This window comes from Neopelma chrysocephalum, unplaced genomic scaffold (genome assembly GCF_003984885.1).
Source record: "Neopelma chrysocephalum unplaced genomic scaffold, ASM398488v2 Primary Assembly neopelma1_26b, whole genome shotgun sequence".
Taxonomy (NCBI): domain Eukaryota; kingdom Metazoa; phylum Chordata; class Aves; order Passeriformes; family Pipridae; genus Neopelma; species Neopelma chrysocephalum.
In genome coordinates this window covers 2,891,017-2,962,486 of record NW_020897696.1, presented here as the reverse complement: position 1 = coordinate 2,962,486, position 71,470 = coordinate 2,891,017, and the positions used below count along the sequence as shown (strand labels likewise).

The following is a 71,470-nucleotide window of genomic DNA, read 5'->3' as shown; positions in this document are numbered from 1 at the left end:
CAATGAATGAATGAATGAATTCAGTTGCCCTTCTGGAGCAGGATGTTTTTATTCTTATTGTTCATGAAATATGTAGTAGTGTATATAGAATACACCCATCAGCCAATTTGATAGGCAAAACCTGGTCTTCTGGAGGACGTGTGAAACTAGAAAGGAGATTATAGCAATGTAGAACATGAAAATGCTGGGGACCTCTAGGTCTGACTTTTTGTGTGTTTATTTAAAGGTAGCTCTGCCTGCACTACTGTATATATGACTGATATTACCTTAAGCCAGGGCATCCCACAGACCTCTCACAGACATGATGCCAAGGAGAACAGCATCTCTATGTATGAAGGATCCAGCCTTCAGTGAACACACAGAAAAACAGAAATCAGGTTTTATGACAGAAATCTGAAATATTTGTTGTTTGTTTGAAATCTGAAATGGTTGTAGGGAAATCTCCTGCTGCTACTAATGGGGTGATCCTTTTCTTTACTAGTGGTGTGAGGATTCCAGAGGAAAGAGGTTTTTTTTTTTACCACAAAATCAGAGCAAGGTCAGTCAAAGGGACAGTTAAAACAGAGCCAGCCAGTATACACAAAATCCTAACTGGTGTTCCTGGGGAGGTACTGTTGCTAAAACAACAGCGGACCATTTCAGTTAAGGACTATATCCACAGAGGGGATGCAAGATCCTTAGGGAGGGCAAGGAGGTGGGAACAGGAGGGACAGCTAATGTCATGCATCACTGCGCTGATTATCATCTGCCACTCAGAGCATGTCTACACAACAGCTGGAGGTGCAGTATGGGTGGACTCCCCTGGGCTTTGTTTAGTGGCGCCAGCTCAGGTGGTAATGGCAATATCACGACAGCAATACAATATCAGTATATAGCTGCCTGAGACCTCGGAGACGTATTCTGGTCATCAGCCATGCTAAATCCCTGCTGCTGGATTGACATGGCTGCTGGCATCTGGTTGAAACTAACCCCCAGGCTTCTTGCCTGAGTCGTGGGCAACCCCACAGCTGGGTAATGAGCCCCAAGGGTGGGTTGCAGGCTGCCTCTCATACAGTGCAATCACACATGGGCCCTGCTTGTAGCACTCCTCTAGCCAGGAAACAGAAATACATTCGCCTTTAAAAATACTGAGTAGTCACAGTACAAGAGGTTTCTTCCATCAACTCTTTGTGGTAATATTTTCCTTCCTTCCTGAGAAATCTTTGATTTTAGCAATTCAGTGCTGCACCTACTTCAGCTGTTCCCACATCTTCCCTTGGAGCAGCCTTCCAGTAGCCCTGCATAAAACTTCTCATCTGCTCCAGATGAAGCAACACAGCAAAATGAATATCTTAGTATGACGAGAGACTACAAGTGAGCCTACACAATCTGTGGTCTGCTTGGAAAGTAAACCCTGACTGCCTTGGGAAGAAAAGTCTGACCTACCAAGCAGTGGAGCACCTTGTGTTCTTGGACCTGGGACTTGGGAATTTTGTGCCCTCTGGGAGGGAGCGAGTTGATTTTCTCAATGTAGGAGCCTGGGGACAAACCAGCGTGTAAGTGGTATGGACAATCAGGGGCCCAGGAGTGAAACAGGGAGCAAACCACAATGATAGTGTACATGTGTCCTAAGGATGATGCTTGATGGTTTTACAATGTATTGTTGTAAGCAATGAACATTAATCTTAAACTGTAAATCAGATTGTTCGCTATTTACTCATAAGAATTTTGCATTGTTTTCTGCTTGTTACACTTCTGATGTTAGCATGTTCATTATGTTGTCTCATCTCATTAGTTTGGCTCATTTGGGATCTCTCAGGGATGCCAAAATACAGGGGAGTTTTTTGGAAAGTATTTCATCACTATTGTTACTGGGAAAATTATGACCAGCTCGTGTTTTAACATGCTTCAATGTGAATATCACTAACAATTGGACACATCTGTATCTCTTATTCTTTCATTATAAAAACAATGCTGACAGCTCTACCTTGTCTTAATAGTTATCATCCAGCAGCAAGAGTTAAATTTAAAAAAAATCCCCTAGGGAAAGTCTTGTCTTTTTCCACCCAAAAGACAGAAGTATCAGGATCTCTATGAGTCTGCTACAATTTGTGTGTAATGCTGCTGAATAATGAAGCAGGTGATTTACGCCCTTTGGAATAAGAAAATTCGAGGGCAGGTATGGTGTGTTCATGCTGTTATCAAACCTTTCTGAGGGATTGTGGTGAATGTGAATGCTTTGTTACATGAATGAGAAGAACATGATTGGGAATAGTCAACATGAATTTACCAAAGTTAGATCATCACATGACAAAGGCTTTGCGGGGCCTCTAGAGGTGTCTCCTCCCACCCCTGCCCAAAGCAGGTCCAGGTAGAGCAGGTTGCTCAGGGTCTTGCCCAGCTGGGTTTTGAGTATCTCCAGGGCGGAGACTCCACAGCCCTTCTGGGCACCTGCTCCAGTGTTTACCCTCACGGTAAACTTATTTTCCCTAATATTGGCTGGGAATTTCCCCTGTTTGATCAAACTGATTGCTTTGTGTGATAAGGGAAGAGTAGTGGTTGTTATCCGCTTTATCTGCTTTGACTTTAACTTAATGTTAGGCATGATCTTCTACAGCACCTTTGTGTCTAAGCTGGAACATTCTGGTCTGGACAGATGGATTAGTAGATGAGTGAAAAATTGCCTTCTTTGTTGAGCTTAAAGGGTTCACATTCTACCTGGAGGCCTTTAAGAGCAGAGTTCTTGAGGGATCTATTCTGGCAATTTAATATCTTTGTCAGTGATGTGAAGACAGTATGCACCCTCATCAAGCTTGCGGCTGACACCAAACTGTGGAGAGTGATTGACATGCACGAGGGCAGAACTGCCACTCAGAGAGACCTGGACAGCTAGAGGAAGGGACCAACAGGAACCTTATGAAATTTGACAAGACCAAATGCAAGGCCCTGGAACTGGGGTGAAGTAGCTCCTTGCAACAGTACAGGCTGCTGCTGAGCTCTGCGGGAGAGGACATAGGGATGCTGCTGTGCGGTGGGCTGAACATGAGCCAGCAGCAGTGCTCTGGCAGCGAGGAACACCAAAAGCCTGAACCGGATCACTGGATGAAGGGCAGTGAGTATCCCCCTCTATGCAGCACTCTTTGGATCCATACAGAGTACTGCATCCAGATTGTAGCCCTGCTTAATAAACTTGTTACTAAGCCACCAAGATGGTTGGAGTTTGGAGACCAGCCCTGTGAGAAGAGGCTGAGGGACCACACTTTGTCCAGCCCAGGGATGAGACATCTTCAGGGGAAGCTAAAAGCAGCCTGTCAGTATCTATGAAACAGCAAAGCTCTTCATAGTGATGCCTGGTGAGAGGACAACAGACAGTGGGCATAAATTGGAATAAGTGAAGGTCTCATCAGGTATGAAGACAAACTTTTCCCAACCAGGACAACAAGCAGTGGGACAGGCAGTGAGGCTGCGCAGGCACCATCCTCAGAAGTTTTCAAGACCTTGCTGGACAAAGCCCCAAGCAACTTTGTTCTCAAAGCTAATGGGCTTTGAACAGGAGATCAAACTACAGACCTCCTTACATCTCTTCCAACCCACACCCTTCTGTGATTTCTTATTGAAGCTGGTAAGGGAGACTTTATTACTTAAGTCATTCAGTACCTAGAAGCCCTGGTGCTGTCCTAGTGATATCAAGAACTTTCCAGTTCTAGTCAGAGCTCACACACAGAAGTCCAGAAAAACTTGTGGCCTGATGAGATGATGCAGGCAAAACTTCACAGCAATATATGTCTGATATACATAAGAGTCCCTTCCTCCCCCAGCACAGCTGCACAGGAGCTCTCCTTGAGTGCAGTGTCTCATGCCACTCCCCATATGCCCTTTACCCAGCTCAGAGGAAGGTGGAGCAAGCCCCGAGTGCTCCTGCCTCTTCCAGAAGAGCCAGGTTGTGGTTCCTCTTCTTCTTGTCTGCATCAACAAAGTGTATTAGCTATAAAAGCACAAGAAAGCACAGTGCTGTAAACAGTAGTCCAGTTCATAATTATTATTTTATTGCTTTCTTGCAGACAAAACTTTTTTCAAGGATGTGGCTAAGAGTCTGTCCTGGAGGTGAGACCATACCTGTCATGCAACTGGCATGACCGGACTTATTCTTAATTTAAACTCATACTACATTTAACAGAGTATCATGAACAAGTGAAATTTCTGCTTATATTGAAGGAAATCACATGTACAGTGTGTTACATAGTGTTCCACATTGAGTGGTCTTACAATATCTGTTCACAGGTGTTTTAAACTCTACTTGAACACATTCAGTTCACTGAGACCTATGCACAAGGAGGCATTTGTACAGTGAGTTGATCTGGTTTCCTATAATGCCATTTGGAGGTGATTTCCCAGGAATACACCTAGGAAAAAATAAGGAGAACTGTCACAGAAAAGAATAGGGAGAGCTGTCAATCCCTCAGTGCCAGCATAAGAGCTCAGACCTATGCCAAAAAGGTTATCATGAAATAATCCTTTTTTCTTCCTTGTTTCCCATCAGAGTAATTTTTTGTGTAGTGGGTTGACTCTGGCTGGATTCCAGGCACCCACCTAAGCCGCTCTATCACTCCCCTCCACAAGTGGACAGGGGAGAGAAAATATAACAAAATATTCATAAATGGAGATAAAGACTGGGAGAGATCATTCACTAAATACCGTCACCGTCAAAACAGACTGAAGTTGGGAATATTAATTGAATTTATTATCAGAGTAGGATAATGAGAAGAAAAATAAATCTTAAAAACACCTTCCTCCCACCCTGTCCTCCTTCACAGACTCTACCTCCTTACCCCTCACAGTGCAGGGAGAGGGGGAATGGAGATTAAGGTCAGTTCATGGCACTTTGTTTCTGCCACTGTTCAGGGAGAAGAGTCCTTCCCCTGGTCCAGCATGGGGTCCCTCCCATAGGAGACAGTCCTCCACTAACTTCTCCGGCATGAGTCCATCCCACGGGCAACAGTTCTTCACAAACTGCTCCAATGTGGGTCACCTTTCCACGGGGTGCAGTCCTTCCAGCACAGCCTACTCCAGAATGGGTCTCCCACAGGATCACGAGTCCTACCAGGAAATCTGCTCCAGTGTGGGCTACTCTCTCCACGGTGCTCCAGTGTGGGCTTCCCGCCTGCTCCGGTGTGGGCTTCCCAGAGGTTCACAGACTTCTTTTCAGGCATCCACCTGCTCTGGCGTGGGTCTCCTCCATGGGCTGCAGGTGGATCTCTGCATCTCCATTGACCTGTATGGGCTGCAGGGGGACAGCCTGCTCCACCATGGTCTTCCTCATGGGCTGCAGGGGAACTTTGGCTCCAGTGCCTGGAGCAACTCCTCCCCCTCCTTCTCCACTGACCTTGTTGTCATCAGAATTGTTCCTCTCACATATTCTCACTCCACTCTTCTCTGGCTGCAATTACTTCTGCACAAAACTTCTTCCCTTCTTAAATATGTTATCACAGAGGTGTTACTATCAGTCCTGATTGTCTCGGCCTTGGCCAGCAGCAGGTCTGTCCTGGAGCTGGCTGGCATTGGCTCTGCCAGATATGGGGGAAGCTTCCAGCAATTTCTCACAGAAGCCACCCCTGTAGCCTCCCAAACTACAAAAACCTGGCCACGCAAACCCACTAGATGTTAGCCTTGCTGGTTCTTATGCTGCTAGTCAGGCAAAACGTGAGCATTTTTATGGAAACAGTTGGCTGTGTCCTAAAGGGAGCTAAATCACTCTAACAGAAAAGTGGATCTGAACAGAAAAAGAAGAAATAAAACAGTAATTTTATTTCCTACGTCTTTCTCAGACCTACTTACATAAAGAAGATATCGTAGATAACCACAGACAAATTTAAATCAGATGGAGAGCTGGGAAGAAAATATTAATGCAAAGTAGCTTCTTTAGCATCTTGTCATATTAGGGCTCTAATTCTTTGGTCTCTTTATCAGACTTTTATAATTACATGGAGCAGAGATGAGAAGGCAGAAAAGTAAATGCAATTGATTCTGCTATTTGAATTGCAAGGTTTGTGTGGGTGTTTGAGGAAAGGGAGAAAAGTGCACCAGCTCCTGAATGCTGAGCAGCAACACTATAGCAGTAATTGTGGACTGAGGAGGAGGATCATACTCCATTGCGAGTCTGAGTGAAACTTAGGCAGCACTGGAATTTGGTCTAGACTGGAGAACACTTCCGTATTTACATTGTCGCATCTTTAAAGCTGCAGTAATCACAGATGTTTCACTGGGGACATTTCACATGATCCCCAGTGGCTGCCTTGTAGTATTCTGGTCCCTCTGATGACAACTACTTGAGGTTTAAATGAGTTATAGCAATGGCTGTGCTTTTATAATGGAGGAGAATATAGCTGAAATAAAAGAGCTCCCATTTCTGATCAACATGACTGAGGTGGAGGGAGGAGAGAAGCTAACTTCAACTTCTCACTTCTGAATTTGTTTTTAGAGAGTTAAGGGATGTGTGTATGATAAAGAAGGCTACCTCCTTTTCTTTTTTTTCTCACTTGTACTGCAAACTTTATACTCACATAATACCCTGTTAAATGATAGGAATAAAAAGGACTCTTAGGAAACTTTCTTAAGTCAAGTTTTATACATTTGAAAAGGCTTTTTGCAGCACAAATCAATTCTTAATGCCGCCTTTACCAAGTAGCGCAAGGTTGCTTTGGGGTGGTGAGCTCTTGCTGGCTGAGTGTACAAGCAAGCTCAGCTGGAGCACACAATGCTGTGATAACATCTGGAATTTGTACAGCGAGTATCTTGGTGAGGAGGTTTCCAATTCTACCAGAAGGTAAATTGCCCTCCATAGCCTCGAGGTTTTGGAGAACAAAATATTCCTATAAGGATGACACCTCCACTCCTCAGCTGTGAGAAGCAGAGTTTCTGGCACAGTAAAGAACTCAATCTTTATTTTCCCTAGTTGTTATCAAAGTAGTTGTGGTATGACCCACAAATTGAACATGAAATGACAGGTCTGCTTGCAAAAATGAATGCAAAGTGAGTTATTTGGCATTCTTTTTTATATATTAGATCTAATTCTCCATTTTCCTCCACAGCCTGTTATACACCATAAAAGTTGAGCACAGGGGAGATGTGCATGAAAATCTGTTTTTAAAGTCCCACCATTCTCCATTAAGTTGGTAAAAATACTTGGAACCTTTATAACTGCTCTGATCTAGTATTCCCTCTTACAAGTTACAAGGTATGTTTAATTATGGTGGTAACATTTTAATAAGGCTATCAGTGCCCCAGGCCAGTGCCATAACCCAGTTATTTGACATGTTGGGATGACAAATATCTGTTATGATGTGCAACCTTGCTAATGGAATATTCACCCTAATGAGGGGGAACCCTGGTGTCTACAGGGCTACTGTAGCAGCTCCCATTTGACCCTTCACTCCCATTTCCAAGAAGGAGTCAATGAAATCATGGTGCTCCTTATCCCCTTGGGTTTGAATTAGAGCAGCCCCAGTGTGAGGCAAGTATAAAGATCCCTTGAGAGCTTTCGCTGTCCCACTTCTCACCTTGCACTGCACTCAGCTGAGCAGCTCTGTGGTATCTAACATGAATGATCATGTTTTATTAAAATAATTCATCCTCACAAATGAATGCATTTTGCATACATGTCATGTGGCTGAAAAGATTTTTGTCCCACTACTAAAGAATAGCTTGTCAGAAATTGTCCTGTATTGCTCTCAGCACTATAAAGTATCTTGCTATATGTTAACTTCTCAAGCTCCAGCAAGTGTGACCATGTGTTGATGAAATAGAACGCTGAAGAAAGCCTTTAAAGGAACCACAATAATGTAACATTAAATATTTGACCTTGTACTGTCACTGTTGGGGTGCTCTACTTGCAGCAATACAAAATCAAGAGCTGTGTAGAAATATTGTGTGCATGCCCTGTGGGACCATGCTGGGAAAAGAATGTCACGTGTTGATCTCTACCTGAAGCACAACAGTGAGGCATCCTGAAACTTTTTGTCTGAGTAGTCAGTCAGGTTTGACAAGGCTGACACATCCCTTACCACACCCTCTACTTTTGCATGGTACAGAAGGAATTGTGCAGTCTTAAGATGCATTCCCTCCTGATGAATTCAAAGACTTTTTTTTTTTTTAACCCTACTAAAGACTGAGATCATAATATTCCAGGGACTGTCTGAAATGAGTGCAGTGGGTGTCCAGGGACCTGGAAATGGCAGCTCTTGGCAGGCAATTCTGGGCTTGACTAGGACTTGACACAGGCTCACAGTGAGGACCTTGTATTAGTCATTCCCTACCCTCCCCAAACCCTGCAAACGCTCCCTGTGGCATATCTACATTTTAAAATGGGTTTTGCTGCAGGGCACTCTAAATCTGCCCATAATTAGGCACCATTTGAGTGCATTTAAGATATATCTTTCCCATAACAGGGATATAGCTGAATAAGATGTCTGAATCCTCTCAGTTTGTTATAAATGAGATTTCAGACCATGTCTGCAGTTGCTATAGAGGTATTCCTACTGGCACCAGCCTCTCCTGAAATGCATAGAAGAGCTCAGACTGTGGATTCGGGAGTGTTAACTGTCAATTTTCTTTGGAGAGTTCTGCCTGAGTGAAGTGAGGAAGTGGAAATTCCCGGGACTGGCATTCACATCATCACAAACATGGACTTTGTGAACGCTGCCACTCAGCCTAAGCTGTTGCTTCCCAGACAGCCCTTGCACAGGAGTGCTGGTGCATAGCAAGCACCTTGCAAAGACACATAAACAGATTAGTGACTTGCACGTGCAAACTTGTCCTTACTGCCCAAAACTGTAGGAGTTAGGAATACAGGAGTCACATGCTAGTTCACCTGGACGATTTGATCTGTTTGGAAGGCCAGACCTGTTTTTTCACAAGCTAAAATAATGGAAATCAATTACCAAGTCATACTCAGATTTTTACTTTGAATGTCAGATGTCACTGATTACTGATATGTTTCAGCTATTTTAAATTTATTTGGTTCCTATCCAGGAAAGGAGGGCGTTAAATAGAAGATGCCATTAAATAAGCTCAGGAGAGGGTATGTGAAAGAGGAGCAGGTGGCAACTACTGTCAAAAGCTATGAATTAGCAAGCCATTGAGGGGAATTTCAATGTGCCCTTGGGAATTCAGTTCTTAAGATAAAATATAGATGTTTCCCTAGTATAGATAGGGACCAACACAGCATGTTAAGTTCAGCTCAGGTAGTGTCCTGAATAGTTAAAGACCCACTGTCCAGCAGCCTAAGACTAAAATAGAGCTTTTGGGTACACCGTTTGTGGTTGGGAAGGAGCCTTTTATGAAAATTAAGAGATGTGCCAAGCATTAGTATTATGTGTAAAAGAGCTTCTCTCTGTTTACTAAAGCAGTTGTCAGGTGCAGACACTTTGCCTCTTTGGAAGTGCTTTCTCCTAATATCTTCGTGGTCTCTGCTATTCTAAGGGAGGCAAGTTAGGAAACATGGCTACAGCACAGACCTTGGCTCTAGCTTGGGTTAAGGTGCGTGAGGGAATATTACATGTCCTCTAGACTAACTTGCTTAAAGAGGGTCTCCTAAGACCCACACAATTTTAATAGATCCTTACCTTAGGAGACAGAACTCTGTTAAGGGAGATGAACTATAAACTCAAAATGACTACATTTCATTCTCTCCTTCCTTGGGAGGAAAATCATATAATCACGATCTGGTTTGGGTTGGAAGGGACCTTAAAGATCAGCTAGTTCCAACCCCACTGCCATGGGGAGGGATACCTTGTGCTAAGAAACTGCAGCTTGCAGTTTCCTGGACATTTGTACTCAAAAACTCTTTGATGTCAAAGAAAGTCAGGGAATTTAGGATGTGGCCTTAGGTATCTCAGGACTGGGTCTTTCCATAAATAGTGGAGAAAGGTTTAAGCGAGATCATCCAGTTATGACACTGATATTTTCATGCATTTGGATGAATTTTAAATAATATCTATGTGACTTGGCTCTGCTTCAAGATAACTGAATCCACCTAGAGTAAGCACCCAGGAAATACCAACTGTTTCAGCAAATTTAATTATTTGTATTTATTTCTTTAATTTCTCTATCTATGAAAACACTTAAGATAGGAGCACTGTGCTGTTTTCAGTATCAGTTCAGTCTTATCTTCTTCTCTATATTTCGGTGGGGCTAATTGTGCAAGAAGGACCACCAGAATCCACTTTCTATTTAAGTACACTTTTCTGTGTCCAGGTAACAGTGACTCATCCAGGCCTCTGGGTGTATCACACACATGCTGTCTCTATCACAGATAATGGCATGTCTCACTGAGCTGGCACACCAGTCCAAGCTGAAAGGTGGGGCTGACTGGAGGTGGTGCTAAAACTCAGCAAGAACCTCAAATCAGCGTAATATGTTTGGATTTCTAAATACACATAAATATAAAAGGACAGCTTGCTAAGGCACTTGCTGAAAAAAAAAAAAGCCTTGTGTTTTTATGTCTAAATACAAATACCTGGCTTGATACACCACCACTCACAAAGTCTGACTTCTATATACACTGGTGTATATACAGAGATTTGTATTTACGTTTCAAAAAGTTTGGAGTGGAGTATCAAGGCACAAAGTTAAAGTTTCCTTCATTTTGCATTTCTTTCCTATTCCACATCTGTTTTCTACCTTTTTTCTTCCCTCTTTACAACATTAAGCCTCTGTACTTGTTTTTCTTACTCATCCCGACTGTTTTTGTATTCTGCTCCCTGATGACTTTGAAATGTAATGTCAAATAATCAAATTGTGCAGATGTAATCTGTATTCAAAACAGCATCCCAAATCCACATATATACACAATATATATGTATGTGTGTGTATATATATATATGCACTCATATATAATGATTCATGTTATATATAATACTGCACATATATTACAATATAGAAGTCAGCGTATGACTTCACATATAATAGCCAACTTGCATTCTGCCTCTCTGTAGCATTCTGTACAGCTCCGGGCAGTGCCATCAGGGTGCCTTTCAGGGCCAAGCAACCCCTCGTTTGCCTGGAGGAGCTCTTATGTCTCCACTACGCTACACTTTGCCCATCACCTCCAGCAGCAGGTCAGGTTCTCACGTAACCTGTACAGTGGTGCTCTCACAGAGTCCCATCAGTTTCAGTGGTTTGGAGAGAACTGCTCTCGTTCAGTTTTCTCTTGAATAATTTAGAAAGTCTTGTCCTTTGATATGTTTATGTAGTTGTTACCTACTGTCTCGTGGCCTATCACTTGGATTTAAAATACCAGGAAAATAATCAGTGCAGAAAAGACATACACAGGCCCAAGAATTTATGCATGGTGTGGGCTGCTGGTGATCTCACACAAGTTTAAAAAACTTCCAGCATGTATGTTGTTGCAGAGCATCAGGTGACTGATATGGCTGGCTCCTGTACTGCACATTGGGATGAAAGCCTCAGGATTATTTCAGAAAAGCTTGACAAGGTTATTCATGAGTGACTGCTACTTCTTAAAACCTGTTCATCTTTGTTTTCTAACACCATGAACAAGTGGCCAGACCAGCTCAGGCAGTGCCACTGAGAGTAGTGAAGATATAGTTCCCAGTCAATCCTTGAGACTAACCCAGTGATCAATAACTGGTAACAAAGGCACTGCTGGGCATCCTACAGCAAACTGCCTTTCCAGACACCCTGTACACACACAGTGTGTTAAAATGACTTTGCCTCTGTCTCCTAGGATCTGGCTTATTTTATACTTTTTTAAGAGTAAAGCATAACTTTCAGAGCACCAAAAGACAGCCATAATGAAAAAACGAGGGGAAAAGTCAGTTTGAATGCCCGTTTCTGAATATCCTCTTTCTCCTGCACAAATGCAGTCAGCGCATGGCACTACTCCAACATTTCATGTGCTGGTGCACAAGTTTCAGTGCCATTTCAGAAATGCACTGGGCTTGGAGTGCCCAAAGCCCTCCTGAATGTGGGACCCTGTGTATTTTGGAACTGATGAAACATGCACGTTGTTTTCCCGACGAGCATCAACACCCTGTGATGCGAAGGGGAGGGGGCAGCTGCCGGAGGACCAGACCCATCCCGGACGTAATGGTGCCGATTTAACCTGCGCTGCCTTGTCCGGGTGTCGGTTGCTTTCCGGAGTGGCACAAGAGTGTTTGGTGCCGAGGGCATCCCGGACTCGTCCATTTGCCCCGCAGCGCCCCCGGTCCTCGGGCGAGCCGCCCCATGCCCCGGGGCCTCGGCCACAGCCAAAGGGCAAGGGCAAGTCAGTAGGTACGGTACAGGGAGGGAGGGAGTTTCCAATGGGCTTCAACCTCCACTGGCAACTCACGAGGGCAGCACACGTACCGACGAAGGTGGACACACCGGTGTGACGGTGAGAGAGGCCGTGCGCTGCCCGGGCGGCCACCGGGGAGCGACAGCACCGCCGGGCGCGGCGGGGCGGGGGCCGGAGTCGCGGAGAATCCCGAGGCAGCCGCCGAGGAGGCGCGGAGGACGCAGGCGAGGCGGCGGCCCCACGCCCAGGAGCGCCGCTTAAAACCTCCACGAAAGGTGTGGCCTCGCCTTTCCTCTGCCGGCGGGGAGGGGACGAGACGGGACCTCCGCTCTTGCCGCCGCCGCCGTCGCCAGCAGCCTCCGCCGGCTGCCCGGCACCGCACAGCGCTTCGCGGCGCCCCTGCCCAGCCCTCACCTGTGGGTCGTCCCGATCCCTGACTCTTCTCGGCCCTTCCCCGGCCCTCGGTGGACTGCGAGAGAGCGGCGGCACCGCGGCGGGCGCTCCCGGCGGTGAATGCCTTTCTCCCCGTCGGGACTGGGTCAATCTCTCCGTGGCTTTGCCCCTCGGCCCCTCTCACCCCGGGCGGCTCCCCCGCTGCCATGAGCATCAACGGCGGGTCGCACCCGCGCATCAACACCCTGGGCCGGATGGCGCGGGCAGAGTCGGGCACCGACCTGCGCTACGAGATGAGCTCCCATGTGGTGGGGGGCGGCGGCGGCGGCGGCGGCGGCACCCACACCCACAAGACCTACTACTACCAGAAGACCTACGGCGGGGACTACGCCTCCGACGGATACGGGTAGGTGCGGGTCCAGCCGACCCCCGGCCCCACTGGCTCGGGGCCGCCTTCGGGGAGCTGCCGTGAGACTGCTTGCGGTTTGATTTCCTAGGTGTGCAAGCTTGCAAGTCTCTCTTTTCTCTTCCTTCCTGAGGAATCTTTTTTACTTCTAAAAGACATTTAAAAGCAAGCGAAGAACTCACTTATAAAAACACAAACAAGACACTTTTGGTGGTGACTCTCCTTGAAGAGAGTAACAGGAATAAAAAGCAATGTCTTCCCTTTGCACTCAGAGCTGTAAGTGGGTCCGTGCTGGCTGTATTGACCCAACAGTTCTCTGCTGATAAACCTTGGCTTTGCTCGGTGACGTAAAACAAAGCTGTACTGAGGTGAATTGCTTTATACCCCATACACCCAGGCTCTGTGCTCTCCAGTAGTTGCAATAACTAAGATTATAAAACTATTTCAACTAGTGGGAATTGTTCTCTTGTTCATTTTTGAGTTTGTTTCTAGCTTGTTTAGGGCTTGGGAGTTTTAAGTCATGATATTTTATAGGGCGATCCCTGACATTTAGTGCCAGGGAGCAAAGATGTGTAACAAGCAACCTCGGTTTGCTTTCCTCCCCTCCACCTTTTTAACTTTCTACTTACCTTGCTGCTGCAGGCACAGTCAAGCTCTTGTAGGCAGGGTGCTGGCTGTGAATCCTGGCTTGGAGAATGCCTGCACTTGTGGATGCAGCTGTACCAGCAATCTGTGCACATCACGTCTGGCAAGGACTTTTTGGAGCAGAGTGGTCCTGTGAATGTATGAAAAATGAGTGCAGTGGTTATGAAGACTTCTCCTTTAATCTCCTTAGCTGGGAGTTCACAGGACTGAAAAGCAGGCAGCAGTTACAGTCACCGAAGGAAAGAGCAGTTTTATGATACAGCACCTGTACAAAACACTGCTTGTGATTACAGGTTTTTATGCATGGAAAGGCCTTATTAAACCTGTTGGTCTAATTATTGATGCCACTGATTTAGGAATTGATGCAGAAGCACTGACTTGTATTTTGTGTTAGAATTTAAGGCCTGATTTTATGAATAGTATGTAATAAGATTGCAGAAGGACCAGAATTAAACGTGCATAGTAAATAATAGCAGGTGAGAACAAGCAGGCTTTTTTATATCAAGCAAAATCTATAAGTGGCTGTAGAGAATTAGGATTATCCTAGAGAGCACAGAGTGCTCTGCTTAGGTATGTCAGACCTGTTGCTAGAGAACCACTGAATGAATGACAAAACTTGCATTCTACATATCTTTTGTTTATTACTTTGCGTGGTTCTTAGTTTTTGTTCTTTGTCTGACTTTCAGTTTGGTGTATGTGCAGGTAAGTTAGTTATGATGAATTGCAGCTAGAGCACATCTAGTTACCAATACAGTAGTACGAGAATACCTATTTATTTCTATATAATTACAACAATTCAGTACTTTACCATTGGAGAGTACGCATACTAGGACTCCAAAACGCTGTTGCTGCCTTGCATTTGTGAGGATTTGTTTTGCTAGTGGTCCTTCATGGCAAATATTTTTACTGTTACAAGACACAAGCAAGGCATGAAAAATGAATGGCAGTGCGTTTTACTTCCTGGCCATTCTCTTTTTCCACACTTTGGCACACTAGAGTGTCTTCCCCATCACTCCTGACTTGTGCTAGAGGAGGAATACCTTCCTTTAATTTATTAATCTTTGGCTTTTGTTACATATTTTTAACCAGTCTATAATTTGTTAGGCTTTTCTTTCTGTAGTGTTCAGTGGTGGTGTAGCAAGAGTGGAAAGGACAGACCTGATCGAAAGGTTAACAACCTTATATTAACACCCTTTCATTTACTCCTTATAACATAATATGAATATCTCCTTTTTGGCATTTGGCATTGAAGGCATTTCTGACAAGGAGGTTGCATAGGTTTACTTTTAGTCAGTGCTCATCTGAGTTAAAATGTGTTCCAAAATACAAAACAAGGGGTTTGTTGTCAATTAATGAAAAAAGGCAGTTATACCTGATTTTACACATGTATTTTGTGCCAAAAATCCACTAAATCCTATGTATGTTGTGCTATCAGGATCAGGGCCATCATCTGTGGAATTGTTCTTAATAATTGCATTTAGCCAGACGTCTGCAGTGCCAAAGTTTAGTGGTATCTACTGAACTCAGAAAACTGAGGCTTCTTTTTCCAACGGGGAAGACCACTCTACCCTAATTTTTAAATGCAGAAGGATTCAAGTTAGGGTCTAGTCTTGTAAGTTTTGGGGCGTATTCTGCCAAACAAGTCTGTGCTGAGTATTACATTACTCACAGAGCAATATGAGACTCTCCCTACCCTTAGGGCTCAGCAAGGTGCTTTTACAACATTCCCGGTTTCTTCTGGCTTGGGAACTCAGGATGAGCTTGGCCCAGAGTACAGATACTCAGCTTGACAGTGAGTCACATGCTGCTAAACTGCCAATTCATCAGTCAAATATTTATCAATGTCTTTGCTATGGAGATAGAAAATCTGATAAACTATGAGAGAAAGGAAAAAAATGCAAAGTTGTGCAGTTTTATTTGTCATTGCTGAGGTTATGGAAAAAAATAGCCTAGGGTTCATGGTCACTGAATGATATGAACTTAATTTAATTTACACAGTTCTGCTTAAGGATTGATTTAACTTCTGTGCTTCAAGTTAAAAGGAGTTAGAAATTCACATCCCGTGCCCTGACATTACTTTCAGGAACTAACAGACAAAGTAAACTTGGAGTAAACTGACTCAAAGCCACATTTTTGCCCTTCTCATCAGTCTCACAGGGATCTGAAGAGTCCTGACTAAGCTGAATGGTGGTAGAGCTGGCATGGTAACTTCCCCTTTGAGCTCTTCAGACAGCGAGGGAGGAATGTGTCTGAATTGCTGCCGAATACCTGCCATGCTGGCAGAGCCTGCGGCTGTGCTCTGGCTGGCAAAGAAATGGGTTTCTGTGATGGCTGGTGATAGTGACACACCATGAGGAGAAAGTTCCAACTCATGGTTCTGCAGGTACATGTGTGAGATTTGAAGGTTGGTACCTTTGCAGGTGTAAAAGCCTCTGTCTGGCAAAGCGGGTTTGCTGCGTTTTGAGCGTCTGCTCTCCAGCAGAGGTGTATTTCCGTGGTCAAGGGTAGACACAGCATTTGGCACCTCTCTCTCCCAGAGCCAGTGGTGGGAGAGGCAGCGTTTCTGTAGCCTGCTGCACTGGGCAGGTGTGGCCTTTAGAACGGTTCTGTTGCTCCTGGTGATTCATACCAGTGGGAAAAAGCATGAGGATTTTCTGTGAATAGGTGTGGCAGGATCCCTTGTGAAACCCTGTGTGCCATGAGGGCACTAAGCCTCAGGGGTCTTAATAATTCAATAATTCACTAGTGACTCTTAAATTTTGGCACATTTCTAGTGGTATTTAGAGCCTGATTGTGCCACATACAGATGTCTTTTGAGATTTCCTGCCATCATGCCTTAGTCTATGTGCATACTTGGCAGATGGGACTAGTTTGGCAAGGCCATGGTGTGCCAAAAGTGGTCCTAGTTAGACCAGAGACATGTGAGGAGAACCCAGTTATGAAACTCTTGATGATTTGACACTTGTATTCAACTTCTGTTAGGTGGGAGGGGGAAAGCTGGGTTATAATATTTTAATTTTGGTTTGTATTCTTATGGATATTGTGATTCACCACCTTTAGCCAGCATACGCCAGTGCTGGGGCACCCACACCCAGCTGGCAGGTGGTGGTGCGTAGGTGGTGGTTTAGTCCAGTGGTATGTGCAGGCTGTGTGCTGGGAATGGAGATTCCAGGTCAGGTTTTTCCTCTGACTTGACTACCCTGGGCATACCAGGTAATCCCTTGATGAATCTATTGCTTGTTCAAACAAGTTTGTGTGGAGGGGGGAAGTGCAAAAAAAAAGAAGTGCTGTTTTTTTGCTCTCACTGAGTTTATGAGAATCACTTAATACTCTGGTTCTGCTCAAAGACTTTTTTTTTTTAAAGCTTCCTTCACTTTTTGAATGAATTAAAAAAAGGCTAAAAGTTTTGTGGAGGAATTGGAAAATGTAACAAGGATTATTCTAATTTGTTTCAAATAGTATCTCTGAGACAAGAGCATCCTCTTTGTATTTCCAAAGCTTTAAGGAACTGTGAAGCTGCTGGAAGGCCCCTCAGTATAGCTGGATGTGCTTCTGTGTCTCCTCCACCCTGCTTCTCTAGACACTAATTGTACTCTCCTGCCCTCCCTAGATAACCCGGTGGCTTCTTCATGTGTACTAACAAAGGCAGAAACCAGAGCAGCCTCCACATTGCAGTCTTTTATGCTGGGAGTGTGCAGGTCTTCAGCAGCAGGAGGCAAATGAGAAAGCAGAAGGTAGCTGACTTTCTTCCTTGCTCCTTGGGTTCTGCAGTAATGACATCAGCTCCTATACTGGGCCTGTGAGGGTGCAAGCTGAGTGTTTAGAGAAGATATTTGATTTATTCAAAATATATCACTTAGGAAACTTTTTCACTGCTTGAATAAGTCAGTGGCAGCAGTACTCAGCCCTGCTGTGTTCCAGGGATGTGAGCACTGCTGGGTTTGCTGTGTCTGTCTCAACTCTCATAACTCATCATATGGCCTTGAGCATGTTTCTCAGTCTCATCTATGAAAAGCAGGTTTCTTGTTTCGGTACAGCTGGGGGTCTTGTGAGAATCACTGATACTGCTCAACAGTTAAACACAATCCAAGTTCAGAAATAGAGGATTCAATTCAATTCAAGTAAAGTTATGACTGAATTTAGCTCCTATGGGGTATATTCCAGCAGGCAGGTGTTGCTGAGCTACTGTCCTGCCCAAATCCCAGTGGTTGGGCTGTCCTCTCATTTCTCTGGGAGAGAAGGAGCATAGTATAACAAGGGAGCAATGTGTTCTGCCTTGACATGCACGGAACAAGGTGACTCCTGTACAGTGAAAACATGAAGATGCTATGCCCTTCCTAGGGTAGAGAGAGAGAGGGTTACATTTTAAGATCCCAAATAAAAGCAGTTCATCTGTGTTTTGAAGTGTTTTCATAATTTTAAAATAAAGAAGCTGTCCCCTTTTTTGTTTTCCTTTGTTCCTTTAATAGTTGGTGACTATTAAGACTAAGTTATTTTAATAAAGAATTCTGCTTAATAGTATATTTTTGAAATTCATGAGTTGCCTTCCAAATAAATGTCGTAGTCTAAAATGTTGAGTTGTAGGGACAAAAAGGTAGTTGAGGTCTGAAGCAGTCTGGGCTGTTTCACTCAGCTCTGTTATTCAGCATTTACAGAACCAAAGGAGCACAGCAAATAGATTATTGCAAATGTATATATTTATTAGTAGGAGAGACTCGGCACTCTTTTGTTATGAGTCCTGCTAAAAGACCAACATCCAATTCTTTCTTATTCTGCTGGAATGGTTGATAACGCTGTATTTACAGGGGTGTAGTAAGCCAAATGAAAAATCTGTCCGTATTTTCACTGCATGGTGTGCCTACAGTGTTTGATACAGCAGGATCCTACTCATAGGTTCAAGCTTTAAATGCTGTCAGAGTTAGATCAAATTGCCATAGCAGCAATAGTATGTGGTAGCATAGTTCTTGCAATGACCAACCATTACTTTGAACTCATTCAGTTTTAGGTAAACAAAATCAGACAAAGCAAGAAAGATACTGACAAAATACTGTGTAAAGTAATCCACTAAATCTGTGTTCTCTGAGAATTGTTGGGATCCTACCTCTTCCTGAGGGACATAAATATATTTTTATATAGTAGGTAGGTTACATGGTTTTACTCTAAAAATCCAGCTTTGTACTTTGAACCATGTTATGATGCCATCCAGCATGTTCAGGGTTTACCTCAGTTTCTTTGGTCCGGTATTTTTTATGTTGGATATTTTTTATGTTTTCCTTTGGCTGTCTGTTTGCTACCGCCTCAAGGTTGGATATCGTACTGTTCCGCATTGGAGTTTCTCCTTTGATCTACCCATCCACATTAGAGGCCTGTTGGGTTCATTAAGAGGTATGTTATACTGAGGGCCTTTGAAACTAATCATGAAATACTTTCTTGTCACAGGGTGAAAAGTGTTGAATATGAGTTTATATGAGATTATGCTAGTGCCATCTGATATGTCAACCTGTATATGTTGAGGTATTGTCTTGCTAAGTACTTTGATTTTTAAATTCAGATATTGATTTATGCTGTTGAGTATATTCGAACAGCTAAATCTTCAGATTTGAAGAAGTCCTGTTGACTTGGTGGAGCTATGCTGTCAAACATCATCTCTTATAGTGGCATCTGCTGTCTCTGGGTGTGCCCTGTAAACCCATTTAGCTCCATTTGGTCCTTTGACAGATTTGAAAACCAGTGCCTCTAACAGGCCACTATCTTTTTACCCATTATCGTGGGGTATTATCTCTGTATTTTAACTAGCAAAACCTAGTTAGTTTTTTAACAACAAAACTAATATCCAGGGTATTAAAAGCAGCATTGATAAAATAGTGTGCTCTTTCCTGGTTTCAATTTGTATAACTCCAACTTTTGCCATTATTTTGGTTATATCTTTGTCTACTGGTTTGGAGAACCTTAAATACGTCCTGCTTTCTTCTTGTGAAGGTCCCTGTGAACTGTAAACAAGCAACTTGTAGATCTTTTTTTGAAGCTCTAATTAGGGTGTGCTTAAGCCTCCCACTTCAAGGCATCTGCTCCTGCTTTGGGAAGAGTTTTGTGCATCTATATTAAACCATCTTAATTTTTCCAACATTTTATTATTTGGACAATAATTCTGGATGTGGTATTCAAGCATCATTGGGATGAACACAAAATACTTATCATTCTACTTCTTCTATATTTTAATTTGTTTTAGTAGTTTATTTGAAAATAGCTTTTCTTCACAACTTTTTACCATGTTAACTATGATAGCCATTGTTTAGACCTCCTCTCATTGTAAATCAAAGTAATGCCTTTGAGGTTAGTGAAGATAACTGAAGCCAGTGCAGATATACTAATTTATTAGAGTGTAAGTCTGGCCACCATCTATAGTTCTTTTGGCTTTAATGCATATCTGGCATTTGTAGCTGCCAGGACATGATTGAAAAAGGGATTGAAGAAAAATACTCTTCTGATGTTCTAAAAAGAGAAAATTGCTTGGAAGGTTCCTCTCTCTTATTATGTTTCATTCATGAGAATAATTGTGGGTGTAATTAAATGTAAATTTCAAGTGCAGTCACATACTTCTAGATCTAAACACAACAGTGATCCCTAAGGAGAAGGAATGATTTAGAAAAGGAAGCTGATGGAAAGCCTGGCACAAAATCAGACCCATGTGTTGTTTTTTGTAATTGTTTTCTCTAAGCTGTTTCCAAGGTACACAGTGGTGCATAGCACAGTGGGGCGCAGCATTTATGCAGTCAAAGGGTCACAGTACAAGCTGGGGGCTGCACATGTACAGCTTGTTTTATGTCATCCAGTGATTCTCCAGTCTTGTCTCTACACTTTTGAGGGTCTGTTCACTGGTATTGGGGGAAGCTGCTGAAAAGTTGGGCAAACCTTTTCCATTTGTTCAAGATGAGCTGATAGAACAGAAGGCTGCTGATGCCCCAGCTGCACATGCTGCAGAAGAGCTCCTCAAATTACACTGTTGAATGTTTCTCAGCGCTGCAGTGATTTTCCCAAGGACAGTTCTGCTGAGTTTTTTACATTGTCACAATTCCTTTTGTCAAGGATGGTCAGAGTCTGTTGAAGTCAGTGGAAAGACCTCTGTTGAATCCAGATTTCTTGCTGGCTCTGAGTTGGACCCATTGATGGTCTTTTTGACATTAGTGTTGTGCGAAATGTTGGGCTCTTCAGTGATTTGTAATGGAAAAGGTTATCTACTGTGAGCACGGGAGTTGGAAAACTAGGCAGGGCTTGGAAGAACCTTAGTTTCTTACCATCTTTTAGTAGTGGTTTGGGTTTGGGAGATGCCTGGGCTTGCTTGAGAGGTCTGATCCCATCAGCGAGGAATGGTTACTCACTTGAAGCACCTCACCCCTGTTCAGCTAGCAGTGGCTCATTTTGGTGGCTGAATCCCAGAAACCTTCTGGCAGTATGGATGCAGTAGATTATGTGCAAGACAACAATAACAACTCCCTTACTTGCCTTGGCTTTTTCCCCCACTAGTGTTTTCAGTGCTGGAATTTTACTTGGAACCTTCAAACTCACACTTTATGTATCTACAAGAAAGCATGTACTCTAATTCCAGGCCCTACAGCTATTTTTGTAATAGCTTGAGCATCTTGCAATTCCTTCTTAAGACACTGCACTAGCTTTGTGCGTTTCTGCTGGTAAAAAGGCCCTTCATATGCTTGAATGGACTTGCTTGTGTAGCCAAGGATCCTGCTTTCCTTTTATGCCCTGACTTTTGATGGCTGGTGTGATAACACGTACAATTACATCACACAACTCTATGCTCTAGGTATTGACTTTAACAAAGATTGTGAATAATTCATTCTCACTGTAATGCTGCCAAAGTTTTGTCTATTAAAGCTACAAATACCTGTGCTGGAAGAAAAACTTTCTCCTTTCTGGCATGCCAGTTTCCATGTTCTACTCTGTCCTGTGGCAAAGTCAGTCCATGCCGGCTGTTGCAGAATTATAAAGTGGTTCTGCAGGAGGGCCAGATAATGTGTGTGTGTCTCTGTGAACCTAAATGAGGTGGATTATTCCATGTAACTTCCCTTAACTGTTCCAAATTTGTGTTTCTTGTATTTCTTCAGAAGGTGTGATTCCTCTGTATTTACTTCATCTTCTTCTCCCCCACAACAGTCAGAATGGGACCTGTACAGTGTCCAGACGCCAGAACACCATCCAGGAGCTTTTGCAAAACTGTTCGGATTGCCTGATGCGAGCTGAGCTTATAGTACAACCCGTGAGTGCTTCTTGTTGTTCTTATCAGAAGTGATGATGAATATTACAGGGAGTGAATGCTGTGTTGTTATCTGGACTCACAGGCTCTGCTGCTTCATCTCCTTTCTCCCCTTTCAGCTGTTTGTGTGAGGCAACTGCGAGTGTAATGGCATACCTCCTTCATGGATCTCTTTCTTCCTTCTGTACTCTGTTCAGTAAAACTGATTGAAACACATCTGGTTAAGAAAAGGGGGAATTCTTGATTTTTAAAAAAATCAAACAGATTGTAGTGCATCTTGTTTTTCAGTTTTAGGTTAGGACCACTGTCAGTGTAAACAGCTGTTGCTAATATTATGACTATTTACACTCTTTCAGTGTGTCCTGTAGAATATTGTCATCATTTTCTGGGCCATAATGAACCTGAACCACCATAGGAAATGCCTTCATCATCTTTATTTTATTTTTCCAGATGATTCATAAAATATATGAAACTAGATTAAAATCTTCTTGACTGTTTTAGCTCAAATGGATACAGATGATCTTTACAGTACGGTACCCTGGTACAAACCCATAGTGCCTAGGAGTGGGTTACTCATTGATGCTAGATTCAGTCCTGGCAAACATGGGATGTCCTCTGTTCCTGCTGAAGTCAGAGGAGGTGAAGGGTGATGAGTGCACCCTGCTGCTGAGGCCACTGAGATGTGAAATCCCTTCACAGTTCTGGCAGTAAATGCGATTTAATGCATACTTTTGGACCCTCTGCAGGCAGTGAATTCTTTCAGGAATGAACTCTGTGGTTAGCAGATCATTTTCTTTTCAGAGATACAGGACGTGAGAGCACATTTATATAAAAATCAATGCCAGAGTAAATACTGCCTTTTGTTAAGGATTAATATTATTCCGGTGAAGTTAAAAGAAAGACATGTTTAGTTCCAGCTTGGTGCCACAACATGTATTGCTTACTTTGTTTCTTTCTTTTCTTTCTAAGGGACAAAGTAATGAGGTTCATAACATTTTTTATTTGCAAAATCAGGTCACAGCTGGATTATGTTTTGTTCAGCATGGCTGTATCAGTGTGGGGTGAGGTCAAAAAGCAGTGTCTTCCTGATTGAAACACCATGACCATGCTGGTCCACTGGACTGAGAGGGTGCATGGAGAATTTGCCTAGTTTTTGGGTGATAAGGTGGGATGCAAATGTGATAGGGCATGGAGCTGGAGCCAGGCAGACAGGGTGCAACCTGCATTTTTGTAGGAGGGGGAATTCTTAGAATCTCAGGGTAACTTGTGAAAAATCAGGACCAATATCTGCCAACTCCCACAAGGACAGTGTTTGCTTCTCATCTTCTAAACACAAAAGGATAGTGTCTTAAAAACTTAACACACTGTGTGAAGCATTGGCTCCATTGAAATAAATATTAGTCAAGATGTGCTGTTCTTTATGGAAAGTTTTGGTTGATACTACATTTTAATAATTTTTATATTTTGTATTAGTAAGGATTTTCCAGCAACTGCAGCTCCTTTGTTAGTTGGCCTTCTGTCAGTTAAAACTGGCAATCAGAGACCTGACAGTTGAAACTTATCATGCTTCAAAAATAATCAGTCCTCATAACATCTCTTTTAAGACATCCAAGATGAATACTTAATTTAATCACCTTTTTTTTAAAACAATTGTTTTTGTTTGTTTGTTTGTTTGTTTTTGTTTTAGGAATTGAAATATGGGGATGGTGTCCAGATTAGAGGGAACAGAGATCTGGAAGACTGTTTTGCACAAGCAAATGACCAAATGGATATCCTGGATGGGCTGATCAGAGAGATGAGGCAGATGGGCCAGCCCTGTGACATGTATCAGAAGAGGTATTGTCAGGGAAAGGTTGGGGGTAGGAATGTGACTGATAAAAGTTCGTGGTATCTCAAGTGCCCACCTTCCATGGTGTTGCAGGATGTGACAGAAGTCAATAAGGTGGAACTACATCTATTTGGGGTATGCTAACATGGAGAAGGGCCTTGCAGTAATGTATTTCTGATGGAAGTTCATGCCTTAGTTGTCTCCATGAAATTTTAGTTAGTACATTTTTTCCACAGCTTTTGCTTTCAGCACTTTGTTTTAAATACCTGGTGGTCCAGTACGAGAGATAAATTACATTGTTTCCATGCTTTCCTCATAGACTCTAAGTGGTTCCTTCCCTTTCAGGCTGCTTCAGCTTCAAGAGCAAATGCGTGCCCTGTACAAAGCCATCAGTGTTCCCCGTGCCAGGAGGGCCAGCTCCAAAGGTGGTGGTTGCTTCTCCTCTCAAAGTGGCTCAGGCTGGGATGAGTACACAAAACGTGTCACAAGTGAATGTCTAAACTGGATGAGGCAGCAGAAGGTAAATCAGTGCAAAACCCAGAGACAATGCTAAAACTTGGTGTTGTTAATGAATGTCACCTCATACATAGTAATGTTTTGGGTGCCAGTAGAAGAGTAAAAGTACTCATGAATGCTTGCATATTATTCCAAGTTCCTCTTCCTCGCCCCCCCGCCACCCATCTCCCCAGTATTTTATGTATAGTGAATTTCCACTGAAATACAAACATGAATTTGGGGTCTTCTTTTGCAGAGGAAAAAGTGTGAAAGTTAGATTTGAAAGCTAAATGGGACACAGCTGTTAACATAACAACAGGCACTGGAATATTTGTGTTAGAAATTATTGTGCTCAATATTTCCCTCCTTCCTTCCTCCTTCCACAGATTTCCTTTGATTCATATTTATTTTAACCCTTTACACAGATAGGACCATCTTCACAGGTTTAACCATTATCCAGTGTTTTACGATTTTTCTCCCCCTCTATCTATCTTTATCACAGTGGGAGCCAAAACGTAGAGGTGATTGTCACAGGGACTAGACTTTCAGAAGTCAGTGCTGAAATACACACAAAAGTGCTGAAGTTACTATCTGTTGCATTCCCAGAACAAATTTGCCTATGCATAGCTTCTGCTTGTGTAACCTGGAGTAGAAAACACACATTGAGAGCCCGTAGTCTGTTTTTGTGCTGCTGAAGTGGAAGTTGTGTGTTTGTGGTTGGACAGCACTTTCTGAGAGATGGGTAGGGAGGATGGAACATGGTGGCTGAAGTTTTACTTTGCAGACTCCTTGTAAATTGGAATTGCGCTGTTCTTTTTCCTCTCTTTATTAGGTTGTTGCTTCGTGATTCTCTCATTATTATCTGTGTATGGTGTTTGCCAGGGGGCTGTTATACAAACCAGATGAGTATGGGAGAGCTCTGAACAGTTCCAATACCTTTATGTGAATGTTAGTCATAGTCTAGTCTTTCAGTGTGGCATGTTTTAGAGAAAGAAGGGGAAGTAGAGATGCACCCCTTTGAGTGGTAATTTGTATAACCATTGTGCACGGACAGCAACAGCAGATACAATTGCTCTACACACGCTGATGGAGAGTAGGCAAATTGTCAGACCTGCTGTGGTTTGAGGAGTGATGTTGGACAGACACTGGGCATGCCTCCAGTGATGAAAGGTGGTGAACATGCTGCACTTCCCAAAGATGCTACATGACACCCTGCTCAGACATCCTGCACTAAACACAGGGAGCATAAACAAGTGCTTTATAGCTGTGTTCCCACACAAAACAAAACCTCCTGTGAAAGTAAAAGGCGCTCTCTCTCCTCCTCTCTCCCTCACTTCGTCTCTCTCTCTCTCTCTCTCTTAATTTCTCTGTTTCACTCTCCCTCCCCCTTCTTCAGTCCCTACAGAAAAGCTGAGGCGGGGCCAGTAAGCATTTAGCTCACTGGGAAAATCTATTTTGAGCTTGCCATCATGCCTTTTCTTTTCACCATGCCCTGCTGTATCCCAGTACATGCTCCCATTGAGACTAGGATAATGTTTCCCCTAGTAATGTGGTGAGATGTGGGAAAAAGTTCTGAGCAGCTGAGGTTTTCTGCTGGTATTTTTCTGGTTTTTTTGTCTGGATGGTTTGCTGATGGGAGAATCAGGTGGGAGGAGGATTGGTCAAATTTCCAATGCAGAATTAGGGAAAGTGCAGTGAAATCCAGCCTTTGTTCGCATACTGGCAGCCAGCCATGACTGCCACTGTTGCTACAGTCTCTTTAGATTGTTCAAATATAACTAGAAGGGTCAAAGTCCTGTAACTTGTAAATAGCTGAATGAAAAATGGTTTTGTTTCCTGGATCATTTTCAACACTGCCTTTGAACCCCCATCCTTGAGTGTTGTTCTGGCTTTATTGTCATCTATTGACTCAGAGAGATTTGACTCCAGACTGGTAATTTCCAAATTCAGTCCCAACCCAGGATGAAGATATCTGTTTCTTGACTGTGCGCATGCACAGACAGGCATTCAGACAGAGTTGTACTGTGTCTTTACAGCATTAAGGAGGATCTGGAGTTTGAGGAGCTGAATTGTGAATTCAGTGGCTTTTAATATTTGGAAAAAATGAAACAAAGAACTGCAGTCAGTTTTTAGATTAGTAATTATCATAGAATCATAGAATAGGTAGGGTTGGAAGAGACCTCTAAGATCATCAAGTCCAACCCCTGATCCAACTCCAATTACTATATCATGGCACTAAGGGCCACGTCCAATCTCTTTTTAAAAACCTCCAGGGATGGTGAATCCACCACCTCTCTGGGTAGGTTGTTCCAATGCCTGATAACCCTCTCTGTAAAGAATTTCTTCCTAACATCTAACCTAAACCTCCCCTGGCAGAGCTTGAGCCCATGTCCCCTTGTCCTATTGTTGGTTGCCCGGGAGAAGAGACCAACCCCCGCCTGGCTATAACCTCCCTTCAGGTAGTTGAAGAGAGTGATGAGGTCGCCTCTAAGCCTTCTCTTCTCCAGACTAAACAACCCCAGCTCCCTCAGCCTGTCCTCATAGGACTTGTGCTCAAGTCCCTTCACCAGTCTCGTTGCTCTTCTCTGGACCCGCTCCAGCACCTCAATGTCCTTCCTGAACTGAGGGGCCCAGAGCTGAACACAATACTCAAGGTGTGGCCTCACCAATGCAGAGTACAGGGGAAGGATCACTTCCCTGCTCCTGCTGGCCACACTGTTCCTGATGCAGGCCAGGATGCCATTGGCCTTCTTGGCTACCTGAGCACACTGCTGGCTCATGTTCAACCTCCTGTCGATCAGCACCCCCAAGTCCCTTTCTGCCTGGCTGCTCTCCAGCCACTCTGTCCCCAGCCTGTAGCGCTGCAGGGGGTTGTTGTGGCCAAAGTGCAGGACCCGGCACTTGGCCTTGTTGAACTTCATTCCATTGGAGTTTGCCCATCTCTCCAGTCTATCCAGATCCCTCTGCAGAGCCCTCCTGCCTTCCGGTAGGTCGACACTCCCTCCCAACTTGGTGTCATCTGCAAATTTGCTGATGATGGACTCAATCTCCTCATCTAAATCATCGATAAAGATGTTAAAAAGGACTGGGCCCAGCACTGACTCCTGGGGGACACCACTGGTGACCGGCTGCCAACTGGATGCAGCTCCGTTCACCAGCACTCTCTGGGCACGGCCCTCGAGCCAGTTCCTGACCCAGCAGAGAGTGCCCTTGTCCAAGCCGTGGGCTGCCAGCTTTTCCAGGAGTATGCTATGGGAGACAGTGTCAAAGGCTTTGCTGAAGTCCAGATAGACCACATCCACAGCCTTCCCCTCGTCCACCAGGTGGGTCACCTGATCGTAAAAGGAGATCAGGTTGGTCAAACAGGATCTGCCCCTCCTAAACCCATGTTGGCTGGGTCTGATCCCTTGTCCGTCCTGTAGCTGCCGTGTGATTTCACACAGGATAATCTGCTCCATAACTCTGCCAGGCACCGAGGTCAGGCTGACAGGCCTGTAGTTACCCGGGTCAGCCTTGCAGCCTTTTTTATGGATTGGGGTGATATTTGCCAACTTCCAGTCGTATGGGACCTCCCCAGTGAGCCAGGATTGTTGGAAGATGATGGAGAGCGGCTTGGCAAGCTCTTCTGCCAGCTCCCTCATTACCCTAGGATGGATCCCGTCTGGTCCCATAGACTTGTGAGGATAGTATTACCATTTTCCAAGGCTGTTTCTAGAGACTTTCACTTGGCACCCTACAATAAATGTTGTCACGATGCAAGACAAACAAAATGTTTTACAATAACTTGAGTTTATCTTCTGGAGTTTTTTCTTTCATTTAGTTTGACTGGATTTAACTCAAGTTACTGAAGTTTACGTGAGCAAAATTAAAATGGAAATATAATATATTGGGCTACAGAACTTAACTGGGTATTTTCACATGAATTGCATGAACAGCATTGTTTGATAAAGTTTGTTTGTTGATATAGTTTGTTTTCAGAGTGATAAGAATGTAACTATACTGTAGAACATAAAAGAATAGTTTGATCCAAAGAAAACAGATGAAAGTACACTACTGAGTGTGCTTCATCTAGTCTAATTATAAAAAAATATTTTTCCTACTTTGTTTCTTCTGCTTTGGGAGCCTTTCACAGAGCTTAAGTGACAACAATTTAAAGAAATTGTAACCTCCTATACTGAACTTTCCTTTGTTCAGTTTTACTCTCTACTGCATAATCATGTTTTCTTCCGTTCCTTTATGCTTTAGTTTGGGCAGTAATGTTGGAAATGAAAGTACACATACTGTTTCTTTCTCCTAGGCTGAAATGGAGCTAGTGAAGTGGGGATTTGATGCAGCATCCATTGAGCAACAAATAGGTGACCATAGGAGAACTCACAATGCCATTGGAGACTATCGCTGGCACTTGGACAAAGTCAAAACAGATCTGGTAATTACTGATGTCCCTTACACATTGCTTAGTCTAGATTTATATCCTTGCTTCACTGGTGTTCCACTACAAAAAAGGAATATTGAGTAGTTCATCCTCTCTTCAGAAAGCGCTGGTGTCATGATAGCTACCACTTTCAACTGTAATTTCATGATAAATTTGCGTTTCACTTCTTTTCCCAGATTTTGAAATGAAAATTTAGTAGCTATTTAACTTTTTGTTGTTGCATACCAAGGCTGGCAAGTAAATATTGCAACATTTTTCGTGAGAAGAATGACCAAGAATGATTATTCTCACTTGCTGTCTAGGTATGTTAAACAAGAAAGTGAAAGAATAAGGTGGGTGCTCAGATCCAGGCTTGAGTCATCAGGTTTTTTCTGTGAAGCATGCACAAATTCTGGGCTAAGCTTAAAGCTTTTCATAGGTGTTGATTTCTTTAACTTTTTTTCCCCTTCTGAGACTTTGTTTCACTCTGAATTTTGTGATTGAAATAAAGAAGTCACTGAAAATGCAGTTAGCTTCCTCTGCTATCAGCCCAGCAGTTACAAAGATGAGAGAGGAGGCTTATTTCATTTCCATTCGTCTTTTCTCTAAATCGGGAGGAGAGAGTTCAGTCTAAAGAAAAGGCACTCTGTTCTGGAGCTCTGATTTCTCAACCAAGCTGAAGAGTGAAAGGGATATTACTCCTTTTTCCCTTCAGTTTCAAATAGGACAGGTGATAGTCTGGCCCTGTGGAATACCAGTTCCACGGCTGGGCAGGTTATCAGCCATAAAAGTGGGAATAAAAATTGTGGCCTTCTGTTCACATTGTAATTTATAGTACTTCATAATCTCCAAAGCTAGCTCCAGGACTGGCTGGCCTAGGAGTTTAGTACAGAAAGAAATCCAGTTTCAAGAGTTGCATTGGTATTACAGGTGTCAAGTGCAAACTTGCTTACATGCCAAGCATCCCTAAGGGTAGTAAGTTTGTCTGAGCCTTGGTTTTATGCTTGCTGTGGTCCTCCCGTGGTGCATCCATCCATGTCTGTTGTAGGCACTTGCAAGTTACCACCTGCAGTTATTGTGCTGTTAACACTGTAAAGGAAATATTAGCAAGTAGGCAACTTGTGAAAAGCTCACTAAGTATTTCCTGTCTCTGTTTCAGCGGGAGAAGGCTGCAGTTCATCAGCTGGAGGAAGAATATGAAGGCCTGCTGGTGAGCATGAGATGTGTTCATTTCTGATAACCTGTATGACAAAGGTGCTTTTTGCTTTATTGACACTGACATGGTAGTGAAGGGACACTTCAGGTTTTGACAGTGATAGAGTGACAGAATTATTGAAATAATTCTATTCAGCAGTAAACTGACAGTGCTTTTTAGTTTCTCAATTTATTTTGAGTCATGAACTTGCGATTAATTTATTGCCTGGTGTATAATTGACTTACTCCCACAAGGAAGTTTCTAGTTTGTACCTGGTGAAGGGAGTTGGTCACTAAGCAGGTGGAGAGTGGAACTCTACCTTCTTAATGGAAGTAAGTGTAGCGAAGAAATTAGACTGTATATGATGCTTAAAAAGTTACTCAAAGGTGGGATTAGAACCAAGTTCTGTGTGGGGATGTGCATCTTCCCTGCTTTGGATTTTCATATAAAATACAGTGAGAATCTTGTGCAAATGGTTTATTTAACCCTTGGGATCGGAAGCTGATTCCTGTGCACATTTCAAGCAATAGGAACTGTATTATGGTGTGAAGACAGAGAAGGTGTTTTTTCATGCAGTGTCATCTGTGCAAAAGGTGATTCTACAACATCAAAGATGTCCATGAGCAGCAAATGCAAGTAAAAGTGATGTTAAGTGTTCAGACATTTTTTGTACATTTCTTGTACATTTCTTGTCCATACCTTTTTGCTTGCCTGCATGTGTGCTACATGTGTGTTTGCAATGACTTTCAGAAGCTGCTGACATCGGGTTCCCATTTTTCTATAAATCCAGACATGTCGTCCGCTGTCCGTTGCCATTAGGTTTCATAATTCAATAAGCCCAGGCACATTATTTGCTGTCCATTGCCAACAGGTTTTATAGATGTGTGGGTTTTACTGTTATTTTAGTTAAAAAAAAGAGGACATGCTGTGCTGCGCTCTTGGCTTCCCTTTCTCCACCCAGCACAGGCATTCCTGTGTTTATGGCTTCTCATTTCTGGAATTCCTTGCAGAAATACTCCTTTGAGAGAATGGATCAGCTTCGTCAATTCCAGAACCTCATTCAGGCCACCAGCAGAGAGATCATGTGGATCAACGACTGTGAGGAGGAGGAGCTTCTCTATGATTGGAGTGACAGAAACACTGATATTGCCAGGAAGCAGGAGTCCTTTTCTGTAAGACAGCTCAACATCCCTCCACTTTCCATGGGCCCTCTTTTGGAATAGTGAGGGAGGAACAACCTCTCTCGGGAGAGACTCATCACAGGATGGGCATCTCTTCATGTTTCGAAGTTCTTGGGGATTTTATAAACCCTTTTCAATTAAGTACAGTGTGACAACCTTTTGAGTCAAGATAGGACATCTATTAGAAGATTGTGCTCTTATTCAATCAGTTGTCATGGTTTCTTTTGACCTTGGAAGCTGGCCTTCTCGGCACAGTCCACTGTGGACTAGTGATCACATATAGCTTGTGCACCCAGTCACTTTGTTGGCGTGCTAAACTAAGGGACTTGAATCAGGCAGTTTAGTTCTCCCTGTTAGGACTATGTAGGGGCTCGGGGGTCCCTGTATTTGGCCCTGATTATCTGTCATCAGGAAGCAGAGCTATACCAGAGGGAACTGCTCTCTTCCTCTGATAGTTTTGCCAGCAGCACATAAAGTGCATGGTCTGATGTAGTTTGCACTGCTCCTTCTCATCTGTGGGTATGTAGGGCAATTGAGCATGTGTGTTTGTTTAACCAGTGTTGGTGCTGATTACCAAACTGAAAAAGGAATGAAGGTTCACACTACTAAGGAGGCACTTTTTCTTTTTTAGTTCAGTTGTTTTGGATGTTGCAAGATGCAGTCATTTTTACTTCCACCACTCCTAGGAGAGGCAGAACTTTGTGTGCTTTGCTCTGTGAAGCAGCAAGCCTAGAGATTAGAACTGAGATAATTTTGCCTTCCTTGATTCTACTGTCTTCATAATTAACTTCAGTACACCAAATAGAATTACTACATAGTGTTAGCAGGGATAATTTTATTATTATCACAGCTATCTGGAAAATTTGGAACAAATCATCCTGTGCAGTGTACCTTTGGGAGTTTGTTTAATGCAGTGTTTTGCTTGTTTAGAAACGCATGAGTGAACTGGAGCTTAAAGAAAAAGAACTCAACAAGCTAAAGCAAGAAAGTGACCAGCTAGTGCTCAACCAGCACCCTGCTTCAGATAAAATTGAGGTGAGTTAGACACACTTGTGCGATTTCACTTGCTTATTTAGTTGTTACATGAGAAAAGTTCTCGGTGAAAGTCCACAAGTGAAGTGCTGCCTCTGGACATGAGAAGCATTTGCCTACCAAAAAGCATGTCCATTTTATCCAGCTCTATTAAATAAATGTTATTACCTTCCTCTACAAACCTGGCCATAACAACTGCACAATGATAGATGCATGTAAAAATTAATTCTAAGCTTGGGGAGTTATCTGAGGGTATGAAAATGCTGTATCTTGTTTGAGTTAACTACAGTGCAGTGGAATTTATTGTAGGAAGGCACGTCACTGTTGTTCTGCTATCTTAGTAGGCATGTTTTGAAAAAAGTCACACCCTTTGTTGAGGGTTTATATTTAATCCAGGTGCAAATACTTTCTCCAACTGAAATTGATGGTGCCTTTCTACAGCTTAGCCAAGGCAGTTTTACTCTTGTAGCTTGGCATACATTCACCTTTCAATTACGAAGGCTGCAACAATTTGGAAGACCTCATTTTATTAGGAAATATTGTAGTTCTTATAATTTTAAGAGTGCATAAGAACCCTGAAACCAAAAGAAGCTACAAGGAAAAAAAAGATTAATCGTTTCTGCTTTTTAGAGCGTTCGCTTTTTTAACTGTTATTATGTTGTGTAAAATCACTATTCCTATTTATCCTGTGGTCAGTTTCTCTCTTAAAAGAAAGATCTTTGTAAGCTGCAGCAGTGAAGTAAAATTTGTATGTAATTTTCTAAAGCATATACATTATGACTGTGTGAAGATTTTGAATTTAAAAACAACCAGCACAAAAAGTCATGTTACGCAGTATTCCTTGGAAGGAGGAGAACACGGCAATTTGCAGTTGAAATATTTTATTTGCAGTACTGTTTGTGCATTTCACCCTTTTTTGTTAATGCACCTCAGGCTTTATGCCTCTTCATGCAAGACATGAAGAGACTTCTCTTTGTGTTTCATGAGCAGGTATTTAACTCATTTCAGTGAGGTAGATGCTTAGAAGTTGCGGAACTATTTGCATGAGTTACACTGTTCTGGTGTGTGTGAATTTGTTTTTGCAGATTTTTCATTTGCATTTATGTGGGGCATAGATAATTTTGCTTGAGTCTAGATATGGGAGAGAGATCAGTGTGGTGGTTTGAGTTGTATATATTACTGTTTTTGTTAGGCCTACATGGATACATTGCAAACTCAGTGGAGCTGGATTCTTCAAATCACCAAATGTATCGACGTTCATCTGAAAGAGAATGCGGCTTACTTTCAGGTGAGTAGTGATGTGGAGGATTTACATTACTTTTGTTAAAAGTGTGAATCCCATCACAGGTATATTTATTGTGCATAACACATTGTTGCCACATTATAAAGGCTACCATTCTGCCAGAGATGAACTGGGATTTCTCATTAAAGGAGTCCATAAATTTTTAGCAGATATTTTTAAGAGCCGTGTACAACCAAATTCACAACTATTCTTCTGTAGTTCTTTGAAGAGGCCCAAGCCACAGAATGCTACCTGAAAAACTTACAAGACTCCATCAGAAAGAAGTTCATCTGTGATAAGAGCATGTCACTGCAGACTTTGCTGGAGCAGATCAAGGAGCTGGAGGTACCGTGTACACACTCACCTGATGGGTTATGTTCTGTTTTTCTTGGAAATCAGCTGCCCTTTTCAGACACCAAATGTAAACCCAGGTGCACTGCAATGTTTATATACAGTACTGTAGGAACTTGAAACCATTATGGTATATTCCTGCCCATTTCACAGAATCACAGGGTATGTTGAGTTGGAAGGGACCCACAAGGATCATCAAGTCAGAAAGCCTACGAATGGACCAGTGTTGTTTTAACTTGTGTAATACTGTTTGGGAATTCTGATTTCTTTCTAAACCTGTAATGAGTCCACCAAATTCCCAAGTTTCTGACATGCCAACACATTAAAAAAAAAAAATTTTTTCTTAGGTGGTAGAATAGATTTTGCTTCAAAGGATAAATACATTCAATAAATGATTCTTCATGTCACTGCATCAGTCTTGTCTCTTTGAAAGGACATAACTCAGCTTTTTTAGCTCTTTGCTTATCATGAATTAAGTACTACAATCTCAAATTGGAGAAGAATGGTCAATGATGTAAAAGACCAATTGATGAAGTCAGGTTTGAGAGTGTAGTTATTACCTTTTTTTGTTAGCAATTATTTTGTTAGATTCTTTCAATTTAGGCCTGTGTTTCTTAAACATCACTGTAACCACATTGAAGATCTGTATGGAAAACCTGCTATGAAAATTTTGCAAACTTTGCATCTTGCCAGAGCTGCAAAGTTACTTAATTTGATGTTTCTCTTATTTTTTTTTAAAAACTGCAGTTTTACATTATAGGCCAAAGACTCATCCCACTAGAGCTAATGTAAGTTTTGCCTACTGTAAGCTCCAGACGAATCCCTCTTAATGAAACAGTGGAAACTAGATGTCATTTCTTTTTAGAATGATTTCGTAACATGCAATTAATTTTTGCAGAATGAACGAGAGAGAATTCTTGAATACAAGAGGCAAGTGCAGAGTTTGGTGAACAAATCCAAGAAGATTGTGCAGCTGAAGCCACGTAACCCAGACTACCGGAGTAACAAGCCCATTATCCTCAAGGCTCTGTGTGACTACAAACAGGATCTGGTACTGTATCCCTTTTTGGCTGAGAACGAACATCACATAAACTAGAACATGGCAAGTTAGTTAGTAAATAAACCGTTGACCCAATAGGTATAATCCCTTTGTCTGCTTTTGGTCCGCTTAAATTTCTTCAACAGAAAAAGCTCTTACTTTCTTGCAATTATGAATAAACAAGCTAAGTTCTGGTTGGTTAATAAGTCTAGTTGTAATTACTAATTTTAATCAGTTAAATATCAATAATAATCACATTTCAAGTTAGCATCTAAAAGTCTTCTTGATAATAGGATTAGAATTGTTGATACATATCGTCCCAGGGTCTACACTTTTTTTTGGTGATTGCTCACCTTTCCAGTGTCTCTCTGGATCCTTAGGCAAACGTTTCATCTAGCAAAAGGTGAGGAACATACCTTGGTACGTTGGTATCCCCATTTTTTTGATGGGTGGAGTAGGAAATGAATGATGATGTTTTTGTTTCCTCCTCCGTACTGAGGCTGCTTGGGTTTATTTCTGTATTTTTTTTCTTAACAGTAGGCTTAGATGCATTTTCTGCATACGTGCTTTTTCCTGCTCCGTGACCACACCTGTGGCTGCACTGTGTCAGGATTTCTGGCAGTTGGGGCTGGTGAATCCAGCTCTGCCATGCTCACTCCCAGTCTCTTTGCAAATATGGATGCAGCATTATGCATGCTTAGGCCTTGAGCTCACTGGCTTACAGCCATACATGGTTGCATAGTTTACCGTGGCCATGTGTCCACATTCAGTCTTTGATGTTTGTCAGGGCAAGCCCCAAGTCTGATGATGAACCAGACTGGCAACTCTTCAGTGTTCTGTGGCTCCTGCTTCCTTTTTTTTTTGTTTTTGTTTTCTTCACATGGAAACCAAATTCAGGGAGAAGGGGTTGATCTATGCTGATGTCTTGCCCCGGTATGAAGCAAACATGCACATCCAGACCTGGCAGCTGAGAAGCACTCCTGCTTCTGTGATTGTCATGCATCTTCCTTGTCTGTCTCTCCTAGAAACTCTATCTTACTTAACTAAAGAAAACAATTGTTATGTGTTCCTTACAGAAAACAGTGCGCAAAGGAGATGAATGTATCCTGAAGGACAATAATGAGCGCAGCAAGTGGCTGGTGACTGGTCCTGGAGGAGTGGATATGCTGGTGCCATCTGTCAGTCTTATCATCCCACCCCCCAATCCTTTAGCAGTGGATCTTGCTACAAAGTGAGTTACTGCCTGCATTTGAACACCTGCCATTGGGCTTAGATAGAGGAGTTCACTCAAAATATCAACCAGTCACAAAATATGATCTGAGCCTTGATCAGAGTTCACTCCCTCTGCCCCTAAGGGTAGGGGATTAAGGACTAGACCATTGACTTGAAGGTCATACTTCAGTGAAACTTGCTGGGATCTAGGTTGGGGTCCAAAAATATTTAAACATGAGCTTCTACAAGGATTTTCTCATCTTTAATAACGAAAGTCATGGATAAATTAATGTCCAAGATTTTTTCAAGTAGGGAACAAGCCTTAATGAACTCCACATGTGGTGGATGTTTCTTGGGATGTTTTGTAGCTGTGCTACAAGGAGAGATGCATTTTGATCATGCATTTTCTTTTCTCATGCCAGAATTGAGCAATATTATGAAGCTATTTTAGCTTTGTGGAACCAGCTGTATATCAACATGAAGAGCCTGGTGTCTTGGCACTATTGCATGATCGACATTGAGAAGATCAGAGCGATGACTATTGCCAAGGTAAGACACCAGCTGGCCTTACCTGTAGACCAGAGATATCCATGACCTGATGACTACTGTCCCAAACAGAGCTTGCAGTATCCTGTGCAGATGTATGTTCTGCGAAACCACGAGCCTTCCTTTTGCTGGGTTGCACAAACAATTACATATGAAAGTTGCAATTTTATTAAAGGAGAAGCAAAATGATATCCTATTCAAACATGATATGGATAAACAGGAAGATTAGCTAACGGATTAGCTATTATGTACTTGCTGTACTTGTTCCCATTGTGCAAGTGCATGGACAGACAGAGTAAGAGGTAGAATTTCAAATTATTCTTAGGTTATGAAATGATTGTAATTAGAATGGATTAGCTCAGTGGGTACTCTTAGCACCATACTTTCAGAGTTAGTCTCGATAAGTTTTATTCTAGCTATTACTTTGGTTTTTTTTCTAGGTGTACTAGTTTGTTCCTTATTGATTAAGTAGTCATAAACCTTCCCCAGTTGCTTTTCTTTTTTTATTTTATTTTTTAAATTCCTTTCTTCTTTATTTCAGCTGAAAACAATGCGTAAGGAAGATTACCAAAAAATAATAACGGACCTGGAGATCCATTATCAAGAGTTCCTCAGGAATAGCCAAGGCTCAGAGATGTTTGGTGATGAAGACAAACGAAAGATCCAGACTCAGTTCACTGATGCTCAGAAACACTACCAAACCTTGATTATACAACTGCCTAATCAACCACGACAGCCACAAATAGGTTTGTCATCCTCCTGTTTTTTGGAGAGTTTGGATTGCTTGGGTTTCTTTGTTCCAAGGGTTGTGCTTGGTACATTCTTTTTATGTGAAAATGTTCTCTCGAACAAATGAATTGAAACGTGTTCAAGAACTGTTCTGCTGTGTCCCAACGTAACAGAATTGGCCATGTGCGGGGAAGATTTTGTTCTTTCCTCCTTTGGTGGGAATCTGGGAATAGTCCTCCAAAGTTCATGGAACTTGCTGGGAAAATGAGAGGAATTTAGTCCATTTGATATGTTTTCAGTTATAAGGAAGCAAAATCTCACTGCTGTGATTGTGGAAGCAAGTTTGTCTTTTTGTGAAAGAGAGATTTCATTCCCTGAAACAACTGCATAAGGGCCCAGATCTTCTGCCTATTCTCAGTTCTACAAGATCAACTCAGTGCTTAGATCACTTGGGCAGCACATTGGCTTCCTGTATGTGGGTGCTCAGTTCTCTGGCAGTTGACATTTACCCAATTCACTTTGCAGTGGTCCCAACTGAGGCCTGTCCTGTGGGTTCCTCAAACACGGTTATCGTTAATGAGAGAAACCGAGAGCATGAGAAGCAGGAGGCCTGGCTGCTGATGGAGCTTCAGAAACTTCGGCGTCAGATTGAAGCTTCTGAGATTCAGATGGTTCAAAGAGCTCCTCTTGGAGTGGATCAAGGGGCTATGCATGACTTTTCAGTCAGAATAAAGGATTTAGAGGTAAGTGTGTATATTTTCCTTGGAGCACCTCAAACTCAGTATGACTCTATGCTACAGAGCACACTGCAGTTCTGCTTCTGATCAGTTGGGGAAGACACACATCCTGTGCAGAAAATTCTCAGTTGGAAGCTAATCATGATGATTTGGATTGGAGTTAAGCTTCTAAGTAGAAAAGTTGATTCTTGAATTTTAGAAATAGCATTCTGCCCAGCAAAGAATACAGGAAGACTGATCTCAAGTGACATGAGCTTGTGTTAAGCCTCATCCAGGGTAAAGCACTGCTAAAATCCTTTTCCAAGGACCCCACTTTACTACCTAACTGTGAAGTGCTGTCTGTGGATGCAGACTGGATACATGAGTCCTACAAATGCTCTCCCTCTCCTAGTTCTTAAGATTTATAGGAGACTGGAGAGAGAAGATTAGTTAGAAGGGAGAACAGGTTTAGCACGTGAGAAATTCCCCTAAATCAATGAGGTTGCAAAGATCTTAAGAGCAGAAGGACCTTGGCATGTCTACCAAGTGCAGTAGGCACCTGGCAGTAAAGCACTTTGCTTTCAATAGAGCTGAGTTTCAGAGTGGAGGGGTTCAAAAAGTGGTATTACCTATTGCAGACTGTCAAAAAAGAAACTGCTCAATATTACTTGCCTTGAAGAAAGCAAGCTCAGTCACTGCTTCAGTCCTCAGTCAGGCTGGTTATATAACAGTAGACTTTGGATAAGGAGACCAATTCCATATGTGCTGTAGAATGATCAGCCAACCAAAAATGTGCAAACCAGGCATTCTCTTTCCTTAGGGTGTGCAGAATGACTCTCAAATAATGGCTGAAACCCTCAATAAGCATAAGGACTTGCTGCCTAACTTCAGAGGCTGTGAAAAATATGTATACTTGCAATCAGAGATAAATGCCCTATTTCAAAAGCTGGAAAATATAAATGGTGTTTCTGCTGGCTACTTAGACAGGTAAGAAAATTGAGGTTATAGCCATAAATAGTCACTTTGTCCTATAATGCTTAGTCCAGATACCTGCCTTTTGTTAACAGTTGTGTAAAATTGCACCTTCTTTTCTACAAATTCTGTACATGTGGGTAGAAACAGACATATGAATTTCTTCTCTTTTCTGGAATACTTTAAAAAAAGAAAGCGAGAATCATGGGTATCACAGAAAATTCTTGTGTTAGCTGTTCTTTTTAACTAAACATCTGCAATTAGAAATATCACCTTTCCTTCCCCAGTCCACAATGGATTTGTCTTGTATTTTTTATTTTAGCTTGAATGCACTGAGGTGTCTGCTCCAGGTTATTCTACAAACAGAAGACGTGATCAGAGTTTTTGAAGTCAGGCTGTCTGAAGAGGAGACTGTTCCTTTGGATCTTGATAAAGTAGAGGCTTACCGGGCTTGTCTGAAGGTGAGGGGCCAAGACCCAAGGACATAGAAAGGCAAAATTCATAGTTGCTAACACTGATCTATTAAGCTGGGTGAAACCCATGAAAACCATAGGAGATAGAATTGCTGATCTTGTTGTATTTTATATATAGGCATACAATTCTTTTGTAAATTGGGCACAGTGCCACTGGATGGTCGAGGGAGGTGATTGTCCCGCTCTACTTTGTGCTGGTGCGACCTCACCTTAAGCACTGTTTTGAGTGCAGTTTTGGGGGCCACGATATAAGAAAGATACAAAGCTATTAGAGACCAACCAGAGGAGGGCTGTGAAGGTGATGAAGGGTCTAGGAGGGATGCCATACAAGAAGTGGCTGAGGTCACTTAGTCTGTTCAGTCTGGAGAAGAGGAGACTGAGGGGAGACCTCATTGCAGTCTACAACTTCTTCACAAAGGTAAGCGGAGGGGCAGGCACTGATCTCTTCTCTCTAGTGACCAGTGATAGGACCCAAGGGAACAGCATAAAAGTGCCAGGGGAGGTTTAGATTAGATATTAGGAAACAGCTCTTCATCGAGAAGTTGGCTGGGCACAGGAACAGGCTCCCCAGGGAAGTGGTCACAGCACCAAGCCTGACAGAGTTCAAGAAGCATTTGAGCAACACTCTCAGGCACATGGTGTGATTCCTGGGGCTGTCCTGTGCAGGGCCAGGAGTTGGACTTCAATGATCCTTGTAGGTTCCTTCCAACTCACAATATTCTATGATTTTATGGAATTAATGAAAGGAATATATGGGTTATTACTTCTTCCGTCCTCAGGTTATTGCTACCCCCACAGCAAAAGCAGTTGCATGGAAGGTTTCCATTATCCATTTCTGTACAGTATTATCTGTGTTTATTTGCATCACTTGTGAAGGTAGATTTGAAAGTAGTATCTCCTTTCTTACAAACAGGCTTGTTAATTGCCCTTGTTGTCCTCTAGATGTAACATAAATTTGAGTATTATTGAGTGTCCTGGTTTTGGTATAGGGTCTGTGTCAAATCTTACAGTGAAAAGCATTCATCCTGTACAAGGGGAGAGGGCAAATAACTGTGCTGAGCACAAAGTTGGCTTGCAGATCCAGTCTTTTTCTGCCATTGAGCTGGACCTTTTGTGCACTGAATGCATTTGGGAGAACAAGGACTCTTTCATTGTTTCCTGTTCTTAGGTGTAATAGGGAAAAAATGTGTAGGTGTCATGGAGTACTAGCAAGTCACCTTTTTATCATTTTAAATGAGAGCTGCAGTTTAGTTGCTGGGAGTTGTTCTTAACTGGTGTAAATTTAAGCTACACAAAAAAAAATAAAATAATGCTTGAGCGTATTATCAAAGGCTGTAGCCATCCCTGTGACTGGGGGATGCAAGGCAGACCACTGCCTACGCTGTATGTTCCATTTGGTGATACCCTACAATATGTATGTGTACACAAACAAGCGTGTGTGTAAAGAAACATCTCCATGTAAGATGTTTATAAAAATGTAAACAGGGAAAAAAAAATCTGTGCCGATTTTTAGACGTTTAAAAACTGGATATGCCAGTCCCGATGCTTGATTCCACAGCTATTGCAAGTGCAGGAATTTTTGTACTTCAGTGAAATTTTCTAGTCAGTTGTTTCTAGGAACAAGCAAGTCTCTTGTTCTGCTCTGGTAACTGCTCTGCATAATTCTGAGAAACTGAAATGTTCTCTTCAGAATATGACCACAGAGGGCTTTGGTTTAGCAAGTTATTTAAAGTCCAACTTTAAACAGATTTTTAAGCCAAACTGTTCACCAAAGTAGGTGTTTCAATTTAAATAATTAAGTCCAGCTGACATCACTGTACGTATCTTATTGATTTAGAAACAATATCTTTAGATCCCAACACATTGTACATGCTATTAAATTGGTTAAATTTCAGTATCTTCTCAAGAATAAAATATATGATAGCATTTTGTTTTTTCTCCAGAAAATGAAAGCAGACCTGAATATGAAGAAGTCACTACTGAATACCTTGGAAAATGAGCTGCAGAGAACACTTCAGATTCACTCACAGTCTTGCCAATCATATACTCTGTATGACATGGACATTGGAAAGTACTGTGACAAAGTTACCCAGCTAATAGACCGCTGGCAGAGAGCTGATAAGCAGATAGATAACAGGTTTGTTCATATTTCCACAGCTTTTTTCTTATTGCTATTGCTACTAAGATCATCTTAACAGTGAGTCTAAAAGAACTGATGCGCACTAACCTTCACTTACAAAGGACAAATGGTGACTTCAGGCCAATAAGACTTGAGCAACTGTGAATAGATTGAACATACTTTAAAAAGGGTTGTGTAAGTCCAAGCAGAAAAAATGTAGGTAGCCATGTAAATGTCTAATCTATGTACTAAGGAGCTGTTCTCATTTTCTTTTTTGTTTTAATTCCTGATAATGTCCTTGGATTAAGTACTTCCGATCAGCAGTTTCCCTCGCAAACAAAGCAACCATGTTTATTGCTCAATACCCTATACCTGAGGACTAAAAAAATAACAGTAGGAATTAAGTAAAAAAATCTGAATCTTAAACTGAAGGCATATTCTGATTATTTGTGGGTGGGGGGAAGATTGGGGTGTGGTTTGGTTCAGTTTATTTTGTTTTTACTTGAGGACAAAATGTAGTACTACTAATAAAAATTGACTGGTTGCTGGTTGTTCAGTGAAAATTTAGAACAAGAATCCTGAAGTCCATGAACTTGACTTTGTCACTGCAAGGTTTTATCCATCCCTAACTTAATTGACAGGAAGGCCCAACCTCTGTGTAATAGTTACTCAAAAATAAGGCACTAAAACCCCATATTGGGTGACTAATAACCAGTAAAATTCTCATTAATTTGAAATTTTTGTTCAGAATCTCTTATTCAGAGCTTCCCATAGTTTTACGTGGTTCACTACCGTGTCTCATTTTTGAAAATTGTGCAAAGAGGGAGAAAGAGAATGCACTTTGACATTCATTTTGACATTTTTTCCCTTTTTTTTCTAGATCGTGGGATTTAGAAAGGCAGATCAAACAGCTGAAAACTTACCGAGATCTCTACCAGGCTCTGTGCAAATGGATCTGTGATGCCAAGCGCCGGCAGGATTCTATTGAGTCCATGAAGCTGTGCGATTCCAACACTATCATGAGATATCTACATGACCAGAAGGTATGCAGCACCTGAATGAGTTGTCTTCTGTTATCTGTTTTGCTGTACAGAAAATATCAGTATCAATGCAGTCTGCAATTCAGTGGCCTGTTTTCAATTAAAAAGTACATAAGCTACCAAAAACCACCATGTGTAGAAGGCAGGGGAGAGGAAATATTATTATCCTCATTACTTTCTGTCAGCACTGCTACTGATTATGAACAAGACTGTTTTTGGCTATGCTGACACTTTTACACATCAGCTTTGAATTAATTCAAGGGACTGTAAAATGGTGCAATTTATGGGACAAATTACAGCACAAAAATGAAAAGTGAGGAAATAATCTGAACTAAAGCCAAGGAACTCTCCCTCCCCACCTCTGGGGTGTGTTCAGTTGTTTGGTGTTCTTTCTGAGAACAATCTACTCATGCACAGAGAGCTTGCTATTGTAGAAACTGCCCACCTACAGGTCATTTCAGGTCTCAGCCCCAGGGGTTGCAGTAGTCTCCTGCTGCAGGTGCTTTCTGATGGAGGCAGCGTGTACAGGAGGAAATACTGGTAAATCTTGAGGGAGTGTTTCATGGCTCACTTTTTTCTTGACAGAACTTGCACAGTGAAATCTGTGGGAAGAGAGACAAAGTTGAGGAGCTTCTCAAGCATGCAGATCAGTGCTCAGCTGCAATTAAGGTACTTGGGTCTCAGCATTTTTATGGGGTGTGGTTTTTCATGGTCAGGTGCATCTCATTGTCATTGTCATTCTCTGCTGACGGGTGAGAAGTTGGCTCCCTGATGTGTGTGTACAGAAATTGCTGGGGTAAAGCACTTTCGTGTATAAAATACAATGAAAGCAATTTTGTACTTGCCACTTGAAGACTATGGGATCATGCAGAAGGTACCAGTGAGAGCTTCTCTTCAGGTGAAGCGAAGCCTCCTTCTAGCCAGACCAAACTTTCCAGTTCACATGTTAAAAAATGCAAGGGAGTGAAGAACAGATTGGTATCTTATGAATTCGATCTGATTAAGATCTGATCTAGGAGGAAAGACAAATGTAGGTTAGCGGGAGGAATGGTGTGCAATAGCCATGCAAACCAACAACATACAGAGGGAATGGTTTTGTGGTCCTTGCATTTTTATATCACCTTTATATCTGTGCTTTCTGCAGCTCAATCTTACTCTCTCTGACAAAGATTTTGCTAAATATGTGACGTGGCACACGTGATACAAAAGAGATGGAGAGACAGTTATTTCTGATGAAGTTTTGGCTGAGAACAGTGCATAGAGTAGTTGCTCCCATGAATCTTTCTCATTTCCACATAATGCTCAACTAACAGAAACACTTGTCTTCTCTTTTTTGTAAAACATTTTTTCTCTTTTTTCCTTGTCATTCTCCCCTATGAATCTCCACAGTGGTACTTGAACTGATGAGCTTCTGCTTATGACAGAGAACCATCTGTACATGGCTAGAAATATAAACAAGGGAAAAACATAGCTTTTATTAAGAAAACAAAACCAGAACAACTCAAAACTTCGTGTTTTCTGAAATACAGATTCCCCCAGAATTCCTTGGCAGTTGCTAAAGAGGGCTTACTTTTCGTCTTGTTTTTCAGGACTATGAACTACAGGTTGCTTCCTACAGTTCGGGATTAGAAACATTGCTCAACATACCTATCAAGAAGAGTGTGGTTCAGTCTCCTGCAGTCCTGATTCTACAAGAGGTATGTTTCTTTCCTCCCCACCAATCTTTTGAATACATTTGTTTGTCCGTGTGAGCCATTCTGAGTCATATCCAGCTGTATTCTAATAATTAGCACTGTCATTGGCAATGTGCACTAAGCACGTAAGCACAAGGAATTAGTGCAGAATAGTCTCTGTGCTGTAAAATCAGACTTGGGCTTGCTTAGACAGTAGATTAGCCCTCAGGAATTTACCTCATTCCTATTCAATGTCCATTGCATACATATTGTGAGAAAGGAAGATTCGTGCCCCAAGTGGTTTAGTCACTTTCAACCTGGGAATTAACTACTATTAAAAATTTAACTGAGGTTACTCGTGACTGTCAGACAGGAAGAGCACGATGAACCAGGGGATGAAGGCTTGGATTTAGTATCAGATCAGCCATGGGGGAAAACAACCTTGAAAAAAAAAGTGTGGGTTTTTCAGAAGGAAAAATTTGTATATTTGGGGTCCTCAGAAAGTCATGTGAAATTGTGAGGAGAATTTGCTTTTTACTTTGTCAAGTGATATGTTTCCTCAAGTGGATTGGAATCCTCTAAATGATCTGGGCATAGGTATATTCATATCTAACTCTGTGGTACAAGTTGCTAACAATTCTCTTTCCTTTCAAGGCTAATGAGGCTCAGTCTCGCTATATAGAGCTTCTTACAAGATCAGGAGATTATTACAGATTCTTGAGTGAAATGTTAAAGAGTATGGAGGACTTGAAGGTATTCTCATCCTTTTATTTTCTTTACCTTTTATTTTTATCATATATTAGCAAACTATCACTGATCAGAGACAGAATGTACAGTGTAAAATAGTGCACAAAACTATATCCTGAACTCAAAGGTGTCCTATGAAGGAGACATACTAGCAGGGTCATGCATTTTTTGTGAAAGAGTACAGTGTCTTACAAAGTTATCTCCAAGGTCATATAGGAGGTGAGGTGGAGAACACTGCCCTTCTTGGTAAATAGGAGGTGTTCATCAAAGCATGCAAGAGATCCTTCTCTACCCATCCCAGCCTTGACTTCAGTGAGAGTACAGTTACATCAGTGCTGAAAACTTGCTCCTCACAGTTAAGGGTGCCTCGTTTCAGGCCATATTGTAAAGTATATCAAAAGGAGCAATTCCTGCTTTGATACAGCTCAGTGAAACAGAGAGGCCCATTTAGGAAGTCACATATACAGAATGTGATGCCCCTGTTTGAAAATCGTGGAGGTTCTAAAGGCTCACTTCGCCGGTGAACTTTTGGTACACCAGATTTCACTCTCTGTATTGCATCTCCCTCCCCTCATCAAGTATCATTTCCCCTCTGAAAGTCATTATGCTTATTTCTGAATAAGGTTTGACTCTTGAATAAATAAGGATTCCAGAATTTGTCTTGATGACATTAAACAAAAAAGGATTTTTAGCTGTCCATGAAGGAGTGAAAAAATACTTTCAAGTTGTCAGTGTTACAAATACATATTGTGTATTGTATTGCATGTGATGATTTTGCAACAGTTGTCATAAACATTTATGTGAGTTTTTCTGTTTGTTTGTCTTTCTGCTATCATGTTGCAGATGAAAAACACCAAAATTGAACTTCTGGAAGAAGAACTCAGGCTTGCTAGGGATTCAAATTCAGAGACAAGCAACAAACATAAATTCCTGGAGCAAAATCTGCAGAAGTACCAGATGGATATTTCTCAGCTCAAGGCAAAGCTGATGAGTTTGGAGGAGATGAAAAGACAAGCTGAAATGGATGGAAATTCTGCTAAGCAAAACCTAGACAAATGCTATGCCCAAATAAAGGATCTAAATGACAGAATAACCAGGTTGACTTATGAGACTGAAGATGAGAAAAGGAAAAGGAAGTTGCTGGAGGATAGATATGAGCAGCAGAAGAATGACTATGACCAGCTGCAAAAAACAAGACAAAATGAGAAAGACAGCCTTGGCTGGCAAAAGTTAGAGTCTGAGAAGGTCATCAAGGAGAAGGAGTACGAGATAGAAAGATTAAGGGTTCTTCTTCAGGACGAAGGCACACGGAAGAGGGAATATGAAAATGAGCTGGCTAAGGTAAGAAACCAGTTTAGCGAGGAGATGAGTAATTTAAAGAACAAGTATGAAACAGAAATTAATATTAAGAAGACCACAATCCAGCAGATAGCTGCACAGAAAGATGATGATGCCAAAGGCCTCAGAGCCCAGGTTGACAGACTGACAAGAGAAAACAGAGACCTTAAGGATGAGATTGTGAGGCTGAATGATGCCATTCTGCAAACGACAGATCAACGGCGGAGGGCAGAAGAAGATGCTCTTCAGCAGAAGGCTTGCAGTTCTGAGGTGTCACAGCAAAAGCATCAGTTAGAGCTGGAGCTGAAACAGATCATTCAGCTTCGTGGCGAAGACAACTCAAGATACAAACAGGCTCTTGAGGAGGCTGCCTCAACTATTCAGGATAAAACTAAGGAGCTGGAAAGGCTGAAGCTTCAGCTTCAGGAAGAGGCTAAAAGCCGATGGGAACTTGAAAATGAATTGGCTAAGGTAAGAAACAGTTATGATGAGGAAATTATTAGTTTAAAGAACAAATATGAAACTGAGATTAATATCACAAAGAACACAATTCACCAGGTCACCATGCAGAAGGAAGAGGAGACAAATAATTATAGAACACAGCTTGATAATGCCATGAGAGAAAATAGGAATTTGTGTGAGGAAATTAGGAGACTGAAGAATACAATAAGTCAGACAACAGATAATCTACGGAAAATAGAAGAGAATGCTCAGCAGCAGAAGGCAGCTGGCTCAGAGCTTTCTCAGAAGAAACAGCAGCTAGAGATTGAGCTAAAACAAGTTATTCAGAGGCACTCTGATGAAAGCATGCGGTACAAGCAGTCACTTGATGATGCTTCTAAGACCATTAAGGAAAGAAACAAAGAGATTGAAAGGCTGAGAAAGTTGTTGGATGTAGAAACAAGTCAGAGGAAAGAAGTGGAGGATGAGAACAGTCAGTTAAAAAGAGTCCAGTTTGACCTGCAGAAAGCAAACACAAGTGCTACTGAGACAATTAACAAGCTAAGGATCCAAGAGCAGGAACTGGCCAGACTGAAAATTGACTATGAAAGAGTTTCACAAGAGAAAAAAGGCAGAGATCAAGAAACTGCAAAGTTCCAGACCACTGTAAAAGACTTGCAGATCCAGAAGCATAAGCTGGAGGAGGAACTTTGCAGACAGAATAAAAATTTAATGGAGGAGACGTCCAGGAGAAAGAAACTGGAGGAGGAAGTAGAAGGTATGAGGAGATCTCTCAGAGACCAATCAGTTAAAATAACTAATCTTACGCAGCAGATAGAGGAAGTGTCTATTGTAAAGAAGAGAAATGAAGATGACCTTAGACACCAAAGAGAAGTATTAGATGGTCATGTGAGAGAGAAGCAAAGATATATGGAGGAGATACGAAAATACACATCTGATATTGAGACTTTACGTCGTCAGTTGGTCCAAGAACAGGAACAATTAAAACAAGCTCACCTACGATATGAGCACTTACAGAAAACCTCTGAGGAAAAAAGCAAAGCCTTGAATGAGTGCAAAATAGAAATCGAAAGGCTTCAGTCTCTCACCGAGAACCTAACGAAGGAACACTTGTTACTGGAGGAAGAGCTGCGAAATGTTAGATTGGAGTACGATGATCTCAGAATGGTCAGAAATGAAGTTGATGAGAAAAATACCACCATTGCTGAACTAAAGAATCAGCTTCAGATGAGCAGCAAGCAAACCCTGGAACTTCAGGGGTTGATTAATGATTTACAGAAAGAAAGGGAAAAATTGAGACAGGAAATTGAAAAATTCCAAAAGCAAGCTCTAGAGGTATTCAAATATATTTTGATCCCAGCTTTACTGTCTCTCAGCTATATAATTAATTGCAGTGTCCATTTGAACAAATTAATTCACCCTTTGCTGTTTAAAGTCACTGCACTTGTGATTAACATTCCCTTTATGACTTTCTCTTATTAATTTTTAAATAAAAATGGCAGGATTTGGCCGCTCCCTTAGCCTCTTTACTCCCTGGAAGTTCTAGGGATCCATAAGCTGTCTTATCATCTAGCCAAGCCTTGCCTTCAGCCCTTGCCCCAGAGAAACATGGGCTCCGTGCCAGTCTCCACCAAACCATCCTAGGGGAAGATGAGAGTAAATGGAGTACAACTGTGCTTTAATTGTCCCCTGCTGGCTGTGTGCTTCCCCAGGTTGTTTCAGACAGGATGGGTTAAAGCAGTCCTTTGAGGCTGACCTGAGTGCTGTCACAAACTAAACGGGCTAAAAACCCCAGAACCAACAAGCTGTCAAAGAGCTGCTTAGCTGGGTAAGGCGGTGACTACAAGTGAGGATTAAAGATCATGTTGTCAGCTGTACCTAAAGTACTTAAAGCCTACATTTCATTGACTGTTTTGGGGATTTATGTTCCTAAGTCACCAAGGGCATTTGCAAATTTTACAATTGACCCTTATTTCTAAAACTCTAGGTGACAACATAAGTTAAAGAATATTTTTCGTATTTTATTCTGCATGGTTTCTTGTTCAAAGAGGTACTCTTTAAATACATGCAAGTGGGCATTTGTGAAAATGTTTCTTTGTTTTTTCTTATATTTTCCCCTTTTCTCATTCCCATTCCCAGTTATTCTTCCCTTTATTCACTTTTTCTTTCCTTTATTTTAAAAATTTAATAATGGTTTCTAAAAAATACTAACATTTAGGATTATATAACATCTGTGCATATATATATATATATGCATGTGTTACAAATAGATAAACTTGTATTCAGTTTAATACGGACTGCATACAAATATGCATGCTTTTGGGTGTTTGTGTATGGCTGTACAGATATGAAGACATTGTGTGAATTAAAATGTAAAGCAAGACAGGTAAAGTTGTTTGGAGTAACATATGAAACTAACAGGAAAGCAAAAATCAAGTAATATATTTCCTTTTTATCCATGTATGACCAGTCCTTAGCCCATAGAAATTCACCCAGGTTAGTAGGACTGCCAGGGCATGTCTGCTGAGCATCAGACTATTAGTTAGTCTTGAATGCTCTGGGTATTTGTTGGTGTACTGTGAGTAGTATCAAAAAGTTATAAAGAGAGAACTAAATCAGCAGAAAATCAAGGCTATGGATAGCAGAATGGAGTCTCCAAGTCTCAGGTGGTACTAAGAGACGCTGTCAGTGAAGGGATAATGTACCTTCTCTCGTTTAAGTGTATCTATGGTTTTGGGTAAGGCACTGCTGTGACTAGAATGTTTTCCAGTGGCAGCTTGCTGCAGGTTAAATGACAGGCTGAAGAGCATTGTAAGTAGAGGACATAACTCTAACCAGCATAAACTCTAATCATGCTTTCTTTATTTCTTTATTTCTTCTTCACAATTGTAGGCATCCAATAGGATTCAAGAATCCAAAAATCAGTATAGTCACATTATGCAAGAAAGAGAAACCCTGCTGATAAAAATGAGTGCTTTGGAGCAAGACAAAGCCAGGCTGCAGAGGTTAGAAGAGGAGCTGAACCGTTTGAAAGTTACCCTGGAATCAGAGTCACGTTTGAAGCAACGCCTGGAAAGTGAGAAGCAACAAATACTGAATGACCTCAATCAGTGGAAGAGCCAACACTCCCGAACAGAGGAATCGATAAGGAAGATCCAATGTGAAAGAGAGAAGAGTGAGAGGGAGAAGAATAGCCTGAGGAGCGAGATTGAAAGGCTGCAGATGGAAATCAAACGGATTGAGGAGAGATACCGGTGCAGACTGGAAGAGACCACTGTCAAAAACCAGTCAGAGCTGGAGTCTGAGCGTCTCAGGCTGCAAAGAGAGATTGAGAAACTGAAGCAACGCCCATACGGGTCCCACAGATCTACACAGACTGAGGAAGACTTTTGTATTGATGCTTCCAAGCTGCTGTTCAGTGGGTTGCGGAAGAAGATTACAGCAATGCAGCTGTATGAGTGTCAACTGATAGACAAACTCACACTGGATAAACTGCTGAAGGGGCAGAGGTCAGTGGAAGAAGTCGCGGCTGACATTGAACCCTACCTCAAAGGGGCAGGAGCTATTGCAGGGGTGTCGCTTTCGCCCAGACAGAAGTACTCTTTTGTGGAGGCCAAACGGAATCAGCTGCTTACAGCAGAAAATGCAGTCCTGCTCTTAGAAGCCCAGGCAGCAACAGGAGGTGTGATAGACCCGCACCGGAATGAGATGTTAACTGTGGACAGTGCTATTGCCAGAGATCTGATCGACTTTGATGACAGAGAACAAATCTATACAGCAGAAAAGGCTATTACAGGTTTTAAAGATCCTTTCTCAGGCAAAACCGTGCCGGTATCTGAAGCCATCAAGAAAAATTTGGTTGACAGAGAAACTGGGATTCGTCTGCTGGAAGCCCAGCTGGCTGTAGGAGGGATTGTTGATCCTGTCAACAGTGTTTTTCTACCCAAAGATGTAGCTTTATCTCGTGGGTTGATTGACAAAGACCTCTACAGGTTACTAAACAACTGCCAAGGCAATGCAAAGAACTTCATTGATCCCACCACCAAGAAGGCAGTCACTTACATGCAGCTGAAGGAAAAATGCAGGATTGAACCACACACTGGTCTGCTCCTCCTTCCAGTGCAGAAGAGGAGTATGTCCTTCCAAGGGATCAGGCAGCCCGTCTCAGCAGATGCACTGCTTGAGGCTGGAATAATCAAGGAATCAACAAGGAATGATTTGGAAAGAGGTGCAATTACAGTGGAAGAAGTGAGCGAGAGAATTATTGATTTCCTTCAGGGCTCTAGCTGTATTGCTGGTATCTATAATGAGGCTACTAAAGAGAAACTCGGAATTTACCAAGCTATGAAAATAGGTTTGGTTAGGCCAGGGACAGCCCTTGAACTCCTAGAAGCCCAGGCGGCCACAGGGTTCATAGTGGATCCTGTCAGCAATGTGAGGCTGCCAGTTGAGGAAGCTTACAAAAGAGGCCTTGTTGGAATTGAATTTAAAGAGAAACTTCTCTCTGCTGAAAGAGCTGTCACTGGGTACAAAGACCCAGAAACTGGAAACATCATTTCTCTGTTCCAAGCAATGAACAAAGAGCTCATAGAGAGAGGCCATGGTATTCGTCTGCTGGAGGCCCAGATTGCTACTGGAGGAATCATTGACCCCAAAGAGAGCTACCGCTTACCAGTAGAGACAGCCTACAAACGTGGCTATTTCAATGAAGAGCTCAATCAGATCCTTAGCGATCCAAGTGATGACACCAAAGGGTTCTTTGATCCCAACACAGAGGAAAACTTGACCTACTTGCAACTGAAAGAAAGATGTATAAAGGATGATGCAACAGGGCTCTGCCTTCTACCCCTGAGAGAGAAGAAGAAGGTGGTGCACACCTCACAGAAGAACACCCTTAGGAAGCGCAGGGTTGTCATTGTAGATCCAGAAACAAACAGGGAAATGTCCGTGCAGGAGGCATACAGCAAAGGCCTCATAGATTATGACACCTATACAGAACTAGCTGAGCAGGAGTGTGAGTGGGAAGAAATAACTATTACGGGATCAGATGGAAGCAGCAGAGTAGTCCTTGTTGACAGAAAGACAGGTAGCCAGTATGACATCCAAGATGCTATTGATAAAGGTCTGGTGGAGAGGAAGTTTTTTGACCAGTACCGTTCTGGCAGTTTAAGCCTAACGCAGTTTGCAGACATGATTTCCTGCCGTAACGGCACTGATGAGGTGTTTCGGCATGAGTCAGTGACTCGGTCTCCCACAGTGCTGAGTGTCAGGAGTTCTTCGCTGATCAGGAGCGGTTCTTTCTCAGAGACCCCAGATGAGTGCAGTCCTATTGCAGCCATATTTGATACAGAAAACTTGGAGAAAATCTCCATTTCAGAAGCTATACAGCGGGGCATTGTGGATAGCATCACCGGGCAGCGGTTACTCGAAGCCCAGGCCTGCACAGGGGGCATAATATGCCCTACTACCGGCCAGAGGCTTTCGCTTCAGGAAGCCACTGGTCAAGGCATCATCGATCAGGATATGGCCACACGTCTCAAACCAGCCCAGAAGGCCTTCATAGGGTTTGAAGGCATAAAGGGTGGACGGAAGAGGATGTCTGCAGCTGAAGCAGTGAAGGAAAAATGGCTGCCTTATGAGGCTGGGCAGCGGTTCCTTGAATTCCAGTACCTCACTGGAGGTCTTGTGGACCCAGAAGTGCGTGGAAGAATAAGCACTGAAGAAGCCATTAGAAACGGATTGATTGATGGTCGTGCTGCCCAGAAATTACAAGACACCAACAGCTATCCCAAAATTCTGACCTGCCCGAAGACCAAGCTGAAAATATCCTACAAAGATGCAATGAATCGGTCAATGGTGGAAGACATCACAGGGCTTAAACTCTTGGAAGCAGCCTCTGTTTCCTCTAAAGGCATATCCAGTCCCTACAACGTCTCCTCTGCACCAGGCTCTCGCTCTGGCTCTCGCTCTGGCTCACGTTCAGGCTCACGCAGTGGGTCTAGGAGGGGAAGCTTTGATGCATCAGCAAGTTCTTCATATTCTTATTCATACTCAACCTTCAGCAGTGGGTCTATTGGGCGCTAATAACAAGTGAGGGGATGTGTCTGCATTTTATTATCAATTAGATTATTCTAAATCTCCTTTCCAAAAAGAAAAAAGAAACATCAACAAAATATCCCAAAGCAAAACCTCGAAGCCTTTTCTGGGTGTGTTGCACTTCTCTTCTGAAAAAGCTGTAAAATGCTTGAATGCAAACTTGCAGATTAGGGAATGCAAAAGTAATATTTGTGAATTTTGAGTTTCGGTTCCGATTTCCTTTTAGTGTTTGGATTTTAATAGGTCTCTGTATATTTTAAAAATACTGTGTCGTGCCTTCTCCTGTTATCCATAACTGTCAACCCATAAGGTGATAACTGAGGTTTGAAAATCTTGCAGTAGTTAATTTTTTTCCACATAGACCTTTTTCAATTTGCTATTATGAAGAAAAAGATATTAACAATATGGACAGAAAATGCCCTTAATATTGGTTTAGAAACTATACCATAAACATGAAACTGTCTTTCAGATGTTCTACTTCTTTATGTTTGGCTAGTTACTTTCTGAAGTATAGCTTAGTGGATATAAAGGGCTATTATTGGGCTGGGCTTTTGTTTTACTGTTACCCATATACATTTTCTACTGTTTTGCTTGATTTCCCTGTAAGGAAAAATAATAAAATCTAGATGCACCATGTGACCTCTTCTGGGCAATAAACTTCTGAAGTTTTAAAGTATTTGGTGTGTACTTATTAAGTTTGTCTGTGGACATTCTTGGAGGTGCAGGTTAAAGAAAGAACCATTTTTTTAAAGTAGCAAACACTAGCTTTGTTGTAAAGAATGTACAGGCACATTATTTTTCATGATGCTGAGACATCACTTTCATGAAGGTGGGCTTCTGATTCTGTATTTTCAGTAGGAAAATAAAGATAGCACCAATGATGGAAACTATGGCCCAGAAGCAGAAAGTCTGTTTGCACAGTTGTTTGTAGATTTGATGATGATGATGACAATCAGAAGCATATTTCTTCTACTTGGCATCCAGCTCATTATCTCTGTAGCTACAAGGGACTGAGTTAGATTCTCTCTTACACATTGATGTTACTTGAGCAAAACAAAGAACTGGCTGGCTTAGCTGGCCAATATGAAAGATGCACAGGAGCATCTTTCAAAACCTGAACAATCACCTCCTGTAATGCCCTTCCTCCTCTTCTGCTGGCTCCCGAAAGCCCAGGCTGAGAAAATAGCAGTAGAATCTCAACGTTTGCATGATGTCTTCTTGTCCTCACTTCTATGTAGGCTGTTGGCAGCCTGCTGGTTCCTTTTATCGGAGCTGAGAAAGTTCCTCAGATGAGAAACCAGAGCAGGATGAAATGACCACAGTGTTAGAGGACACAAAAGTGATTTGAAGCTACTTCAGCTCCAATTAATGTTCCTTAGCCAGTGTGGAAAATGACTTGTATACGTTGTCCTCTCCCCTTTGGCACACAGTGCAGATACCTCTGGGCAAGCACTATGTTCTCAGCAGAGTGATTGATCACATACAAGAATTTAGTATGGTTTTATTCAACTGCTCGTACAGCGCTTTAATGACAAAACTATTAGTATAATTTGCTGGTAGCTGAAATAAATTCCTCCTTTAAGTAGTTTAAAGCACATACCTGCTTTTAGTCCTGTACCATGTACATACTCTATGAATTTTATCAGTTGCTATAGATAGAAAGAAGCTGATGGGCATAAATGCTAGTCACTGTTAATGATACTGCCTAATTGTTTGGTAGCACACTTCTTTTCTGCAGTAAGGAATAGCATGGGTTCTGATCCTGCTCTCTCTGGATAAAGTTTACCCTTTAGCCTGAGAAGCATTTTCAGTGTTTTCTGAAGATAAGAGCTGTGTATAAAATCTGCCATATATAAAATATCCTTAGTTACTGGGCTAAGAAATTAAATGGACTGGTATAAGTCAGTGTTGGAAAGTAGGTGAGAAAGTGCCTCCTGTCTCCTAGGAAACTCTACAGTTTCAGAGATTTCTCTCTACAGCTGAGTTCATTAGCTGTATCACAGAGGAAGAGTCAATGTCGGAATGGCTTTCTGACTGCTAGGGAGAAACAATCCTGTAAAAAAAAATCACTATTTTATTTAATCCCAGTCTGTCTCTGCAGTTTTAAATGACTATGAGGTTCCTACAGTCTACAGAAAAAGTAAAACTGGTCATTACTGAAGGGAAGTCCACTGTTGGGTGCATGCGCCCCTGCAGTTTGCATGGGTTGAGAAATCCTGCACACTTCACAGCAGACTGGGATTATGTTTTTTTGCTCAAGTCACTCCTGGCATCTCTTTTAGGTTGTTTAAAGCTCCATCCTAACATAATACCCACATTTCTAACCGCTCAATCAACATTTGTCCTGTCATGGTGACTGAAATATGAGGTAATCTCACAGAAATGATGATGACAGTACTTTCCCCTTGCATATGCTCCAGCAGCAGCTGCTTGTGTGGCATTAGTGGTGGCTTTATGCAGCCAGAGAAGCAGAAGACTCAGGTGCCCAGGGCCTGAGTAGCAGCTGAGCCAGAGTAGGCAGCAGGTGGGGAAAGACACTGCTGGTGTGGGATACTAAAGAGATGAGTTGAGAGTTTTCCTCCACCATAAAGCAGTGCTGAGGAAGGAGCTTTGGAAGAATCTCTCATTTCCAGAGCTGAGGTTGGGCACTTGCAACCCTGTGGATAGGTCTGGCAGACAGACGCATGACAGGCGAGCACACCCAGGGAGCCAGTGTTGCAGAGCTGAGGAGACTGTGTTTGTCTCCTCAGTGCTCAATGTTTTTGAAATAGGAGAGCCTTGCCTAGGGTTTGAAGAGCAGGCAGGCTGTGGTTTTTTATGGTGTGATGTAGCCGGGGCACACAGATGAGTGTGGGGCTGCAGCTGTGGATTTGGGGCTGGGTGTTCATAGGATCTGTTACTCTTTTGCACCTCAGGTGGAATGAATTCATGGATTCTAAAAAGAAAGACTGGCAACTTTGGATGATCTCTGCTGCTGAGACAGCAATTCCTTGGTATTGAAAAGCCTGAATGAACTTGTTGGTTCAGCCCGTAGCAGTGAGCGCTTCCCTGTGCTGGGAGGAGTGCTGGGCTGAGCGTACTCATCAGTAGCCTTGTAGTTTCCAGTCACTCCTCTGAATTTTCTGTCTCCTACTTCCTCCCTGTGCCTCAGGGTAGCTGATGCTCACTGTCTTCAATGGCAAATGGTTGCCCAGTGTGCTGACTTGGCTGCTGTGGCTCAAATCCTAAGAGAATTGGGCTTTGTTCTGAGCAGGATTGAAATTTATTTGCAAGAGTTTTATTGACTGATTTAATGACCTTGATGTCGTGAATTTTCTGTCCTTCGTTTTGAGGCTGGGAAATAACTGCTGCTTAGGCCCCTAAGCGTGTAAAGCACCACACAGTTTGCACAGTCCAGCAGTGCTCAAGACAGAGTTTTGTCTGTCTTAGGCTATTTGGGAATGTACACATGCCAAAGTTAATTAATAGCCTAACCTTATGAATATGGAAGGGGGTGAAGAGATTCACAGAATAGCAAAAATATGACTTTGCATAAAAATGTTTCAATTATTACTAAATTATAAGTATTTACACAGAGGGTGGGGTTTGGTTGGTTTTTGTTCTGGATTTGTTCCAATTTTTATACGGTTTTATAATATAAATCTGGAAGAGTTATTTATGTTGTTGGAGTTTCTGTGAATCTCGGCTGTTTTGAGAGGAGCAGAATTTACACATGTAATTCTCTCAGAATACTGTTATACTCAAAAATACTTTTTTTTCCCAAACAGTATGAGACCCTGAGCCCCACAATGCAGGCTGTGCATAGCCCCTCTGCTTCTCTGTGTCCTGTGTTCAGTAGCTTGGTGTTTAATGATTATGTATTTGTGATGGAGTTTAAATATTTTTTGTCCTCAGTTACATCAAATGCACAATTGGTACAAGTTAATGTGCTTGTCAAGAGTTAAGAAAGAAAAATATTCAGAGACTAGAAAAAGTATCTCTTCTCCAAAATTTAGATTTGCAGTGGCCTTAGAGCTGAAATTTACACTTGTATATAAATACAGATCACAATCAGGGTAACCACACCTCTTTATAATCTTAGGTAAATTAAGAAGAATTAGAAGTACTTTGATTTGCAGCTGTAAGAAGAGAGGCTTTGCCTCCCGGAGATCTAGGATGAAGTTCTGGCTCTACCAAAAGAACAGGGAACTGACTACTGATTCCAGTGGGACCAGTTTTCTGCCTTAGTCCTTTAATATTTTCAAACAAACTCAATTTTTTAAGCAAATGAGTAATACAGTCTTGCAACCCCCTAATGTTTCATGCATTGTTAGAGGCTTGTTCTACTTTATACCATAAATGTCTGTTCTCCTTACCAGGAGGACTGGCATGACCTGGTTCTCTTAAAAATACTGTTCCAATCTTCTAGGAGTTTCCATAGATCCCAAACAAACATCCTTGTGGGAAAGGGAAGAAATATGCAACAAGAAAAGCAAGTAAGTAGAGAATAGCTAGGCTAAACTTGGCTCATTTAAGTAGTACTTAACATACACTTCCCTTGTATTTACCAAGTGGTAAAAAATATGTATGTCTAATTTCCCTATTTACAAATCCATAAAGCAAGAAAGTTGCCTGCTTATATTCCTGTAAGGAAGAAGTGAGGGAAAAAACAACAGTGAAAACTAGGCAAATAAATTTATTTAAAACCTCACGGAAAAGAATCCCCAAAGATGTCTTACTAACAGTCAGTCAGCTCACCACCCCAGGAACTTCACAGCAGGTTTCCTCTGCTGCCATGTTATGATCTACACGAAGTTCAAGCAGTGGCACATCAACCTACAGGATAAGCCAATCAGAAGAGAGGTTTTAAACTTTCTGAACAGCTTCAATGTAGCTCCAGTCTGTCTGCTTATCCATACAGTCACCTTCACTAACAGAGTGAGCATTTCCCAAACATAGGACAAAGTATAATAATTAATTCCCAATTTGTGGGAGAAAGAGCTTGGCAGGTTTGTGGGTTTGTCTGCGTGGGATGGATAGGATTTCTGGTGCTGCGGTGCTTTCATCTTAAAAACTAATCATGGAAGTATTAAATGTCAAGGAAGTCTATTGTGCATTTAGTTTGGAGGGTGGTAAGGTCTGAAGTGATCTCAACTGAAAGTGAGTTTCTAGATTTTTTTTGTGTATGAAATCCTGTGTTGCTTTTCCGATGTTGGATGACCCTCTGTTGTTTCAGTGGTGGCATTTTGCAGCAAGTCAGGGCTCCCTAGGGAAGGCAAATGCTGTGACTGCCAATTTCAGTCTCCAAGGTTATTTTGACTAGGGAACAGAGACTTGTTCTGTATTTTGGAGGAACCAAAGCAAAGGGCAGAGCACACTCATCAGTCCTTTCTGTTAAACAGAAGGCTTAAAGAATTTTGAGCCAGTCACTTCTAGTTACTATGAAGCACATCCTTTGCACCTGAAATAAAGCAAACACTGTTCTCAGACCACAAACTGCAGCTCTGCTTCTGGTGCACAGTAATCCCAAGGGTGATGAAGTAATAAATTTATGCTATTATAACACACAACCAAAGTTGTGCATAGGTTTCCTGGTTAGAACGGCTGGGACCAATTCATCACTGGATGGGTGTAACCCAAAACTGTGTATTCTATAGCCTCCATGCCATTTCCCAAAAACTGTTGTCAGTAGAGGCCTGCAAGGTGGGAAGATGTTCCTGTACCCTTCTATGGAATTCCCCGCTCTGATACCCTTTTATGGAATTCCCCGCTCTGATACCCTTATATGGAATTCCCCGCTCTGATACCCTTTTATGGAGGAGGGACTGAGCATCCGCATGCCCTTTTATGGAATTCCCTACTCTGAGGGAGGGACTGAGCACTCCCGCCTGAACTGGAGAGTATATAACTGGGAGTTTCAGAACCTTGCCACCTCTTGTGGGATCCAGAGGAAGATTGCAGACCACTGCCTTCAACTAGACTGCAGACCACTGCCTTCAACCAGACTGGGACCACCACCCTCGACTGGACTGCAATCACCACTTCTGACCAGACTGCAGCAGCTCTCCCACCAGCAGGTTTATCCCCTCTCCCTTTGCTTTGGACTCGGGGGTGGGCCAAGGTACACCACTCTTGTTCATACCCCAGGGTGCTGGGTTATACATTTGGGTTTTGTGGGTTAAAACCAATTGTCTGTCTGTATAATTGTACTTATTGCATTATTTTAATAAATTGTTATTCTGACTTATAAATCTCTCTTTTGAATTGAGTTCATTTTCCCTTGCTGGTTAACTTTTAAACCAGTACAATAGGGTAACTCTTGGCAGCCGAGGTCAAGTGGAGATCTCCATACACAATAACGCCCTGATGATCACCCAGGAAGGAACATTGTCCCAGGCTCACCTTGCCAGGGCACTCTCTCCATCTGCCCTCCTTGTTCTTAGTGACTGATGGGGGCTGTGCCTGCAGTCTGGCCATCTATGCACAGCCATCTTCCCCTTGCAAGTTTGTGCCAGGCTGCATCAAAAACCTTTCCTCTGTTCTCAAAGATGGCACTCACACTGCCAGACCCTTCTCCAGCTTCGCTGTAGTTACTAATTGCCTTGCTCTCCCCTTGGAGGCGTATCCTGAACTGGTCAGCCCCATCTCTGTCCTCTGTCTCCCGGAGGTCCCATATCATCTTAGAACTATTTTCTTTTATTCTGAAAAGTAGGGACAGTGGAGTAATCTTCAGGAAGAACAAATCTAGAAACAAGCTCCCAGACAGATTTACAAGTATTTCTTCTGAGTTGTCACTGCAACATTATGAAGCAAACACTATGAAACTCCCTTGAACTTATGAGAGCTGGCATAGGGAATTATGGTTGACAGTAGAAGGGCAATAAATGTACCAAAGAGGAAGGAGAAATACCCAGGCAGATGAGTAAAATAAAATATTATAATTGTCATATTATCATATTTTCAATCTGAATTATAATGAACTGGACTTGCAAGTTCCACTAAATCCAGTGGAGACATACTAATTTTCAGCAGATATGGACACAATGTGGGTTTTTTAGTATATAGTCTGGCAGTCAGTTATGCTTGGGCCACTCACTACAAGAAAGACATTGAGGTGCTGGAGCATGTCCAGAGAAGAGCAATGGAGCTGGGAAAGGGTCTGGAACACAAGTGTGATGAGGAGTGGCTGATGATGAAGCTGGGAGTGTTTGGCCTGGAGAAAAGGCTGCTCTGTTAAATGCTGACTTCGTTTCTGCTATAGCCTACCAATAGTGGTTATTCTACATATTCACCCTAATCTGCTGCCCTTTCAGTAGTTGCATTCGCTGTCTGACTACTTAGAGCAGGGGGTAAGTTTAACACTGGGAAACCTACTAAAAATATCGGTAAACTAACTGGAAATCATAGAAGTACTCTGTTTATTTTTGCCTTTAGTCAAACTAAGTTAAATGGTTTAATATCATGTAACTGAACTGTATGCAAACAACTCTTCTCCTTTGGAATGATTTCACAGCAAGACAGACTAGAGTCCAGGTGTGCACTGTTCTCCATGTCACAGGGACAACCTGCTGGTGCAGCCAAAGACACTCAGGACTTGTGTAATCACAGAAAGAGAAACTTCTCCAGCTTGGGGTACATCTCCAATGTCTTTGTGGACTCTTCAGAAGTTTTACCGTTATGAGTTCATACTGTTGTCTTTGCATTTGGACAGTTGGACTAGATGACCTCTCCAAATGATCCAATGATCTTGTGATGATGCACTAAGCTAAGACAACATAAAAATCTGCACAGTTAGGAAAGAAAGAATAACAGCTACCCTTCAGGGAGACTTACCACCTCCTTCAGTGTATATTGCTTGGTATTTGTTGCTGAGTAAAATGCTGCAGTATTTTTGCTATACAGATGCAATACAATGCTGCATTGCACAGCTTTTGCTGACAGGGAGGACCTAGTCTTTTGCTCTTTTTCAAAAAACACCACTAGCACCCAATGTTATGTCTCATATACTTCTTTATTTTTCTGAACAATGTGTCTAATAACAAAGTTTTATGTTTTTTTTTTCTTTCTTTGTTAATGTGAAAGCTTGAAAATATATTACTTAAAACTACGCTAGCATAATTTTCTTCATCGTTGGGACTCGTTGCTGGGGGCTGGGTTCTCGCTTCTCCCTTCTCTCAGAGGCTGGAAGTGCCCTCCTTCTCGTGGGACCAGAACTATCCCTACAGGATGGGAGTGCCTGGGTTCCCAAGAGAAAAGTGAGTTGGGAACATAAACCCAGCATCTCCAAAGCTGCCTTGCACTGCCGCCACTCCTGGAATGGGGAAACCACAGCCTCCGCGGCACCCATGGCAGCCGCGGTAGCCACGGTAGCCGAAGTGCCGTCCGCGGGAGCCACAGTCGCGGCTCCGCTGGGACTCGAGGCCTGCGACTTCTTCAGATCGAGAAGTTTCCTCCTACGAGACATTCTTCTGTCAGCATCCTTTCAAAGGTTGGGCTGCACCAAGGAGTGGGCAGCAAGACGCAGATGGCTGGCTGGAGGCAGGGATGCAGCGGGATGCTGGACATTTCCTGTCTGCCTGCCAGCACATTCCTCAGCCTGGGGCACTAGGACTTTCCCTGCCATGATGTGCTCCAGCATGGCAGCTCCTCTGCTGGGCACCCTCCAGCCAGGAGCCACAAGGAAAGGCCATGCCAGGGGAGGGGGCATGGGGCTGGGCAGAGGGCAGATCTTCCTCTCCTCTCTCCTGCCGCTGGACCCTCTGCAGCCCTCTCTGCTCTACCCCTCTGTTAGATGTCAGCTTGTTACCCCTGTACAGAGAAGAACAGGAAGTCATGGACTCCACCCAGGCCCTTGACAGCCCCAAAGAGATAACTGCAGCCAGTTGGATGGCAGCTGTGCCAGCATCTGCTGAGAGGGGCTCTGCTGGCTGGGCAGAGCTGCTGCTCCCGCAGGGCACTGCACCACAGGGCTCCAGTCTTGCTGGCCATGTTTCCCCCCACTCATACTCCCCTTTGTCTCTCTTTCCCCTGGCTGCCAGAATGTGGGCCACAAGGTCACCTTTCTTCAGAAAATCATGGATCTGTGCATACACACCACAGTCCGTGGCTCATCACAGCGCTTGGTCCACTTCTGCTGCAGATATGAGATTGTAGAGAAGATCCAGGTGAGGGGACACTCGGAGCTCTGGGAAAAGGGGCAAGGCCTCCTGGCACTGGCACCCTGTGAGGGCAGCGCTTGGGCAGGGCTGGGGTCTGGTGGCACCCTGGGTGCTGGCAGCTGCTGGGTCCCAGCTCAGTCATGCTCTGCAGATGCTGCTGGACTCCCAGTCCCGTAAGAAGATGCACACTGAAGGATTGAGGGACACACTCATCACTCCTAGGGAGCCCTTCCCCAGAGGACTGCATCCCCCTGCACAAGACCTCAAGGTGCTTCCCCCAGCACCATTGTCCAGTTGGGCCCTTTCTCTTTGCAGCCCAGCTCCACTGTGATGACATCAAGTTCTCATTCCTCAAACATCTGCTGGCACATATTCTCCTTTTGCAATCCTCAGAAATGAGACCTATAGCAAAGAAGGCTATTCATCACCTCAGTGAATTCATCTGTAAGCAAAAAATTAAGGGACATTGTGGTGGCCTTCATCCCTCTGCACACAGACATCACCTCACAGCTCTGTTTCTCTGCTTGACCACCTTTGCCCCTCTGGCTGCTTCCCGTAGCATCCCAGCCCTCTTTCGCTGTAGAAGCTGAGTGCTCCCCTCATGTCTTGGATCTGTTCTCTGCTGCTCTTCTTCCCTGCTCCTTTCACCATCTTCAATACTGCCAGTTTGTGGACCCCAATCTGACACCCTCCACAGTCTCCTGTCCTGCCATCTTGCAAGCAGATCTCAGGGTGGTTTGGAAAGCCCAATGGCAAAGCTGCTCTGTCTTACTGACTTCCCTGTCTGCCCCACTCTATAGGCAGGACAAGACTAAGAGGTAAACAATGTGCACGCCATGCAGAAGGTGAAATCAGCTGCTTGCTGCCGACTTCCAAAAAGTACCATACCAAGGTAATGAGTTCCCTGGTCCTCTGCAGGGCCAGCACCGCATGACCATGAGCCTAGCCCTCCTCCCTCAGCCTAAGGACCCTCTGCTCTCATCCTCCCCCACACAGTGACTGTGGGCACTGCTGGGCACCTCTGGCCCGGGCTGCTCTCAATGCCCAGCTAAGCAGCACCATCAGAGTGCTTGGTGTGACATCTTTGCTCTCTTTCTTCCTGCCACAGTCCTTTGAAAGGTACCTCATGTGCTCTGAGAGGACACACATCATCCTTGCAGCCATGGAGCAGATGAAAAAAACTGCACAGGCCTCTGGAATACTACAAAACACTTTTTGTGGGTGGCCACATATAACCCACACCTCTTGCTAAAAGATGTATGTGGCCTGTGGCTGGATTGCCCTTCAGCCCTTTAAAGCCTTGTTCCTCCCTCCATCCCTCCCTCCCAAACCCAGGTGCCTCAGGTACCCGAAGGCACCTTAAGGCAGCAGAGAGGTATGGAAAGGGCAGCTGAGGCTGCACTCCAGTGGCAGCACTATCCTCACCTGTGTCCCCTCCAGGTGCCAAAGATTGTGAGCTTCATGCATGAAAGCCTGCAAAGCATCAAGGAAGGACCAAAGCAGCGCTGCTTTGACTCTCTGCTTCTCCTGGTAGCTCAGTTTTTCCCCAGGAAGATAGTCACAACACTGTTGAGCATTGCTCCACAAGGAGACAGGTACTGGCCCTGAAAACCCTGAGGGCTTGTTCGCTGTGGAGAGAGGGACCCTGAGACTCTCTGGCTCCCAGACCCAAGGAATGCTGCAGGACACCCCTAAGGAGCGGGGTTCTCCATCCCACCAGGCTTTCCAGCCCTGGTGAGTTGTCCGGGCCCACAGCAGCCAAAGCTGGCTGAGCCAGCCCAGAGCCACCATGCTGCTCCCAGCCCCATGGGGAACACCACCTCAGTCCCCCTCCTGCCTGCCCAGGCAGGGTCCCCAGGCACCCCAAGCCATGTGGGGCTGGCCCAGGCCATGCTGTGGTCAAGGCAGCCCTGCTGACAGTGCTCTGCCTTGCAGTAGCCATGCAACTGTAGCACAGATCTTCTCTGAGCCCAAGATGACACGCAGGATACTATGAGAATTCTCTGTCTTGCTCTGGGTTGACTGGTCCCCCAGTAGTCCCAGCTCTTCTTCTTCAGAAAGCAGCTCCACCTCTGACCTGGCTGTGAGTTATCAGAAAAGCACCTGACCCCCTGCCACGAGCCCTGCAGACTCTGCCAGTATCTTACTACTGTGCTTGCTTCTATGGCCATTCCCCAGTGACAGTAGCATGCAGTTTCAGCTGGATGATTTGGATGATGATTTGGATGATGACTTCAACAGTGATGAGGAGCTTCCAACACTGCCAGCCTCCCAGGTGCTCGAAGGCCTCCTCATGCTGTCAGACACACCTGCTCTGGTAAGCAGGGTGGCATCAGGGACAGCCATGTTGGCATCTAGGGGTCTGGGGCTGGGGGTAAGGCAGTGGTTTGGTGTGGGCTGGGAGTCAAGTGGTGGGGTGACTGCTCCAAACACCCTTGCTGCCATGTTGGGGCTTGGTGGCTGCCTGGGGAGCTTTCCAGGCATGGATCTTATCACAAAAAAGAAACTCTGTCTGTCATACAAACAGGAAAAACAGAGCTCCTCATGCCAAACATAATGGAGCTCCTGTGGCTTGGCACTGAAGATCTCAAGGAAAAGGTCACGATGATCTTTAAAGTTGTGATACATCAAAAGAAAAGGCCAGCCCTACTGATGAGAATCTGGTGGAGAACCTCCCGTGCTTCTTTGACATGGTAAGGCTGATGTGGGAGTGTGGGACTTGAGATGGGCACTGCGCAATGACAGCTGCCCTGCAGCCCAGCCCTGTGAGGAGCACTCAGAGCAGGCTCTACTTCCCTGGGCTCTTGTGGCTTCTGGGCCTTGCAGCCCAGTGCTACTTCTCCCTGCTCTGGAATCTGACTGTCGGCATCTCCCTCAGCCAGGATCACAACCCCCCTTCACTGTGGGCAAGTGGCCAGTGTTTCTGAAGTTCACCTTTCCTCCTTCCTGCCAGGAGAGCAGTGAGATCCGAGAGTTCTCAATCTGCCTCTTCAGGGACCACGTGGGGTCAGCGGTGGTGAGGAACAAGAAGAGATGGAAGAACTGTATATGGAGTGCACTGGTCCCGCTGCTCTTTCCCATGAGCAGCCAGCCCCCCAGGGTGGCCAAGATACAGATTTCAAGGCTGAGCACTGTCACAGAGAGGGGTGGGCTGACCCTCCCCGTGGGGCCCAGGCAGCAGGGCAAGGGCTGCTGGCAGTGGGCAGCCCTTCCCCAGCACAACCTGTGGGAAAGGTCCCCACAGAACCAGTGTGAGCAGGGATGGAGAAGTTGGCACGGCCATTTCCAACACCTGCCCTATGGCTCCAGTAGGTCTTGTCAGCAGCCTGTGACCACCAAAGCCTGAACAGGCACATCCCCACAGGCTTCCCTGCTGTCCCTGATATGTGGCTTCTGGGCCACCTCGAGAGCCAGGGCTGAGAGCCTCAGTCACTGTCCTTCGGGGCTGTTCCCAAGAGACACCCAGATGCTTTGTCAAGGGCATGCCCCAGCTTCCTAAGGGCAGGATCACCTCAGGGACAAAGCCAAGAGGTCTCCTTTGCCAGCCATGGTGCTATCTCACAGCTTCTGATGCTATGCAGGCTGCCAAAGAAGGACTCGTTGCTGCTGCAGAGCTCCTGAGGTGGAGGGAGCTCAAAGACGTGGTGCAGGCACAACAGACATGGAGGATTGGCGAGTGCTTGGTAAGGAAAAGTGCCAGGGAGCAGGCTGGGTGAGGGTTGTCCTGCACCCAAAGCCCGGGGTGTGGGCTCTGCAGCTGGGCCTTACCTGCCCTGCTGCAGCCCAGAGCCCACAGCCTGGAGCTGCACCCCAGTTTATGTCCTCCAAGAACAGAGCCCCAAGGGCTCATCTCCAGGCCCCTCTCCCTTCCCTGCACCCAGTGGGAGAGAGGGCTCTCGGCAACAGTGAGTGCTGGCAGGAGGGACTGCTGCAGCCAACTGGGGGCTCTGTGACATGTCCAAGTCCTTGTGCTCTCTCCAGCTAGGGAAGGACAGGAGCAGGGCTGAAGAGTGCCTTTGTCAGGACCTGATGTACCTCAAGGACCCTGAGGCCACTCTGTAAGAGGCGGCCATCAGGTTCATTGGTGAGCCCCTGTCCCTGGGTCCCTCTTTGGACAACCTGGCCCCCATCCCTGCTCCTGCACTGACAGGGAGGTGCAGCCCTGGGGCTACCTGAGCCCCAGCTGCTGCATGCTGGGCCTCAGCCTCCCTCTGCCACCTCTGTCCACACAGAGCTACTGGTGGTTCCTGGGGTCATCCCTGCTGAGGGGGAGGAGGGCAGGGCCAGGGGCTGTGCTGCTGGGAGCACACTGGGGAACAGGGGCTGACAGAGCTTTTGTGCCTAGGGGTGGCCATACAGCACCTGAGGGACCAAAGCATGCCTATGTGGATGAGATCTGCAGCAGTGAGTGGGGAACATGGGCTGGAGGGGATGTCTGGGGGCCTCTGCAGACACAGGGGTTCATCTCAGCTCTGTTTCTTTGGTCACAGCCCTTCAGCCCTTGCAGGCAGACAGCAATGAAATCGTCTCTTGCCTGGCAACTCAGACCATCTTGATCCTGGTGGCTTAAAATGACAGCTAAAACCTTGATTCAGTCTTCAAGCACTGCTCTTCTGGTGCTGACTTTGACATTGATGAGGAGCCTGCAACACCCCCAGCCTCCCAAGTGCTGTCAGACACATCTGCCCTGGTGAGCAGGGTGGCATCAGGGACAGCCATGTTGGCATCCAGGGGTCTGGGGCTGGGGGTAAGGTGGTGGTTTGGTGTGGGCTGGGAGTCAAGTGGTGGGGTGACTGCTCCAAACACCCTTGCTGCCATGTTGGGGCTTGGTGGCTGCCTGGGGAGCTTTCCAGGCATGGATCTTATCACAAAAAAGAAACTGTCTTTCATACAGGCCAGAAAAATGGAGTCCTGATGACTTCAAATCTTCAGCAAAAACCAAGATTCAAGCTACGAGCACCGGTCTTCTGGCCACTGAGCCAGCTGGGGGATGGCTGTGATTTAATAAATCTGGAACAATAGGTCCAAACCCATGGTGTCCTTCAGATGCACAGCATCCTGAGCAGACTGCATCCTGCTTGGCCTGTACCACTGCCTGCAGGACAACTTCCCCTCAGCACACCCACAGGCCTAGGCTTTTTTGAGAAGCTGACGCCTTGCTGAGGCTTTTCCCAGGAGAAGCCTCATTTGTCTCACCTCAGGGCAGAACCCCCACCACGCAGCGAGGACAGGGCACAGAAAGAGTGGCCCCAGCTCTGCCTCCCCATGGGTGTCCAGGCGTCCAACAATGTGTCTGCTGTTGCTGCATCACCACCTCCCCTCACCATAATGGTTTTAGAAGGGTTTCCAAGCAGAGTACTGTGGTGTTAAGGGGGCCAGAGGGAAACCTCAGGGGTTCTAGAGAGACTGGAGGACAAACAGGGAGTCTCGGTCACCACCACCACGTCAGAGGATGGGCCTCTGCTGCCATGTTGCTGCTGACAGGGGCGGCTGTTCCGACCCACTGGTCAGGGGCATGATGTTCATTATAAATCCTTGTCAGGCTGAATAAAGATACTGGACATGTGTCTGGGAACTTATTGTACAGTCGCCATAACTCTGGCAACCAGCCCACTATTTAGACTGAAAAGGTGTTGGCCAATAAGCCCTTAAATTCTTACAGCACACTTCCACAAGAGCAATGGCTAACAAGTCCTTAATTTTGTACAGTACACATCAATAAGTTCTCAACTCCCAAAACAAACTCTTCAAAGGTGCTGGCACACAAGCCACCACACCACTACTCAAAGGTGCTGGCTAACAAACCGCAACACGCCAATATTCAGTTGTTCCCCCCCAGAGAGGGAAAACCTGGGACATGCAGGGCTTAGGTGCATGTCAATGGGAAGTACTAGGCTTAGGCAATTACCTGTGTTGCAATTATTTTTTAAATCAGACTCAAAGATCACTAACAAAAAGTGTAATAGTTCAGTAACCTACTGTGAGACTAAAAAGAATAAAAAAAATCTGAGAGACTGGAGGATTTCTGTAACTGAATAAGCTTAGGAAAAAAAAGAACCATTACCTCTCATCCATTCCTTTATTGTTTTTACAGTGTGCCTAATAATAAAGTTTTGGGGTTTGGTTTTGGGTTTTTTATTTGTTTGTTTGTTTTTAAATAAGGTAAGCTTGAAAATACATAAAAACACATTAGCATAATTTTCTTCATGAATTATTTTTGTGCTTGCCTATCTAAGTTTTGCCCATTTTCTAAAAATAATGTCCTTAATGCTTCTTAAATTGTATTTGAAGGAAGGAATTGAGTTACAATTTTCCCCAGTGTTTAGGAAATGTAAATCTGGTCAGGAATGTGATTAACCGAGATCAGCTGGCAGCAAGACTAGACATTCCTGTCTACAGGAGAAGGTTACACAGAGTATTTTATGAACACAGAGGAAGAGCTCCTGATTTGGAAAGTTGCTGAGATGTATTGGTTCTTTGAGTTTGTGAAATTAACAGGCAAGTTCAAAATCTTAATGTGAACTTTGCTTCTGATCCAATATCTTTAATGATCTTTTATTTATATACAGACATACAGATGAAGATTGAATTGAACAAAATCCCAATACCTAAAAAATGCAAAAGGTTTCAGCTAAAATGTGATTTAAGGTTGCTTGGTCTGTGATGTGGTAATTTTAACTGCCTGCTTTTTTCATCTAGTGGTTTGTCACTTGGCAAACACACCCAGAAATCTCAATGAAAATCCTTTTAAATTACAGTATATACAAATGAGTGCAGGTTAAACTCAATCACTGGCATTCATTTAATGACATAAATTAACAGAATAGTTGAAGTTGGAAGGGATTTCTGGAGATCATCTGGTCCAACCACCCAACTCAAGCAGTGTTGCTTACAGCAGGCTGCCCAGGACCATGTTCAGGTTTTTGAGTGTCTCCAAGGATAGAGAGTCTACAAGCTCTCTGGTCACCCTCGCAATGAGAACTGCTTCCTGCTGTTCAGAGGGAACCTCCCAAGTTTCTCTTTGTGCCCATTGCCTCTGCTTTTGTCATTGGGCACCACTGGAAAGGGCCTGGCTCTGTCCTCTTTGCACCCTCCATTCAAGTATTTATATACATTGATGAGATCCCCCTGTGAGCGTTCTCTTCTCCTGGCTGAACGGTCCCAGGCCACTCAGCATCTCCTCATATGTGAAATGCTCCACTCCCTCCATCATCTTAGTGGTTCTTTATGAAACTCTCTACAGTACCTCCATGTCTCTCTTGTGTTGAAGAGCCCAGGGCTGGACACTAGAGGCACTAGACATAATAACTTTCAGCGATTTATGAGATAAAACATGATGTAAAAATATTTGATAATACATTTTTAAAAATAAATTTTAATATGATTTCAGTGGAAACTAGACTTATGTGAATGACAGCCCTTTCTCTAGATGGCTGTAGGAACACAGCAATTCCTGCATGTTATTTCTTCTGGTGTGCCTTATCTCATACTTTAGCAACACTGAATTATAAAAACTTGGGTGCCCTCTGGTCTAGAAATGACCCCTGAAAGTTCCAAAAATCTCTCTAATACTTATTGCTCTAAAAAATCTTGTGTCATGTGGACATATGGCCTCATCAATGTTTATCCCTGTCTTTTGCAAAATCAGTCTTCTTCTATGGACTTTGGGATTCCTTTCTGCTGTTTCATTAATCCCTTTACTTGGCAGGTTTCTTAACTGAAGCTCTCTTTTGCCTCTTATTGGAGAGTCACTTACTTTAATGTCCTTCTGAGGTGTAAGAAAGGTGGCCTTGTTTTCTTCTTGAAAGATAGGGAGGGAGAAAGGAGTTGTCTCTTGTTGGAGGCACCAGTTCATTGAACCAATTCCAGTTTTAATTTTGAATAAAGATACTATGGAGCTTGGAGATGTGTTTAAAATTATGTACATGGTTAAGTACATGGTTCTTGCTTTGAGCATGAATGAATACAGATCAACACAGCGATGAAAACAGGCAACTTTAATGATACAGTGGTTCTCTGAAATAATTTTCTTTAGAAGTGGAACAAAACTTACTAACAAATTACTGCCGTCACAGTTGCTTAAAATTCTGAAATGGCAGTGACTTAATCAACCTCCCCGTTACCTTGACATGTCAGAAAGTCATGAGGTTTGTTACAACTTTAGGCAGTGACTTTCTGTCTCCCAGTTTTTGTTCCAGGCTGACAGTGTTTTTGACCCTGTAACCATTTGGTAACAGCTTACTCTCTTAGGCTGGAAGTCCTAAAAGTCAACAGTTTACAGCTCTCTGTAGCAGTTATTTGATTTCTGCAGTCTCTTCTAAAGATTGATAACAGATACTTCTTTATTTGACATGTATGTCATAATAAGAGACACATACATGTTCATGTATATTTTATATGTGTACATATATGTACATATATATATATGCTTTTGTAATACATGAGAGCAACTGCTTACCAAAGTAGGCCACCCAAGTTATCAGTGCGTAGTAATTTGCACTATGTCTCAGATGTGTGTGTCACCTCAATAACTTCTGAGGTACAGTTTTGCCTTGCAGATTATCATCCTGTCTGGGTATTCTCCCTTGGGACATGAAAATATTTCCATTTCATTTCCATTAGTTTTAAATGGGGTGTTTGGTAGAAGGCTATTTAAATCAGGCTCTTAAACTCAGTACTTGGCATTGATGTGGGAACTGCTGAAATGAAAGCTGGAAGGAGCCAATCTAAAGTGAGTGGAAGGGGTTCCAGTGAAGTGGCTATGGGGGAAAGTGGGTCTGAATTAAATTTTAGTTTATTTCTTAATTACCTAGAGAGTGAGGAGTTAAACAGAAAATCAATACTGAGGTAGTGGTACTGGAATCACTTCTTAGAGGAGACAACACATTGTTGAAGCATTTTTGTTTCATGGATCACACAGTTGCTCATCTGCAGTCTCTGACCATGGTTCCCAGTGATAGCAGTTCTTGAACAGTCCCACTAGCTTCCGCCAGATTGATCAAAAAACAACCTGAATATTTCCAGGTGCAAATCTCAACGAGTCTGTTCACATGCTGATAGTTTGTCAGCTATTCTGTACGTTGTTATACCATTGCCAGAGTGTCTAGGAAATCAAGACTTATTGCTGTTATCTAGCTTCCACTGGAGTGGAAGGACAAGGGTCTGTCCTGCATAGGTGACTGTGCAGGCAGGTCCACCTTTAATGATAGGTGATTATAGAACAGTAGGATGAGTTATTTGTATATTTTTTTTCACTTCATTTTAGTTTTTCTAGCTGGAAGTCAGAAGAATAAACACATTTGCCATTTCTTCACATGCAAAATATGCTATATGTTTGTTCTTTTCAGTCACATAAGGTGTCTGATGGTACTGTCACACCATAAACATTAGCTTAATAAATAAAGAGGAC

The 71,470-nt window shown here is 43.3% G+C and overlaps 1 protein-coding gene and 1 long non-coding RNA gene across 4 annotated transcripts; both read left to right on the top strand.

The window, feature by feature from the left end:
• The first annotated feature begins 12,589 nt into the window (after positions 1 to 12,589).
• On the top strand, positions 12,590 to 53,597 carry DSP (desmoplakin). 3 transcript variants are annotated; one of them, XM_027676225.1, is made up of 24 exons: positions 12,590 to 13,073; positions 21,888 to 21,990; positions 23,675 to 23,823; positions 24,161 to 24,335; positions 28,608 to 28,736; positions 29,881 to 29,931; positions 30,927 to 31,088; positions 32,028 to 32,132; positions 33,322 to 33,417; positions 33,631 to 33,756; positions 34,661 to 34,813; positions 35,878 to 36,032; positions 36,436 to 36,562; positions 37,101 to 37,305; positions 37,814 to 38,031; positions 38,825 to 38,991; positions 39,299 to 39,437; positions 41,393 to 41,586; positions 42,449 to 42,611; positions 43,194 to 43,277; positions 44,198 to 44,305; positions 44,936 to 45,034; positions 45,872 to 46,369; positions 49,721 to 53,597. In XM_027676225.1, the coding sequence occupies exons 1-24, from the start codon at positions 12,874 to 12,876 to the stop codon at positions 52,910 to 52,912; spliced, it is 6,798 nt and encodes a 2,265-aa protein (XP_027532026.1). In that variant the 5' UTR covers positions 12,590 to 12,873; the 3' UTR covers positions 52,913 to 53,597. The 3 variants fall into 3 exon arrangements, with proteins under 3 accessions (XP_027532026.1, XP_027532024.1, XP_027532023.1); XM_027676223.1 differs by having other exon boundaries at positions 45,872 to 46,837; XM_027676222.1 differs by having other exon boundaries at positions 45,872 to 48,163.
• A 12,116-nt stretch (positions 53,598 to 65,713) lies between these two features.
• On the top strand, positions 65,714 to 66,621 carry LOC113964285. Its single transcript, XR_003533146.1, has 3 exons — positions 65,714 to 66,145; positions 66,407 to 66,465; positions 66,552 to 66,621. It is a non-coding gene; the product is annotated as an uncharacterized LOC113964285 (long non-coding RNA).
• The last annotated feature ends 4,849 nt before the right edge of the window (positions 66,622 to 71,470 follow it).

What these genes read in the sequence shown, in the direction of transcription:
- DSP (XM_027676222.1), top strand. Translation starts at nt 12,874, where the DNA reads ATGAGCATCAACGGCGGGTCGCACCCGCGCATCAACACCCTGGGCCGG. An exon ending in TCTGCTGGCTACTTAGACAG is followed by an intron (nt 38,992 to 39,298) that starts GTAAGAAAATTG and finishes TTTTTATTTTAG; the next exon opens with CTTGAATGCACTGAGGTGTC. An exon ending in TCCAAAAGCAAGCTCTAGAG is followed by an intron (nt 48,164 to 49,720) that starts GTATTCAAATAT and finishes TCACAATTGTAG; the next exon opens with GCATCCAATAGGATTCAAGA.